The 72,089-nt window shown below is 30.1% G+C and overlaps 5 protein-coding genes and 2 long non-coding RNA genes across 11 annotated transcripts in view; 5 read left to right on the plus strand and 2 right to left on the minus strand.

Moving 5' to 3' along the window:
• Positions 1 to 5,666: 5,666 nt before the first annotated feature.
• LOC114367303 lies at positions 5,667 to 11,831 on the plus strand. 2 transcript variants are annotated; one of them, XM_028324458.1, is made up of 7 exons: positions 5,667 to 6,149; positions 6,234 to 6,731; positions 7,670 to 7,825; positions 8,595 to 8,675; positions 9,585 to 9,650; positions 9,828 to 10,249; positions 10,872 to 11,831. In XM_028324458.1, the coding sequence occupies exons 1-7, from the start codon at positions 5,852 to 5,854 to the stop codon at positions 11,460 to 11,462; spliced, it is 2,112 nt and encodes a 703-aa protein (XP_028180259.1). In that variant the 5' UTR covers positions 5,667 to 5,851; the 3' UTR covers positions 11,463 to 11,831. The 2 variants fall into 2 exon arrangements, with proteins under 2 accessions (XP_028180259.1, XP_028180260.1); XM_028324459.1 differs by lacking the exon at positions 8,595 to 8,675.
• Positions 11,832 to 14,920: 3,089 nt separating this feature from the next.
• On the plus strand, positions 14,921 to 26,790 carry LOC114368985. 3 transcript variants are annotated; one of them, XR_003657463.1, is made up of 5 exons: positions 14,984 to 15,348; positions 15,924 to 16,040; positions 22,480 to 22,566; positions 25,330 to 25,444; positions 26,523 to 26,790. It is a non-coding gene; the product is annotated as an uncharacterized LOC114368985 (long non-coding RNA). The 3 variants fall into 3 exon arrangements; XR_003657464.1 differs by lacking the exons at positions 25,330 to 25,444; positions 26,523 to 26,790 and adding an exon at positions 14,921 to 14,973 and having other exon boundaries at positions 15,093 to 15,348; positions 22,480 to 22,770; XR_003657462.1 differs by lacking the exons at positions 25,330 to 25,444; positions 26,523 to 26,790 and having other exon boundaries at positions 14,992 to 15,348; positions 22,480 to 22,770.
• Positions 26,791 to 34,870: 8,080 nt separating this feature from the next.
• On the minus strand, positions 34,871 to 39,319 carry LOC114368987 (protein IWS1 homolog 1-like). The gene is made up of 11 exons (XM_028326289.1): positions 39,120 to 39,319; positions 38,529 to 39,024; positions 37,787 to 37,900; positions 37,318 to 37,538; positions 37,077 to 37,206; positions 36,927 to 36,989; positions 36,717 to 36,794; positions 36,530 to 36,621; positions 36,375 to 36,437; positions 36,128 to 36,278; positions 34,871 to 35,395 (listed from the first exon to the last, which is right to left on the minus strand). Exons 1-11 carry the CDS (start codon positions 39,137 to 39,139, stop codon positions 35,297 to 35,299), a joined length of 1,527 nt encoding a protein of 508 aa, XP_028182090.1. The 5' UTR covers positions 39,140 to 39,319; the 3' UTR covers positions 34,871 to 35,296.
• Positions 39,320 to 40,754: 1,435 nt separating this feature from the next.
• LOC114368988 (UV-B-induced protein At3g17800, chloroplastic-like) lies at positions 40,755 to 44,584 on the minus strand. Of its 2 annotated transcripts, XM_028326290.1 has the most exons (4): positions 44,394 to 44,584; positions 43,904 to 44,079; positions 42,589 to 42,860; positions 40,755 to 41,836 (listed from the first exon to the last, which is right to left on the minus strand). In XM_028326290.1, the coding sequence occupies exons 2-4, from the start codon at positions 44,039 to 44,041 to the stop codon at positions 41,020 to 41,022; spliced, it is 1,227 nt and encodes a 408-aa protein (XP_028182091.1). In that variant the 5' UTR covers positions 44,042 to 44,079; positions 44,394 to 44,584; the 3' UTR covers positions 40,755 to 41,019. The 2 variants fall into 2 exon arrangements, with proteins under 2 accessions (XP_028182091.1, XP_028182092.1); XM_028326291.1 differs by lacking the exons at positions 43,904 to 44,079; positions 44,394 to 44,584 and adding an exon at positions 43,476 to 43,896.
• Positions 44,585 to 45,635: 1,051 nt separating this feature from the next.
• LOC114425619 (protein AE7-like) lies at positions 45,636 to 51,949 on the plus strand. The gene is made up of 6 exons (XM_028392558.1): positions 45,636 to 45,829; positions 49,757 to 49,989; positions 50,108 to 50,213; positions 50,295 to 50,394; positions 50,968 to 51,013; positions 51,521 to 51,949. Exons 2-6 carry the CDS (start codon positions 49,863 to 49,865, stop codon positions 51,619 to 51,621), a joined length of 480 nt encoding a protein of 159 aa, XP_028248359.1. The 5' UTR covers positions 45,636 to 45,829; positions 49,757 to 49,862; the 3' UTR covers positions 51,622 to 51,949.
• A 4,376-nt stretch (positions 51,950 to 56,325) lies between these two features.
• LOC114366834 (sn1-specific diacylglycerol lipase beta-like) lies at positions 56,326 to 59,780 on the plus strand. The gene is made up of 7 exons (XM_028323839.1): positions 56,326 to 56,646; positions 56,890 to 57,093; positions 57,200 to 57,448; positions 57,783 to 57,885; positions 58,037 to 58,155; positions 58,311 to 58,388; positions 58,927 to 59,780. The coding sequence occupies exons 1-7, from the start codon at positions 56,470 to 56,472 to the stop codon at positions 59,242 to 59,244; spliced, it is 1,248 nt and encodes a 415-aa protein (XP_028179640.1). The 5' UTR covers positions 56,326 to 56,469; the 3' UTR covers positions 59,245 to 59,780.
• Positions 59,781 to 71,393: 11,613 nt separating this feature from the next.
• LOC114367558 overlaps positions 71,394 to 72,089 on the plus strand; it is a 2,198-nt gene continuing 1,502 nt past the window's right edge. Inside the window, exon 1 of the long non-coding RNA XR_003657239.1 lies at positions 71,394 to 72,089. This exon is cut by the window's right edge and continues 221 nt beyond it. This is a non-coding gene — a long non-coding RNA (uncharacterized LOC114367558).

Raw genomic sequence — 72,089 nt, forward strand, 5'->3', positions numbered from 1 at the left:
TCTTCCTTCAACTTTGGATGCACAATTTTCTCAACAGCCTGCAGCAATTTCATAAATTGACTTCTAGGAGTAAAGTAACAGTGGTAACTGGTAACCAATTATTATGTCATACAAAATTGGTGTAGACAGGATTATAGTGCATGCTTAGTTGCGCGGTGGGCAAATAAAATCCACGTAAATTTGTGGAAATCCGGAAGCAATCCTTGAAACTTTACTTTCAACCTGAAAAATTAATTAATCGTGTTTCCTTTGAAGGAATAAAATGCTTCTCTCTGGTCAGAAGTAAGTCTAATCAGGAGTGAGTATGAGCAACTACTCTCCGAAAATGCAGCTCTCAAGGTATGTTAATTAAAATCTTATATTACTACTTTTGGAAGTTTTTAATTAAAAGGAGGGAAAGGAAGGGGATGGTGGGGTCGTTATTTCCTCTTGCTCGAATGTCTAACTAAAGAAAGGAGGATAACAGAAAATTGTAAGTTTTAGACAGTAAAGTGTACAAAAGTTGTTTTCCCTTATGTAATTTAGAATAAACACACTTCATTATTTCCAAACCAGAGAGGAAAACAATTTTGGGATTTGAGGGTTCCCCGTCCCCTCACCATTCAAACATTTTGTATATTTGGTGTCTTCTACAAATTGTTAAGCACTCTTGAGTCTTGACATTACCATGTTCTGTATGACACCTAACCTAGCAAAGGATAGGTTCAGAGAGATAAACTACACATTTAAAAGTTGATTTGGAGAAAAGCATAGATAATGACACTAACAAAGGCGGTGCAGGGTGGTCATTATTAGCACCAACCAACCACTAATCTAACTTAATAGCAAGAGAGCAAGATTTTGTTTCGGATAGCTTGTTGTTCAAATTGCATTAAAGCTGACCACTTTTAGTCTTAAACATCTGTTTAATGTTATATGATCCTTCATTCATAAATTGCCCTTCTTTCTACTCATTCAAAACAACCTGGATTGTATGTAGTGTGTGGATTCTGTGTCGTCATACCTTATCTGCAGCTTCAAAGTTAGTGTTCCCATTAATTAAGTAAGCAATATGGTTAATGAACCTGGGTGTTGTCCATTATATGATTTCCTGTACAAATAATTCATCTGGAAAATAAAGAAAACATAAATTTTCTGAATTCTGCTTCTCGACAAGCTTTCTATATATCTAGTTGAAACGTAGCCTTGGGACGAGTTAAAAACTTATATAAATATTCAAGGAGGATAAAAAAAAACCTTCTTTCAAGCCCATAGACCCAAATTTTTTTTTTATATAAAATATAATGTATAAATATTTTTAAATGATCGAAACATAACAATAGAGTTGTAAAATATATGAATCCAATAAATAATATAGTATTTAAGTTAATTGTATTCATTTAATAAGTTAGTAATTTAAAAGTTAAATTACTCATTTCTTCCTCATAGTTTTACTATTTATGCATTTTTAGTCATTATAGTTTGAAAGTGATTTTTTTTAATCCCTATAATTTATATTTTAATTTTCTTTTAGTCATAGTTTAAAAGTGATTTTTTAGTTTTTATAATTTATATTTTAATTCTTTTTCAGTTTCTATAGTTTGAAAATGATCTTTTTAATCTCTATAATTTGTATTTTAATTATCTTTTAGTCCTTGTTGCAAAAAATAAATGTATAAATATTTTTTAATTATCAACTATTTTTTTATTATAACTTATCTTGCAATAAATTAGTTATGAATCACTTGCTAATATTTTTGTAATTAATTGTAATTGATAATATTACTCAAATATTGATGATAAGGACTAAAAGAAAAATAAAATATAAAATATAAAATATAAGAACTAAAAAAATTATTTTTAAACTATAAATATTAAAAGAGAATTAAAATTTAAATTATAAAGACTAAAAAAATACTTTTAAACTATACGGACTAAAATAAAATTAAAATATAAATTTTAAAGATTAAAAAAAAATTAAAATATTAACTATAAAAATTAAAAAGAAATCATTTTCATACTATCGAGACTAAGAAAAAATATAAACTATGAAACGAATAATTAAACCTAACTTAAATAAGAAAACCTTTTCTATTGAATTTATCAAGTTATCCCGTGCAATCAATTGCAACTATATTTTGGACTATTTTTTAAATGAGAATCAACAAAAAGAATCATCAAGAATTTGACTATTGTGAAAGCTTCATTGAAACCTTTAGATAATAGCAACTTAATAGATCGCCATGTGGTAAAAACATTATTTTATTCGTCTCAAAACTCCAATGACCAAATAAATAAATTCACAATTAGCAAAAATTAAAGTATTACAATAACAAAAAAAAATAACATCACAGTTATTATAATAATATATCATTAAATTGGAATCTAAGAAATAAAATTAAAAAATTATATTATTATTTATTTACTTTTTGTCTCATAATATCATTATCTAAATTTATTTTTAGAAAATAAATGTGAAGAAATGTAACTAATATATTAAGCTTAAATTTTTTTATTTTATTTTAATAATATAAGTATTAATTTTGATTATATTGTTTTAAAGTATACTATTTAATAGTTACATTTTCTGCCTGCGTAATAGAGTTTTTTTTCTCTTTATTGTTAAAATTTTGAAAAATTAAAATTATACCAAATAAAGTTATTTTAAAGAACAATAAATTTACTTATGTTAAAGAAAATTATTATAAAAAATTCTCTTCTGTTTATCTCAACAATGTTCTAGCTAATTTGGAATTAAATTATAATTTTTGTCTCTCTTTAATTTCTTATCCATGATTTTTGTTCCTCTTTGTATATTTTATTTATTTTATTTCAATTCAATTGAATCTTAGAACTAATATATCCATTTAGGGTACTATATAAAGATGATTTAATTAATTAAAATGTAAAAATATAAAAATATGTAAATTTAATAATTATACAAAAAAAAATTGAATTTTCAAGAATGTGGAACTAAAATTGAAAAAATAAAAAATAAAGAGATTAAAATGTTTTTGTTAATTAAGAAATATTTAGTTAAAATAAAATATTGTTATATTTAAACTAAAATATTTTTATTTAATGATTGACTTAAATATATTTTTAATCCATAATAAATATTTAATTTTTATATTTGGTCTCTAATTTTTTTTTGCATTGAGTATTTAATAAAATAATGATTTTGATTTTGATCATTGAAATTTTTTAATCATGATAAATTAAGAAATTTTATGAAAAATCATTTATAATTAGTGAAAATTAAATCAAAATTCACATATTTACCATAGAAACAAACATAAAATTCAATAATTTACCTAGATTAGAAAAATAATTATAAAAAATAAAATTATTATTTTATTAAAAAATAAACACAAAATAAAAAATTATTAAAGAAGAAAGATAAAAATTGATTTTTTATCAAAGATAAAAAAATATATTTAAACATTAATAATTTGATATTTGATGCCTGCGCTACTATAGTAATTGATATTAAATAAGGATATATTTAAAATATTAATTAAATTAGATATTATAAAACACCAATAATTTGAAAAAATATTATAATAATAGTAATTATTAAGAATTTCCCCCCTTTAATTATAAGGGGTAATTTCAATTTCGATATGTATTCTTGAACGACACACATTTAAGATTCTTTTCAGCAAGTTCCGTGTTAGGTGAGTTACATTATAATCTGTACGGCTTATTAAATGAATGTAGGATAGCATTTAAAAAGTTTGAATCGTTACTCGTTTTATATGGTTAAAGTAATTGCTCACCACCAACCTTTCAGCTATGAAATAACTTCAAAGAGACAGCTATTTTAAATATTACTCAGAATGGACTCTAAGGCCGTGTTCAGTTCAGTTTAAATATTTTAAATTGAGTACTATTTGGCTAAATAATTTAATTAAGGATTTATTAAATAAATTTTGTTTAGATTAAAAACAATCATGAATACATTTTTTTTGTTTGTTTATGAACACTTTCTATCAAACAAAAATCATGACTTATTTTGTTGCTTTCGGAGAAATTAGACAAGAGAGTTAGCCTTTATAAAAATTAAGTGCACAAATTAATTTTAATTTACGAAAGAAGCTCAATATATTTCACTTTTTTATTTTATAAAATAAGTTCTTAAGGCCGCGTTTATTTTGTAAAATACGTTCAAAATAAGCTACAAATAAATTCTTCAGAATGGTTCAGTTCTGTCTGCATGACGAATTAACTAACGGAAGATAGAAATAGAACGTTTGAGCTTAGTTGCACTGCAACGATGTTGAAGAGAAACAACATAAAATTTGCAGTAAAAAAGACATACAATTTGTGTGGCCCACAACTTAAAATTTATGTATTTCTAGTTACAATGAAACCAAAAAATTGGTCTTTCAACCTCAAAATATCAATTTAATTAGGTAAAACAATATTTTATTTGATTCTGTCATCCTTATCTCATTTTTTACTAAATAACTTTATAGTTTTATTTATATTCTATTTTCACGTATGTTTCTTAAATCAAACAACATATCATATCATTCCTATTTTATTGATTTCTTAAAATTATTTTTCTTTTATTTCATCTATTTTATTTCTCTTCTAAATCAAATACAATCTAAGAGTGGAGACAGGACATCTCGTTTCAAACATCTTCTAACACGTACTGATTCTTTTTTTGGACTATCATTAACCAACAACACTGAGATTTTAATTACTCGTTGAGAAACATTTTGCTACCCACTTACGCCATATTTCAGGAAACTCCATCCACGTCATCATATAATTAAAAAATTCTCAATTAATTGAATGGTATATCTGTTCAAAATCAACATTAAATATCACTGTCCCAATTTTATTCCTTTTTGCATCATCCATTAATTCATTTGCACAAGTGTTCCATATAAAATCGGACACCCTTTAACAAAAGCAGATTGAAACTCCGAAATCACCATATGAATAACTAGCTTTCCTTAATATATTGATAAAATATTTTGTCATCCATGCATGCAATAAAAGATATTGGTTTGAATCTTCCAATTATTTTGGGAGGCCAGGTTATACATTTAAGGGATTATTACCGTGTGAACAATCATTATGCTTACATCTTTCATTGAAAAATTATGTCTAATTGTCAAATATATTATGTATATGGTTTTATATATGTACATAAAGAGAGAGAAAATTGTGTCTTTTTTTAAATAACGAATGTTGAACTATAAGAATAATATAAAAAATTAAAAAAGAAAGTGTAATTTTACAATAAAGAGAATTAAAGAGAATGTAATTGCAATTAACGTTAAACTTAAAAGAGAAATGAATATAATTACAACTCTACCTTAAAAAAGAAGAAGAAGATAGAACACACAAAAAAGGAAAAATCTAAACGTGCAACGTACTTTGGGTGGATTAGATTAGGGTGGACGGAAGATAGAGATTAAAAAAAAGGTAAAAAAGAGAGTGAAAAATATAATAAGTGATGAAAAGGAAGACAGAGATCGAGAAGAAAATAAATGAAAATTAAATGAGAGAAAAAAAATGATAAAAGATAAGATGATTGATGCATTAATTATGTACTTCAACATTGTTGGTATAATCTTCTAAATTACATCGTTTATCTTTTGTAGGGTCGGTTAGAGATCCCATATAATAAACACCCAAGAATTGGAATAGCATATTAAGTTCTTTTATTGTGTCTATATAAATACGTTATCTTCCAGATATCTGCATATATATTTCAACCTGCCTCCCTTTTGAATACCCAGACCAGAGTTTCGTGTGGATTTAATTAATTACCGGTACGGTCCACGAATTGCAGTGGACAAATTTATAAAGATCTGTTTGGCTTTGGTCTATAATTTGATCGTGAAGCAGTGTAATGGAAGCCACAAATGTCGCATCCTGGGAAAAAGTAAAAGACAACTATGAAATATGGAAAACTCTAATGAAAAACTATTTGGTGGGCAATGATCTGTGGGATGCTATCGAGACACCTTCTACTCCGAGACATGATGCTCATCGGATGAATGCAATGGCTTTGCATATCATTCAACGATCATGTGGATCAAAGAATTTCGATGAGATTTGGCAATTTGATAAAGCCCAAGCAGCTTGGAATCACTTGTGCGTTCGTTACAGTGATAATGAGTTAAAAGCCAAACCAGATATTGAGCAAGGTATACATGAATTTAAATGCAACATGGAATTAATTTTTTTTTCTTTCAAAAAATTCATGTTTTAATGTCGTCAATGACAAGCAGGTGTTGTAGGCGATGATGATTTTGAGAATAAAGAGCTGTACAAGTACGTGGAAGATGGTGATTGGAAAAAGACAGAGAGTTTCATCAGCGGTAACAAGGTGGAAGTGTCGCGTTTGGCGCCGGATTCAGGTTCGGTTCTTCACGTTGCAGCAATGGCAGGGCATGCGAACATTGTTAGGGAGTTAATAAGCACGTCAGGAGGAAAAGAATTACTAAAGAAGACAGACCAGAGGGGTTTTACAGCTCTTGCTCTTGTTGCTCATCTTACTGGGAACATCGATGTAGCAAGGTGCATGGTAGACAACATTGACGACAACAATGTCCGCCAGGATCTGCTTACTACAAAGAAAAGCAACGTTGAAATCCCTCTTCTTCTGGCTGCTGATAAGGGACACACAGAAATCACTCGCTTTCTTTACGAAAAAACTCCCACGGATGAGCTCAGCCAACCTGATTTAGTTTTGCTGCTTGAACGATGTATCAAGGCCGAAATATTTGGTTAGTAAACCTCTCATACCTTCATTTCTGCTTAACCTAGCTTCTTAGGGCTGTGCACTGTCGGTTTTCATTTTTTTAATAAACCCAACCAAATCTAACCACTTTATAAAACCATTTTTTATATTATTAAACGGAAAATAGAACAAACAGAAAAGAAAAAACCAACTAGACTAACTAATCCTAGTGTCAGTCACACCAATATAATCAGCAAAGTAGAGACAATGAAGATCATTTGGGCACTCGTTAAAAAGAAACAGGGTATGATGAAGTAGATGAACTCCTTGGCCAAACCATATGCTACAGAATTTCCTTGTCTCAAAGTGTGCTGAAGAGAGAGATGCCAATCCTTGCTCATGTAGCTTCTAATCATGTCCACCTGAGCAGCAGATCGGATCATTTTTTTTTTAATGGTTCAATTTTTTTATTTGACTCAATTTAGTTCGGTTTTGTTTGATTTTTTTTTTTATACACCTACTTTGATTCATTTATTGGGAATCACTCAAACTAAGTTAAGAAATGTCAGCAATATATTTTTTATTTTTTATTGATTGAAATTTATTAAAAGAATACAAAATATTCTCAACATTTTTAATAATAATAATAATAATAATAATTATTATTATAACAACAGCATGTGTAACTGCTTAATTATAAATTTATTAATTACTTTGAGAATATATATATATATATATATATATATATATATATATATATATATATATATATATATAATTTGTATACTGAAAAGGACTAAACAGAAAAATTAATTCTTAGCACTTTTATGTTATAAATTAGAGTTTAGAAGTTTCACTAACGTACAGTAAAGCAATAATATTCGTGGAAAAGGTTTATTCAAATATATTCTGAATACTACTTATTTTAGAAGTTCCTTTATTTGGAAGAAAGTTAATAATCAAATGCATGGTTTGATGTGGTAGATGTGGCTCTGAAATTACTTGGATCTGATAAACTTAATAAGAAGGATGATTCCTTACCCGCCGACGTCGTCTCTGGCACCTTGCGCCCATTGGCTCAAATGCCTTCTGTATTCTTAAGTGGCTGTCAATTTGGACTGCTAGGGCGAATCATTTATAGTAAGTTTTTGCACTTTTCTTACCCAATGCCTTTTCTCTTTAATAACCATTCAATTAATAAAACTTGTATTTTATAATCTCTTAATCAATGATTATTTTTTTACAGCTTGATGAAATATTATTAATCAATATATATAAATTAGAATGAAATGTTTAAAAATTACAATCAAAATAACCTTTCATCAGTTAAATCAATTTTTTTTTCCAAATATCTCAAATGCTTAATAATTTTTATTTGAACAAAATAGTTACATATAATTAAATCAATAATTTCTTAATATATTGTAAATATGTATGCAATCTAAAACACTTATTAACAGATTTACACTAGCTTTTGTTGGCAGCCCTGATCTCAAACTACTCCAACCATAATTATTGTTCGAATTGAAATTCTTAAACATTATTTCATTTTAAATAATTAAGCAATCATTTTACAGACGATTACTACCCTGGACTACCTTTAATTACATTTACCTTAATTTTCATGCATATCAAACTTTTGTTTTCCCCTTTATTCATGCACTCGTTAAATCCATTTGGTTTCATATTTATCAGTAATATATATATATATATATATATATATATTAATATGAATATATAAATAATAATAATTTAAATACACATATAAATTACATTTTCAAAAAATTAACGTATTAGTTCCATCAAATTAGTTCTACCGAACTACAAACCAAATAAACACTTTATCAATAATGTAATGTCCTATGCTTATATCAATTTTTTTACCATTTTTTATTGAAAAATTGTGTAGAAATATACTTCTGTACAGTTTTAAGAGTAGAAAAGATATTTCAAAACGGTGGTGGGGAACGTCATATAAACAATTCCTCAGGTACGAATGTGCACTTCTCCCCAGCTTCCCTGTCTTTCCAATTAGAATTAATGTGTTACCTTAAACCGTGTTTTATTAAAGTATGATAACCTAATATTAGTAGCTTTGTGTATATGTTCTCTTTTACTCAAGTCAGAAAAAAAATGTTCTCTTTAATTTACTTTTGTTTGGATAAGGAGTGAAATAAGGAAGAAGAAATAAAAAGATAAAAAGAATTAAGTAAAAAAGATATATTGTTTCGAGAGATAAAAATAAAAAAGAAAGAAATTTATTTCTATTTATTAATTTAAATGAGTGAAATAAAAATAGAAATAAATATATAAATTATATCATCAAAAAATAAATTTAAGAAAAAATGTTTATCATATCATAAAAATATTTAATTTAAAAATCTAAAAATATGACTCCCTTCTCCTCTTTCCTTGAGGGTGTAGTGGAAATATGAGGGTGGGATAGAAGCATGTCAGACCACCTGATCAAAGCTTATGATCTAGCCTACAATAAGTCAGACTTCTTTTAATTTAGATAACAAATCAGGGATAGATTTTTTATTAAAACATATGTGGTTAAAAACGTTCAACTTTATGCTATTTCAAAAAAAAAATTAAGATTAACAGGTGAGTCAATTTAAATATTAATTTTGTTGTTAGTACGTATTATAATTGTATATTCAACTTATCGTGATACATTATTTACCACTTTTAAATATTAAGCATATTTACTTATATAAATAAAGAGTCAAGTCTATAAACTTATTGAAGAGTAAATTTATGTCACAAGAGACTTATTACAAAATATGATTTTAAATGAGAGATTTACGTAAATGATTTATGTCTATAAACAATTTGTCTTTTTTATTTTACATATATATGAACTGCTCAAAGCTTCTTTACCATGATGCTTCTTCAGGCAGGTTCTGCATATGCGCTTTGAATTTTCTGCTTGGACCCGTAAAGCTTTTGGGAGGGCTTTGGGGTAAGTAGTGCTCTGTCTCTTTGACAGATCTTGGCACTATCATTATAAATCTCTTCGGTACGTAAAACAAAATGATATGCATGTAATTTATTGAGTTGTTCCTCTATGCTTAAAAATCGATTTAGTTTACTTTTCTTTAAGACTCCAGCACTAATTAAGTCCCTCCAATTCTCTCAGGAATTAGGAAATTATCTTATACCCATTATCAAGTTCAAGAAATATTGAGACACCTGAAGAATATGGTTGCAAAACTTAATAATAGACAGCTCATTGAAGCCTCGGTGTACGATGCTATGTTGGATGCAGCCAAGCATGGAATTGTTGAGTTCATAGAGGCTATGAGGGAGGCTAACCATGAGCTCTTATGGGCCTTGGACAGCCATAAGAGAGGCGTATTTTCATATGCGGTTCTTAATCGCAAACAAGACGTGTTCCAACTCATACATACTGTCAATGGAAGGAGGGATATAATCAAATCTCGTAAAGACAGGTTTGGAAATAACCTTTTGCATCTAGCAGGACATTTAGGGCCTTCCTCTGAGCTTAGTCAAACGCCCGGGGCTGCTCTGCAAATGCAAAGAGAATATAAATGGTTTGAGGTTATCCATCTTTTCTTTCTTTTTACATATATCCATTTTCACATAACATGTGCAATGTACTAATTAACAATAGTTTACTTGATGATTTTACAAAGAAGATTAATAGAAAAACACTCTTTAACGTTCTCCTACTAATACAATATTATTTATTTGAAATTTAAAATTTAAAATTTAAAAAAATATCAAATACTCTTATAAAAAAAAGTTATATATTAATAATATAAAATTATTTTATCACAATTTTTTATTTATAATAAGTTCATTAAATTTACCAATATTATTTTAAAAATAAAATTTTAAGTTTTACATTATCAATGTATAATTATTAAACTCTATTTTAATTATTTTTAATATACAAATTTCATCTAATAATAAATAATGTATTTAAAATAGTATATTAATTAGAAAGTGCGTTTCTATTCGTTTACAAAACATAGGCAAATAAAAATCTTTTAGCTAGGTTATATTTGATACTCCTTTCTTCAATTTTTTTTGGGGTGCAATCGATGCGTATTGTGAATCATTGCTACTCATAAAATTTAATTTCATATAGTCTGAATTTTAACTTAATTATGATGAGAAACATGCATGGATGTATGAGCAACTTATGAAATGAGTGCAGGCGGTGGAGAAAATTGTGCATCCCAAGTGTAGGGAAGAAAAAAATGGTGATGATAAGAAGCCTCATGAGCTATTTACTGAAACGCACAAGGAGCTTGTGATAGATGGAGAGAAATGGGCAAAACAGTCAGCTAAGTCATTTTCAATTGTGGGTACTCTGATGACTACTATCTTGTTCGCTGCGGCCTTCACAATCCCAGGTGGAAACGATGAAAAAACTGGAGTGCCCATTTTCTCAAACAACATGGCATTTACTGTGTTTATCATAGCAGATTCAATATCTGTCTTCACTTCTGCCACTTCAGTGATGATATTCATTTGGATCCTCACATCGCGTTTCGCTGAAAGAGACTTTCGGCTATGGTTGCCGTTGAAGTTACTTTTAGGCCTTGTCTTCCTTCTCTTCTCTGTGGTATCCATGATGGTTGCCTTTTGTGCTGCACTTGCTATAATACTCAAGGCATATAGGGCATACAGGTACCTCATTATAGGAGCTGCAATATGTGGGAGCATGCCAATTACGGTACTCGTAATATCACAGGTCAATCTCATACGTGACATTTTAAAATCTACAATAAGTCCCATCGGTTGAAAAACAAGAAACAAAAGATGCATGGGGATTAATATATATATATATATATATATATATACACATGTTTGCATGTATGTTTGAAATTTGCTGAAAACACAGGCCAGGGGTGATATTCAATTTTCTTGCGAATTCGATCGTAACGATTAATTAGCCATTTCTTGTTATAAATTCCTCTTAATTATTGCTCTAATTCCTTTCCTATGCGTTTTCGTACCACATGCCTTTGTAAACAAATAGCATTACTCGTCGATTTATCATTTCTTTCTCTTTGGTTGTACAGTACACCTAGTGGTGTCTACAAAACGTTTTCCAATTTTCATTGGGAAAAGCTAGGCATAACAATTATCAAAGAATTGAACATTTGGATCATTTAACCAATGTCATTATTCAGTGGTTAACACCTGCGTACACAGTCAAACTATAGTACTCAATCTCTTACGTACAGTAACAAACTAGTATATTTCTCATTCCTTTATATTAAAGTTATATATACAACTTTGTATATCCATCTAATTATGTAAATATTATTAGAGATTTATATAAACAGTAAGAATACACTTATTGTGTTATTATATAAATTAAAATAATTTGATGTAAGATAGAAAAAAATAAACATATTTTTAATCTCTATAAATATAGAAATATTGAAAAGTTTGTTTTTAGTTTATATATTTTTAATTTTAATAATTGATTTGTAGTCTCTCATTTTGTTAAATTTTTCACCATTGAATAGAGTTAGAAAATATAAGATTGATTTAATGGTAAAGAAAAAAAAACAAAAGATAGCTGATTATATTAAAATTTTATTACTGTAAAAAAAACTCACAATATATTAACCGCTAACATTTATCAGTAAGATAATAATTTCAACAAGTTATCAGCTAGCCGTGATTTAATTTTTTTCAGTAAAAACTCGTTACAAGATGTGAATTATAGGTTATAAATGTAAAAACTCGATCACTAGAAAGTTAAATTTATTTTTTCTTATAAATGTTTATGAAAACAATTATCAAAATATAACCTTATTATTCAATAAGTCTTCAATTAAATTACGGGTCTTATTAGTCCGTGCCTTAAGATATTATTTGAGAAATTAAAAAAAAAGTTTTTATTGTGAAAAATTAAATATTGTTTTGTACAACACTTTTCGTAAAAGATGCACGAAGATTTTTAAATGGAGTTTTAAACTTTTTTTTTTTATTTTAATTAAAATATATTTAATGTATATAGTAATTATAAAACAAAGTGGTAAATTGTGGCTATCAGCAGCACACGTACCATGTTCTAATAAAAAAATATCTCACTTTTAAAGTTTAAAATTACAATAAAAGGAAGAAAAATATTTTTTATTCTTGCCAATTATATTGATATATCATTTATTTAATTAAAAATAATAATAACATGCTAATTACATTTAATAATTTAATTTTTTATTATTATTATATAAATATTTATGATTAGATCTATATCATATATTAGTATATATTATATGAAACACAACTAGTTGTCTGTCAGCACGTATCATGCTCCGTTAAAAAAGATGTTTTGCTTTTAAAAAAATCAAAATTGTGATAAAAGGATAAATATTTATAATTGATATTATCTTAATTATTAATTGATTCAAAAATTAATAATTAATTAATTACATATTAATAGATAAAAAAATAATCTTATATTATTTATTTAAATTTCATAGCAATATTAATAATCTATTTTAATTTGAGCTGATAAATTAAATTTTTTATTATTTCTATATATATATATATATATATATATATATATATATATATATATATATGTATGTATGTGTGTGTCCAGTTCAATAATTCGTGCCTTTCGTGCTATGTCCATTTGTATCAAATTAATAGCACGAATGTTGTGAAAATTATAAAGAGTGTAAAAAAATATAGAAAATATAATTTTTTATATCTAGACAAAAAAACTTATTGCTTTAGTTCTTTAATCGGTGCCTAAAGATATTAATGTAGGATACTAATTAACGTTTATTTTAAGTTATTTACCCAAATAATATTAAAAAAATAAATATTAATTAGTGTCGATTAAAAAATAAAAATAAATAAATATTTTAATTGAGATACGTTTGTAACTGTTTTATGTTCCTTTATGATATTTATAATAAACATTTTTTCTTTTTAATTTTTTAACAATATCGGATTATCTAGACCCTTAAATAAAAAAAATACTAATTTAGTACTATCTCTTTGAAGTTATTCCATAACAATAAGGTTGGTGTGGTCAGCAAATACGTACAGTGAAAAACTAGTGAGGATATTTAAACTTATTAAATGCTATCTTATATTCATTTAATAATTCATTGAAATTATAATGTAACTCACCTAGCACATAATTTTTTGAAAAAAAAAATATTAAATTCATTTTATTTTTTTCTTATAAATGTTTATGATTTTTTTAAATCAAAATATAACCTTATTATTCAACAAGTCTTCAATTAAATTATGGGTTTTATTAATCCGTGTCTTACGATACTGATTGAAATTTTTTTAAAAAAGTTTTATTTTGAAAAATAAAATATTGTTTTGTACGACACTTTTCGTAAAAGATCCACGAAGTTTTTAAAATGGAGTTCTAATTTTTTTTACTTTTAATTAAATATATATATATATATATATATATATATATATATATATATATATTAGTTATAAAACACACTGATTAATTGTGACTATCAACAGACGTGTCATGTTCTTATAAAAAGACTATCTCAATTTTTTTAAAAGTTTAAAATTACAATAAAAAATGAAAAATATTTTTTACTCTTATCAATTATATTAATATATCACTTATTTAATTAAAAATAATAACTATATTGATATAATATTTTGTGCATTAATATATATATATATATACATATATATATATATATATATATATATATATATATATATATATATATGTCCAGTTCAATTATTGGTGCATTTCGTGCTATGTCCATTTGTGTCAAATTAATAGCACAAATGTTGTGAAAATCATAAAGAGTGCAAAGAGAATTATAAACAGTATAATTTTATATATCTCGATAAAAAAAAACTTATTGTTTTAATTCTTCAGCCTAAAGATATTGATGGAGGATATTAATTAACATTTATCTTAACTTATTTATCCAAACAATATTAAAAAAGGTAACTATTAATCAATGTTCTACGATCAAGAAATCAAAAAAATAAATTGAGATATATAAAATTATGTTATTTATAACTTTTTTATGCTTTTTTGTGATATTCACAATAAATATATATATTATTTTTAACCAGTATCCTAGTTATCAAGATCCTTAATTAAAAAATAATAATTTAGTACTATCTTTGAAGTTATTCCATACCAATCAGGTTGGTGTGGTGAGCAATACGTACACGGTAAAACTTGTGAGGATATTTAATCTTATTAAATGCTGTCTTACATTCATTTAATAATTCGTTGAAATTATAATGTAACTCACCTAACGCATAATTTGTTGGGAAAAACATTAGATGTGAGTCGTTCAAGAACCCATAATCGATTATATTATATTTATTATAAAGAGAATCGTTTTGAGTTCAGATCTGTTTGGCTTTGGTCCATAATTTGATTTTATCTCCGATTGTGAACCAGTGTGATGGAAACCACATATGTCGCATCCTGGGGAAGACTTCAAGAAGTATTCATAAAAGAAAAGAAAACTATCTGCCGGGGAAAAATGTGTGGATTTCAGATTCGACTGAAGAGGCTTTGCGTGTATCATCCAACTATCATGTGGATCAAAGATTTTTTATGAGATTAGTAGTTGTAAAAGCACCAAAGTGGCTTGGGGTTCGGTAGGGTTCTGAGTTCCGAGTTAAAATTAAAGCCAAAACAAATATTGAGCAAGGTACGTGTTTAAATGCAACTTCCCATTCGCATATGTATTTAGGGTTCTTTGTTAGAAGCCAAACTATGTATTTACATAAGTTTAAAACAAGAAGAATTTAAGTGAAACTTCTTGGAAGACTCGATTAGGACCTTGATAAACAAATATAAAGAAATTTATTCATTTATTTCAAATATTTCTTCTTGACTATATAGTATATATAGATCTGTTAGGAACGTGGAAAAACCGTTGAAAAGATGCAGAGTTAATTCATCAAAGGGGAGAAAGGCGCTTCAGCCTTCAGGTAGGACGGTTTTTCCTCTTACATAACGGCTAGGCATCATGCTTTTCCCTTCGCCATTGAAGCAGATAAAAAACCTAACTGTGTGTTTGGATAGAATATTTAAAGAGGGTAATGTAATTTTTTAGGATATTTCAATTGATAGTCAGCAAAATGTTTTGTTTGAATATTTACTTTCAGAATTTTAGAAATTCTCCAAATTTCTAGCATTATTTAGATCAGAAGAATATTAGACAATTTACAATTTCAAAATGTCAGCATGATGCATGTAGTCATTAATTTACATTCTGCGTAGGCGCCGAACTTGGTGAAATCCCTGTTTAGTGATGAGGAACACAAAGAAAGTGCAGAATGGACAAGATTCCCGCAATCAAGTTTTGCTGTTTAGGATGTATCAAAGCGAAAAATTTTGGTAAGTAAACCGCTCTTCTGCTTAATTAGGTTCCCCCTCTTCAATTCATCTATTGGGCAGGAGTCAAATTAAGTTTCTTATCCCTAGTCATACGTGAAAACTTCATCGCTCTAAACACTTTCTTAATCCTTATCATTTTTCTTTATATTAAAAATCGATCAAATTTAATTCACAGACACTCTTAGTTAATAGTTATGCATTTTTAAAACATATTTAAGCCTTAAATCATTATATATGGAGTTGATGCATTGTTGCTCTAAAATAACATTGTTGGGATGTAATTAAGTAGGTATTTTTGTATCTTGGCTTGTATATCAGGGATATTTACTTCTCATGGGTTAAAAGATCTTTTTATATATATCTTGATGCAGCATTTTTCAAGTATGATTAACTATTCTGTTTTCTTTTTTTCTTCTTGTCTTTGAGTATGTTTGGTGCCACACTTGGAACCATAAAACGTGGGTATGAGTTCATATATAGTAACATGATTTTATTATTTTAGAAATGTTTGAAAACAAATTTTAAACTTGAGTCAAAGTCAAAAATGTGAGTCCAGCTTGAAGCAAGTACTCTAGCTTCTGCATCCACTCAAAATTAATTTTCACTTTACATATTATTTTTTTTCACTTTTGTCCTGCCTTCACTCACTTTTCTTTCTTCCTTCTCCCACGTACTGCATGCTCTCGTTTTTCCCAGTTATTGTAATGCTCTTTTACTTTTTATTATATGCCTGTTTTTTCTCTCTTTTTTTATTTCTACCTTTTTCATCAGTAGGAATTAAACTTAACCAACTCAACTATAATTTCTTAGTCTATCTTTTGTGTTGTTAAAAAAACAGCATCCATGTCTTTTATTATTTAGTTTTTATTTTTGGTACAACTATTATTTAGATCTTTAGATGCAAATATTAATGCAGTGTGCTATTTTTGTTATTTTTAAAAATAATTCTCTTTCTTAATTAAAGTTAATTAATAATACGTTATATTGATCTTAAAAGGTTTGATTTACAAAATATTTAAATTAATTTTTTATTGCAAAATAATATTGCAAACTTAACTATTTATTTTTAAATTATTATAAATTAATACCAATATATATATATATATATATATATATATATATATATATATATATATATTAAAACCTATATTAGGAATTATTCACTCAAAAATCAATTTTGATAGTAGGTAATTTTCAAACGACATTATATGTGAAAATCGATTTTCTAATACATATTAGTTAAACAAAAATCATGTAATTTTAAATTATCACTCATTTAAAATAATTATATAAAATTACATTGATTTAAAATTAATTTCATAAATACACATATTCAAAAACATACTTTATCTTTTTATCAGGTCACAACATTTTTTATCTTCATTCTTATTCTCGTCTATTTCTTTCCTTCTTAGATGTCATAACAGTTACGTATGATTATTTATTTCATAAGAAAAATGTTTCTTAAACACCAAAGGTGTAAACATCATGACAGATAGAAAAAGATAAAAGATGAGTAATTATATAAGATTAATGCTATAATATAATAACAGGATAGATGTATATAAAAAGAGAAATAATGATTGTTATTTGGGTGTTTGTAAATTATAAATGTCCAACTATAACTGCTCATTTCATAATTTGGAAGTAGAAAACTATTATTTATGTCACTCATCATTATCAAAATAATAGTGCCATGTTATTCTTAAACAAAACTTCACACATGAACAAAACTAGGCTGAATAAAAAAAAACATTCCAAAAGCAACTCCACACGAGCAAAAGTACGCTCAATAAATCTACAAAATAAAACTAGTCAATACCAAAAAAAAGATGAAGTGCTTCTTCTTACTTCCATTCATATCTAATAAGATACTTTATTTTTGTTTCCTAAGAGAAAAATCTAAAAATAAAGAGATTACGATTAGAGATATATGAATTTGACAAGATAAATATTAATTTATTTCTGATAATAATTTTATTTAAATACTTTTCCCTGATCCTTTAGAAAATAATAATTTTTCAATACATTATTTCCTAAATATTATATGGATGATCATATCATGATAAACAAAAAAGAACATATAAGAGTAATAGAAATATAATTTCATTAAATAGATAATAGACGTAGTTATATTACAAGAATGATATGTCAAGCTCACAACAATAGAAGTTAACTCTCTTATAATAAGATGTTTTACACTTCAAGGACTAATGCGGATGAAAGAAGGGATTAGATGACTAGAAGAAAGAAAGAGATGAATGGATAAAGCATGAGGGTTTCCTTTATGAAATAGGTTTAGACTTTGGATTTATTTATTAGAAAACTCTGAGACTCGGTGTGTTTTTTTTATTACTGCTTACTATTTACTACTTTTATACGTCAAATGCAGCTTGTTTTTCACGTTGACTTTACACTAAATGCACACTCCTAAATTTAGTGAGACTGACGATTTAATCACGCGCTTAACATTTTGTTTGCGCTAAAGGCAACCTTGGGATTTCTCTTTGGCCTTAGTTGGTCATTAAGTAAGCACACAATGAGTCGATATCATAGTAAACAAGTTGTTCACTTTTTTCAACTTTTCTTCAAGATTTCTTTCAATTTTGCATCAATTTTCTTTAAAGCACTCAAATTATTCCTCTCTTGATTTCTACTAATAAAAAATTACAAAAATATTAATTTCTTCGTTATTACATTAAAAATAATAATAAAATAAAGAAATTATAATTATTATTAATTAAAATTAACTATCAAATTAACTTATATTTTATCGTTATCACTAGTGTCAATTGCCTATTACCTAATTAAACGAATTAGATGATGTTACATGAAAAGTCAAGTAATGAACCGGTTAATATGTTCATTTTTCAATCCAACCTAGTATATGTTCACTTACCCGAACAAGAACAAGTTCAATGGACAGTTTTCCCCACTTTTAGATATTTTATATTACAAATTTGTGGCCAATCCTCGCCGGTTGGCTCCACACACCTTGGCTGTAACAAGGCGCAGTCCAAAATATGCAAGGTTTTTAGAGAATTAAGAGCTTCACTCGTTTTGGGCAGCGACTCCAATTTGTTGCATCCAGAAATCTTCAGGCTCCGAAGTGAGGCGACCTTGTCTATGCAAATAGAAGTTAACTTATCACAGTTGCGAAGGGTGAGTTCTTGCAGTGAGGTGAGTTTGCCTATCGAAATGGAAGGTAATAGATGACACTTCTCAAGGGTGAGTTGTTGGAGAGTGGTAACGCCGTCACCAAATGAAAGGGAACTGAGATGTTTAATATCCCTTAACGTGAGACAAGACAGACTTTTCAGACCCTCCCATGCTTTGCTTTCCCCGTCAAGACTACTCATGTCACAGTTCTCAATCGTAAGACGCTGGAGTGAGCTCAGGTGCTGGAAAACACCGGACAGGTTTTCTAAATCACGGCAATATTGAATGTGAAGATCCTTAAGGGGAATGGACGTAGTATTCAGCCGCAGCAGTTTTAAGGTGCAATTGTGGAGGTGTAGTTTTGAAATCTTCTCAAATAACGGCCCAGCTTCTGTCTCCGTTCCCCGCCAACTTTCGAGTTTACGGCAATTCTTGATTGTCATCTCCTCCAGGGATTTATAGAAATTTTCCCCGTCGATACACTTTTCTGTAATGTATTCCAGATTTTCCAAATTTTCAAGTTCGAGAATCTTGAGTTTTGGGGGAAGTTGATTATCCTGCTCTGAGAGATATTTTAATTTGCATCCGTGAGGCTTCTGGAAGTCCTGCAAGCTTAACTTAACAAGTTTTGTTAAGGAATTGAGCCAACCAGGAAGGCTGGAACCTGGAAAACCCACAAGGATTAGTGATCCCAGATTAGAATGGGGTTTAAGAGACTCCAGTAGTTGTGAAAGATGGCCCCCCTCTTTGTCACCTTTGGGAGTCCAACTTAGTGTCAGGCGCTGAAGGTGTTCTTTTGCCAACAATAACTTTCTTTCCCCATTTGTAGAGGAGGAACATCGCACCCTGTCCAGATGCAAGATTTCCAAGTTTCCTCTCAAATCGTTGAGCTTTGCGAGTTCCCCAAGGCCACCCATGGTTTCCTTCTTGCTAGCCACAAAAGTGGACAATGTCTTTAGAGAACTCAGCTTGCTCATTTCACAAGGCATGCGGGTGAGATCGAAACAGCTAAACAGTTTCAAAGTATGCAACTTGGAAAGCTTGGCGATGGAACTAGGGAGCTTCTTCATTTTATTCTGGGACAGGTCCAGATACTCTAATTCCTTCAGGTCCCCAATAGAGCTCGGCACAACCTCGATCCCCAAATTACGGAGATCCAACACCCGCAGCTTCAAGTTCTTGAAGATTTTTTCAAGAATTTTGTCTATATCCACCTGCGGCGTACCTTCCTTGAAGAAAAAAATGCTTCGAAGTTGTTTTGCCTGGTGATAAAGCTGTTTAGGATCTAGACGACTGTCACTCAAATCAATTGAGGCTCGCTGGACTTTGGAGTGAACCTGGTTTTCGTTTGGAATGGTGATGTTCTCCCTAATGGAATGGTGATGTTTTTCCACGAGTTCTGCTATTTCATGCATTAGCAGATGCAATTTGAAGCTTCTGACTTGGCCAAACTCGTCTTTCTTCACGTCTTGGAACATAGAGTTCCCATCCAGCTGGCTCAAACACCTACGACCGCCTTTTGGAGAATTGCAAAATTTTTCCGCCATCCAGAGATCAATTAATCTCTCAGCATCAAGCTCGCCATGTTGAGGAAACAAGGAAAAATAAGCCACAATATCCCAGACTTCCTTAGATTGATCCATGGCCACCACCATCTTATTCAAATTTTTTGCGTCCTTTGCAACGCTTTCAAGTTTCTCCAAGACTTCGCTGGTCATCAATTTGGTGGGAACTTCTTTTGGGATGACCACTTTTTTAAGCCGTTCCTCCAAAATAGCTAGGGCTATCTCGTTGGCTTTGGCTTCGGCTTCGGCTTCTCGGATCTGACCATGTATATTTGTACAAAGGTCATCAATGACTCCTCCGAACTTTATATGGATTTCATCAATGACTTTTTTGCACGACTTTGTACTGGTTTCAACAATGGCTTTTTTGGCCGAAGCAGATGGAGATCCCGCCATTGATGTAAGTAGTGTAGAAAGCACAAAGTGAGAGATTTAAGTTTGACACAAGAACGTCACGAAAGCGGACATATAAACATTCAGCTGGAGTTTTGAATTCTGACATTTTTGTTTTGGTCTTGTTGGATAATTGATGCTATTACATAAAATGATAAGAATACAACAAAGATTATAAGAAAAATAATAATAAATATAAAAGCTTAATATAAATCGTTAACTCTTGATTACGTCCACAAAATTGACTTAAAAGATATTTTATTATTATAAAAATGATTATAAAATTATAGTTCATTTCAAATAATGTATTACTCTACAAATCTTAATTTTTCTTTTAATGATTACAAAAATGATAACATTTTCACATAAATATCATTTTCTCTCAACAAAGTGATTTTATTTTATAATTTTTCTTCTCACACACTCTCTTCATGTGTTATTACTCTATTAAATATTTTCTGTATTTATAATGAAAATTATCACCAATTATAATTAATAAATTCTTTTGAAAGTTGAAACAAAAATAATTTTTAATTCATTTATTCAATTAAAATTCATTTAGTAAAATATAATCTTTCACTTTATATTTAAATCAGTTAAACTTTAATGATAAAAATCTAATTTTCAATATATATATATACCTTATCTTTTCACTTGAAATTTTATCCTAATAGTGGTGTTAGGCCTTTCGGAGCATCACTGTCATTGCTAGTTACTGGATTTGATTTGATGGTAATGTATCCCAATTATATGAGGTTTGTAAACATTCGTTTTTTGATGTAATTGACCATGACTTGCTATATTAGTTCGTAATTACAATGCATATTGTCTAATCTTTTTGTTGTGAACTTCAACTCTGTATGTTTAGCTGTCATATGTACAGACTGTACGTGTGTAACAAGTCTAGACTTAACCTCATTCATTAGTGAAATGAATAAGTGCTCCTTAGATTCTCAAAAGACTTTATATTTTAATTACATAAATTCTATGGTATCTTGTTTTGCTTCACCTGAATTCGTTTTGCTTTGCTCATTGATTTATATATGCGCGTTCAAATTCAAATGTGCTCAGAAAATTGGTCGTCTATATCACTAAGCATCTAGACATTTGTGTATTCAATGTGTTTGTACTTGGCTACTTGGATCTCTTTGTATTAGAATATATTTTAAACACTTCTTAGTTGGTTACATAAGAAAGTAGTTAAGCTACTTATACCGACTGTCTGTGAAACAGCAGATATAATATATATATATATATATATATATATATATATATAAAAGGAATCGAAGGTTGTGATTTGATGTGATTTGTTTTTTCTGTAGGTGGATCCATCGGGTTCATATTTTTCTTGGAAAGTTTCTGCTATGGGGAAGAATATGTTTCTAATGCAAAGAAATTCTTAAGAAGAGGTAAGCTTTTCATTAATAGTAGTTCTGTAAGCAAAAGCATGTGTGGAGTGAATCAAAATTTGTTTTTGTGTTGTGTCCATTATGTGCTGTGGCCCGCACCCTTGTAGTTACTGATAAAATCTATGAAAACTGTCAATGCTGACCATTAACCATTAATGTATATATAACGATAAGGTGATGCAATAGTTAATGATTGTTAAGATACTCAAATGTTACTTAATGAGAGATTAAAAATCCTTTAAATATGCTGAGATATTTAAATTGAATGGTACGTTTGTCTAAACTTAATGAGAGATTAAAAATCCATTAACCATTAATTTTTTTTTGTTTGAAATTTTGTTTAAGCCATATGTCAATAATATAGAAGGTAGATTCTCAACTTTTTGATATATATATATATATATATATATATATATATATATATTTGGTTTCAGTTTTTGTTTCAGAATTCTTACATCTGTTACTTCAGTTGTTTTTTTTTAATATCAATAAATATGGAAATTTATTTAATACTGTTAAAATATATTTTTTCAATACAACAACAACAACGCCTTATCCCACTAGGTGGGGTCGGCTACATGGATCAACTTCCGCCATAATGTTCTATCAAGTACCATACTTCTATCCAAACCATTAATTTCGAGATCCTTTTTGATAACCTCTCTTATAGTCTTTTTGGGTCTTCCTCTGCCTCGAATTGTTTGTCTTCTCTCCATCTGGTCTACTCTCCTCACTAAAATATATTTTTTCAATAACCATTAGAAATTCATTTAAGTTTTTTTTATAAAAGAATTGAAACTTTTTACGTTATTTTTTTTATTTTACATAGCTACTTTAAATACAAAGGTAAATTTTTATTATATATATTATTTGAACAATAATTATATAATCAGTACTTTTTAATTTTTAATTTTATTTATAAAATGAGTTATAATTTCATTTTTAATATAATTAGGTTCAATCATTTTTTAAATCTATATAATTCTTCATGTTTTTAATTATGAAAATTAGGTCCGTTCCAATAAAATAACATTAAGAATTTTTTTATACTTGACTATTCCCAAATTATTTAATATATAATTCATACACATTTAAGTAACTCTTATTTTTAAAAATTTAAATTCTAATTCAAATATTATTAGTTTAACTTTATATAGCCAATTCAAATGTAAATGCTATTTTTATTTATTATTTTATTATTATTATTATTATTATTATTATTATTATTATTATTATTATTATTATTAACACGATAAATAAGGGTTATGATTTATTTAATACTTGGCTAATACAAATTTTGATATTGATTTTAGTAATAAAAATATTATTAATATTTATAATTTGAATTATATATTATTTTAAACTTAATTTGTATTTATTAAATACTTTAAATATATATTATAATATTCTTTTCTTCAAAAATATAGTATATTATTTTTAATTAGAAAATCCATAATTTTTTAATCATTATTATTCATTAATTATGAAATAAAGAATTTAATTTTTTTAAAAAAATAGACATGCATGAGCATATACATTTCTTAATTTTTATCCTTAATTAATTAATAATTAAAATAAAATATTATAATCATTTAAAAAACATTAATTGAGTAGTTTAGTTACTTATTAATGTTAAATTTGGTGAAATTCACTCAATGATTACTGTCACTTTTGATGAATGATTCATTAGTTCAAGTGAAATCAACAAATGTTGTGAACTGTTGTGAAGCGAAAATTTCCATCCAATAACTCTAAAAATGTGAAGTTTAAATAATAATAATAATAATAATAGAAGATTGTTAAGAATTAAGTTTTGTTGAGTTTTGATTAAAAAATATTTTATTTCCTTGACTAAAATAATTGAACTAAAACATACAAAGAATTTAGTGTAATTTTATTTAGTAACTTATGTTTTTTAAATTTCTCATAATTTTTTGAACAAAATATGGTTTAAAAACATAATTTATAAAAAATAATTACATGTGAATGTTATGTGATACCGGTGACAAGTAAGCAAATCCTCAACTTTAATGTTATTTTATCATTTAATGTTATTATTTGATAAAAAGATTTAAAACAAAAAAAGCTCTTAAAAGATTAAAATAAAAAACTTTAAAGAATTAAAAGAAAATCTTTAAAAATAAAAATACATCTCCATTTTTTCCTTCAATTTCTTTCGTTTCATAAACTTAAGAAAATGAAGATAATATATACTTAGAAATAAGATTTACTATTTTTTTTTCAAAAGTTTAATAATAAAAAGATAGAGAGATAAGGAAATGGAGAAAATTCAAACCAATGATTCAGCAAGTGGCTTCAAGGGTATGAGCTGCAAGCAAGGACGTTAGCCATGTGATCTCTGAACAAAACTCCAAATCTTGTTCTCTGACAGTTTGGCGGTTTCCACTATATATCTAGGCAGAGTGAAGGTAAACCACACCTTCAATTCCGTGCAAATTCACATGTGTCTCACTATTCATTGAATAATAATGCTGATGAATGACGATGAGAGGAATAAAATTTATCTAATAATTACATTTTATTAATTTTATATAAAATATTTATAATTTGATTTTTTAATAGGTTAAATTTAGAATGTTTTTATATGTCATGAAAATAAATTAATAATTTCGTTTGTATTATTTTCCAATAGTTTTTTTATGTATAATTAACAAATATTTTTTTTCCATTATTATGAAGTATAGTATTTATTATTAAAATAAATTCGTTTATCTTTTGTATGTGGGGGATAATGTGTTGCAGCTTTTAGCTCTTGAGTCATGTGAGTGTCGGCAGGCTCTCTGTCTGTTTCCATAAGAGAGGTCCGCCCCTCTGTGCTCTTGACTGGCGGCCAATGTGAACTTCCAAAACAAACAAAGTATGTACCATGTTTCCGCAATTTTGTGGGTCATTTTCTCTTGAATTAACCATTCAATTAATAAAGCCTTTTATTTTCATTAATCAATCGTCAAAAATTATTAATCAAGTAGTATTTTAGTTTGCGGATCAAAATTATTAAAATTTTAAAAATACGTGATAATTATTAAATTTGAATTAATTTGGTAATTTGGTAAAATGATTGAAATTTCTTTATTTTACTATTATTTTTTATAAATAATAAAAAAATTAACATCTTTTTTAATTTTTTATAAATAAAAGTCACAAGAATAAGATTTTATATACTTTAGAGAAAATTTATGCAAAAACTAAACAAAAAATTTGAATAAAAATGGAAAAATCAGACATCACGCTTAGTATGCAATACAGACCTAAAGTACATTCTCATTTAACGGATAATTTTAGGTTTAACACAAATATGAGTTGAAATACAAGATTTCAAAACATAAATAATGTATTACAAGTATTTTTTTTTTATATTAAGTTCTAACATTATCACATTTTAAATTCATTTTTTTACATTAAAATCATCATTTATTTTGTTATATCTTTATCTTTTACTTCAATCTTTACACTTATCATCTCATATCTCTTCTACTTCTTCTCGTTACTTAATAATTAAGTTTATATCATTTAAATATAATCAAAATTTATGTAAATTCAATACTCAAACTTTCAAATATTTTACTATTTAAAATAAATTGACAAACTTCCAATTAGATAACAATGTACAATAAAAAATTTTAGGAACTAAAATTATATAATCATTAAATTATAAGAATCAAAACTAAATTTACCCTTATAAAAAAGAAGAAGTTGAGAGGTAAGAAATTTAAATTGTTTTATCTAAATAAAAATATTTAAAATGAATATGAAATTTAGTTGAAATAAATAAATTTTCATATATTTTAAATTTCTTAATATTTTAAATGTCATGCGTTTATATTACTTTCCTATAGTTTTTTTAATGTATAGTTAATAAATATTTTATTTTTTATATTATTATGAAGTGTAGTATTTATTATTAAAATAAATTTGTTTATTTTTTGTATGTGGAGATAATGTGTTGCAGCTTTTAACTCTTGAGTCATGTGAGTGTCGGCAGCTCTCTGTCTGTTTCCATAAGAGAGGTCAGCCCCTGCGCTCTTAACTGGCTGTCAATGTGAACTTTCAAAACAAACACAGTATGTACCATGTTTACGCAATTTTGTGACCCAATGTCATTTTCTCTTGAATCAACCATTCAATTAATAAAGCCTTTTTTTTATTTTCATTAATCAATCGTGAAAAATTATTAATCAAGTAGCATTTTAGTTTGTGGATTATATATAGGCTAAATGTTTATTTTATACAACAAGTTAGTATGATAAAAAAACATTTCTAATATATAAATTATACTTCTTTCATGTTTTGAAAAAATAAAAATGTCCAAAAAATAAGTATCTTGTTAAATTTTCAATGTAATTTTAATTTTTTTTCATTATCTTTTCTAATAATTTTTTTATTTTTCAATATAATACTAATATTATCATCTTTTATCTTTTTATTAGTTTCTTTTTCTTTAGCGTAAATAAATTAGGATAATAGAATCAAACTTATTTTGGAACTGATCAATAAGTAAAACATATAGTTAATAAAGGTATTTTCATTTATAAATTATATTTTAGATTATGATAAATAATTTATATTGTAATTTATTTTTATTTTTAATTATTAGTATTTTATAAAAATATTAAAATTTAATTTAGAACTATAGATATTTTTCAAAAAGCTACAACTAAAGATATTAAAAATAATGAATTGAAAAGATAAAATGTTGATTTAAATAATTCAGTTGGTATTAGAAATATAAGAAAATGTCTCGGATAGATGTTAGAAGCATATTTTGAAGATAAAATATAAAGAAACTTATAAGAAACCCCTAAATTTATAAATAATTACATTCACATTACCTTGTTTTATCCCTCCCGAACGATTTCCACACACCACAAAGAAATCAAAAATGATTTTTTTTAAATAGATCATTTTCATAATTTGTGAACTCAAGCTAAGCTGCTTAATCACTACGTCAACCCATTACATTATGTAATATATTAAATATCATACTAACTGTTATATATATATATATATATATATATATATATATATATATATATATATATATATATATATAACTTAATTATATGTTTACTGTCTAAAAATTGGGTGAATACATTTTTGTTCCCCATTCTTTTAAAAAAATCATTTGTCTCTTAAAAAATTATAGTTTTAGTCCCTCAAATTTATTGTTTAAGAACTAAAAAATAATTAAGCCTATAATTATGTTATAATCATATATACTTATATATATATATAGTATTTATATAGTATGTGTATAATTTAATATATATATATATATATATATATAATTATAACATTCAATCTATTACATAAAATATTTGTATAAGATTATTATGCAAAAAATAGAAGATTTACATATAATAAATATAATATAAAAAATATAATATTAATTTATATACGAGACACACATATATGTAACAATATATATCTATATATTATAATTTTTTAAATCATAATACTATACTTATATATATACACACATATAATAATTTGACAAATAAATTTAAATTATATTATTAATTAAAATATTATAAATTAAATAACTATTATTCAAAATATAATAGTTATTTAAGAAAACTAACTTCATAAATAAAATATTTTTTTTATAATTTTCATAATTTGTACAAAATAGATTAACATTTATTTTTAGAAAGAAAATATTTAATTTGAATGAAAAAATAATTTTATTATTTGAGCATAATTGATATATCCTATCGTTATATGATTTATTTCTTGGCATACCAAATATTATATAAGATTAAAATTTATCAATTATCATATTCATATTTTATTCAAATCTTACTCCATTCTCATATTCTATATCATATCAACTTCTATCTCTTGTATTATTAATAGAACGCTCAAATTAACTGAGTTAATAGATACATTATGTTATAAATAAATAATGTTGTTATATATAACACTAAAATTTTTAATTTATATTTAATGTACATATAAATTTTCATAATAAATTTTATGATAATTATTTTTTATCTAATAATTAATTTGTTTATATATATATATAAATTATAAATAAAAATCATAGGTTTAATAAGTATTTACATATGTAAAAAAATATCAAATTTATTTAATTATCAATTGCTATAAAAAACCATCTAAATACATCATTCAATTAAATATAATGTCTATTTAATTTTTAATCATTATAATAAACATCTAAATACATCATTCAATTAAATATCAAATTTTGTAAATAAATTAAATGAATAAAAAATTTCTTAAAAAATAATTTTTAAATAAATTTACTATCATGATAGTATATAAACTAAGTTGTTAAGGCCCTACTTTTATGGGGTTACAAAAATTTTGTAAACAATTTTTAAAAAAACCAGTAATTAAGAGTTGATACTAAATTAAGGATATTTTTGTAAAAATGTATTACTTTATTTTCAAACAATATGTATTTTAGATTTTTAGGTATCTTTAAACTGTAATTTACATCATTAGTAGTTGATTATTAGATTTAATGTGTATTGCTTTAAAAAAAATACTAAATTTTAATAGTTGATTTTGTATTGTAAAGTACAAGATTACTAAATTTTAAACAGGTTAAAAAAATATATTTTATATATTAAAAAGTTCATTATATAATTTTTGTATCTATTATATATATCGATACTATTTGTTTATAACATAATGTGTCTATTAACTCAGTTGATATGAGCATACGGATCGTCAATCCGTATGAATCATACGGATTGTCAATCCGTATGAATCATACGAATCATTAATTCGTGAAAAAGTGAAGAACATTTTTGTTATTTTACTATGTTGCTGAATTTCCCAACAAAAATGCTGGATGTCCCTAGCAGCATTATGGTTGTATAGGCTGCTGCATGGCCCGTTGTATTTTCGGCCCATTTAGTATTTTGGTTAGGAAGCCTTTCGAAAAAATAATATTGTGAAAATTTTGGTTAAAAATACCTTTTCTATAAATGTTTGGGTACGGTTGACTGTGTGATTAACTTTATGTTCTTTTGTTTGTCTCATGCCATGATCACTCCTTGTGATTCAAGCCATCCTTCTCAGTTTTTTTTAATAATAATTTGGTTGTTTTGGTGATTAATTTGTTTATGTTCTTGTCTACTTTGGTTAGGGGTACCTTTTTCTATAATTGTTTGCGTACAGGTGAACAGGCCATTAACTTTATGTTCTTTTGTTTGTGACCTGGCTTAATCACTCCTTACATTTAAGTCAGCGTTCTTAGGAGCAATTACTTGTAATTTTGTTTTTTATTTTTATTTTTATTTTCTATTTTTAATTTGAAATCATAAAACTGTTATTGTTATTTTTCTATTTTTAATTATTTGAATAGGAAAAACTTTGAAAATAATATTATTTGTTTTTTTTTTCTGTTTCCTGTACAAACATTTGAAAACAGGAAACAAATGTAAGGTGACGGATTTTGTAATTTAAAATATAAATAGAAAACCAAAACGGAGACCAAAATTTCAAGCAAACGTGTTATGTGTCTTGCGAACATTAGAAGGTAGCAGGTATAAATTTTAATGTTAATCAAGCTAGTGGCAACATCAACTGTATTCTAATAATGGTCAGTTTTTCTTTTTATTTTCATTTTTAAATTAAGCTGCATCAAGTTTTCCTCCATTGTATTGACCCAATAACTTGATCCTAAGAAGGCTTTAAAAGCACGTAGCAGCAGAGAATGAGAAAGAAACTCAATAATTGCTGCGAGCTATCTGATCATTAATTGCTAATAATTAATCCATTAGGAGCTCAGCAAGATTTATTTATTTATAGGATACGTACGTCAACAGAGAATTATTCCACGTGAGAAACACTGGCTTTATTAAGTTGAGAAAAATATATATATAAGCCATGCTATATAAAAAAAGAAGAAAAACATATAAATTTTGAAGACAGAAGTCCTTAGGTTGTTTCACCTTTATAAGACATATTTTAATCTATAGGCATTAATCCCATTCCAGCCATTTTAGGTTTTGAAGACCTTCTCTTTTGCTAATCCTTTCGTCAAAGGAATCAATCAAATTTTCTTCGGAACCTCACATGATCCATGTAGCTGGAATCAGTTTTTCTCGCACAGAAATATCTTATAAAAATAAAACAGAATATCAAAAAATGATACAACTTTTTTATGAAAGGGAAATCATACTACTTATGTATCTCAAGTCGGAATCATATATCCATAAGACTTACTCTCAATTGGTAAATAATTCAAAAATTATCCCAATTTGATAAATTAAAAAAAAATTATCCCCTAAATAATGAAAAACCATTTCTCTGACTTCATTGTTGATATAGTTTGTTTCATATATTTCCAAGAAACAAACCCCTAGCTAAGCTAAAAATAATATAGGATTGGTGGCATTTGAGTCATCTGAGACAGTATTCCAATCAACATTATTGATTATTAATTTAGGTCAAAGAAATTTATTAACAAGATAATCTGAAAGTACCCACAATAAGGGAAATTCCAATGCTCAAGTCTCTTTCATTTGGCCGCAGCGTTACCTATCTGCGAGATCTTCGATTTCTCATGGCATAGTGTTCACATGTTGAGATAATTTAAAGATTAGAATCAAATTTAATTTGAATAAAAAATAATTAAAAGATTAAATTGAAATTAAAAAATAAATTATAGGATTAAAAATTTAGTTTAATTTTTTTATAAATATTTATATAAAAATAAAATCAGAAATAAAAATAAAATTTTAATTTCTCTATAAATTAAAATTCATTTTTTTGAAAAAGTTAACATGAGAGTTTTAAAAATTAAAACTCATTTTTTTATTATTTTCTTCTTTAATAAGTATTTATGGTAAAATTTATCTAAAGACGATTTTATACTTTAACAAGTGTAATTTATGATTATTTGTTCTCGCAACTAGTTTGATTATGCGCCACACTTTAAATTCTTTTAATTTGTTAGTATAGACAGTCTACATAGTTACATGCTGTATTAGTTTTTTTGAGATAACATACTGTATTTTTTTTAAGCAACATATTAGTTAGTACACGTAATAATTATCCACTGAAAATTGTAGGCACCATGCAAATCACATTTTTATTTATTAATTTGAAAATCTCCATGGTGCACACATCTTGAATCTCCAACTGTAACGCGCATTTCCTTTTTATTATTATTAATTGAGAACTTCTACTATATTTAAAAAATAATTATCCTCAAATAAATAGTCACCACTCAAATCACATTTTTCTTAAAATTAATTTGAAAATGCAGTGAGTATATTGTTTTCAGCAAAATGCTAATATTATTATATTGGTGGTATGTACCAGTGGTACATTGTCATGAAAAGGGTTTACATTGTCGTACATCATACATTTGTTTCTATAGGATATCATCAGTCTATCAGTTTATCCACCAACATTAAAGCATGCATGATGCCCTGCACTCATCAAAACAGATCACCATGCAAGGTCATAAAATACCCTCCCCAAAACATGCAAAGTTTAATGTAGGGCACTTAAATAAATAGCTCTTTGCTATTAGCAACGCCCAGGATCTGAACCGGATTTGTTCTACAACGTTGTCAAAATCCAAAGCTTCATTCAATGTTTATAGAGTATATATATGTAATGAATTTGTTTTAAGATTTCGAGAGTTAATATAAAAAAATAAATAAACTTGGAAATATATATGGTACTCTTGTCTAATACAAGCTACAAATAAGGGTTTACTTTAACAAACTTTTCAACAAATATTTATAAGAAAAAAAATTACTAAGATAGTCAAATGAATTATAATTGAGTTTGTTTGGTAAATAAGCAGCCACAGTAAACCCTTCTCCACAGGATTTTCTTTCTAAATCTCCTATATATATTGGTGTGTTGGATATTTCTTTTCGATTTTGATTTTCTAATATTATTTTTTATAAATGGAGCCAGTGTCCGAAAATCTGGTTTGCATGTGAAAGCTATATACCTAAGCTAATGTACCTTAAATTTATCGATCCGGGATTTTTATTTTATTTTTAATTGAATAGTGATATATAAATATTTTTTAATTTTAAACATTCTAATAAGCTCTGCTACAACACAAATTTTATGTTTTTAGGTGTTGAATAAGTTAACAATGTTGATGAAATGTTTTAAAAATAATATAGGTGCATTCATCGTCCAAAAATCTCAACCCTTCACTCTTTCCTTTCAATTAATTAAGTTAGAAAACCTGCATATATCATTCTCATTCTCCCTGGCTTCTACTTCCCTGTTCAACCAACCAAACTGTATATAGTCGTTTTGAAAAAGCCAAAGATGCTTGGAATCACTTGGTCGTGCGTTACGGCTCTTAGTTAAAAGCCATACCAGATATTCAGCAAGGTACATGTAATAACCTGCAATTCGTACGCGCGCATGCATGCATGTATATTTTTCCAATTATATTTATGCTTAAATGTGAATGACACACACACACACACACACATATATATATATATATATATAGGTTTAGTAGACGATAATCTTCTAGAGTGTAGAGATCTGTACAGGTACGTGGAAAAAGGAAAAGTCGTTCATCAAAGGTAATTGTGGATTCCAGCGTGAAGTCCATGCTAAAACTTTCATCAAAGCACTTCCTTCCTTTGTCTAAATTGAAGTCCATGGTAATTGAGGGCATTACACAATCTCCACCAAAGAGTTTGCTGAAAAACTTCATTTCCCTTGAGAACCTTCTAATTCGAGATTGCTATAAATTAGAGTGTCTACCCTAAGGTTTCAAGTCTTCGAGCTCGGGCTTTATGAATGCTCTGAATTGAGTTATCTACCAGAAAGCATAGCCAAACTCGCGTCCCTTTGCAAACTAGTGATTTCTAACTGCAAAAGATTGGATTCAATGCCCAAAGGACTAGAAATGCACTCAAGTATTTAGATACATTGATCATTACGGACTGTACCTTGTTAATGCAAAGGTGTCGATCAGCCTGAAACAGGCGATGATTGGCCACAAATTGGTCGTATAATAAATATCCTGCTGAAGCAAATTTCTCAAGACTTGAGGGACTTGTGGAGTCAAGGAAGGACTGGTTTAATTAGGGAAAGATTTCTACTTTTGAAATGGTTAACAAGAGATCCGTTCTTAAGAGAAGTATCTTACACTTCATACGCTCACTCACAATTTCTTCTTCAGGTTCAGCTTTTGTAAGTGAATTACATATTGTGGACGTCTCAGTTCAATACCATATATATATATATATATATATATATATATATATATATATATATATATATATATATATATATATATATATATATATATATATATATATATATATATATTACTGAATTCTGCTTGCATGTAGGTTGTAACTTGTCTTCTTTACGTATTTTATTTTATTTGAGAAATAGGCGCTAGGACAATGAAATAACAAACCATTCTTTGGATTTTTGCTACTTGTAATGCTATTTATCTTAAATTATATTACTTGTACAATACTTTCTACAATTTTTATATTCTTTCTAATTAATTCTCTTTTCTTTTTGTATAACAAATTGCTCATTTTTTTCAGTTTTTAAATTTGTTAGAACAGAGCCATGGTGGAAAAAAATAATGGAGAAACAATACTCAATTCTATTATGGTTATTAAACTGTAGTCCTTCTAGAAATGATTTGTCTATTTCATTGTCTTTGGAATTTTTAATATTATCAACAAAGTATTCTTCAATTTATTAGAACTAATTTCAAGATATTATTTTGAAAAATCTAAATAGCAAGTGCACTAATATTATGTTGGTACAAGTAAAACTGAAGATAAATATCTTAAGTAAGATCCAGATTTGAATTTGAAGATAATTATCTTAAATAAGATCCAGATTTGAATTTAATGAATAAAAAAACTCAGTTATCAACCAAATTTTTGGACAAAAATTAGTAATCATGCATATTATTACATATATATCCAGACAGATGTATATGTACATATATAACAAGATTTGAATTTCTTATGTGTCTGGTATTATTTACGACACAACAAGGAAGTCCTTGGATAAACGAGAAACTAATGTAAAAGGCACTTCATTTTTTGCGGCTTTTTTTCCACATACATGTAAACATTTTTTGTTGGGCCAGACTAGGTTGGCCTGCATGCTACATGGATTACTAAATTAGTCATTCCTGTCTATTTATTCATGCTAATCCCCCTTTTACTTTAATTAATTTATACTGACTTAAATCTCTATCGCATGCTATTAGGAACTCCTCCTTATGGTAGTTTTGTTTTGCTTGGGTGCAAACAACCCCCCAATTAATAAAAAAAAATAAAAAACATTGCCACACAATCGGCGAGTTTGATAAGACAAGCTTGATTATTCAATTGAAAAATAAAAATCTTAAAACATGTACACAACCGTCCAGTGTATTTTGGTTGGTATTACTGCTGCAGCGCTGCACTACAAAGATTACTTGTACCAAGGACGAATGCAAAATCCACATTTTCATTAAACTGATGACAAGCTTGACTATATATACGAATGCATAACCGTCCAATGTATTTTGGATTTCCTGCTGCACTAGATGAATACACAAATGCAGCATACGGATGTATTTTCATAACATCCCTCTCCATCAAATTTCCATGTAGATCACTGAACGAATAGCCCACCTTTAGAAGAATCCACATCAATGCAGGCAGCACATTATATGAAAAGCTTGCAGCAGGACAAACAAACCCATCCAGTATCAACGTGGTCACATTTATAAATATTTGATCATACCACGACCTTCCACGCTCAATTTTGTAGCCTGAAGCTGCTTCTTTTTTGGTGCCCTCAATTGCTGCAATTTCTTATTCATCTGCAGTGGACAGTTCACACAGGTCAAATTGGTTCACATCTCTACTAACAAAGATACCACCAAGGTACATAAATTTTACACATTCATAAAGTCTGAGATTTTTTTTAAAAAATCATTATCTAAAATATTTGTCTAAATAAATTAATAAAAATTTCAAGGTCACATAAGTAAATAAATTAGTATCCCCATCTCCACTTCATCTTAAACTTCCTTATCAGTTCATTATCCCGTTACATATCATCTTACTCAATTATTACTTTTATTATTTACATATTTATTACTTCTGAGCAATCATGACTTGCAATAGGTCACCATAGCAACGACCCTACATTAACCCGGTATATTAATTATGCCATATTTACATGTGCTCTGTCCATACTAATTATCAAAGAATTAGAGGAAGACACCGCAGATGATATTGCAGATTTTATCAAAGATTGATATGAAATGACTATAATTCTAGTGTTTTGTTTATACATACATATATTTGCTAAAAAGCCACATTCTTATTAGTCCCGTATGCTAGAAACTTCACCACTACGGTCCCAAACCAACAAAAAGTTTAAGTGGATCTGGCTAGGATTTGGTTGAAAGTTGTAAAGATGGAGCAAAGATAAAACTCAAAAAAATCATTCAGTTAAAAGCCATTTGCACAATATATTGTGCTTAAAGAGCCACAAAACAGGATTAAAACAATCATAAATGTCAGAACTTAAAAAATAAAACACCAACCTTCATACGCTGCTGATCTTGTGCAGCTTGTTTTGCTCGTGCTCTAATTTCTTCTGGATCAATTTTAGACTGGGGCCGGACCACAAAATCCAAAGGTGTTGCTTCCGGCCTTGATGCATGCTGCCTAGAAGAGGACTGTCCAGACCTAGGCCTGCATCAGTGAAAAAATTTGACATACAAAATATTTTAGTGATTACTCAACCCACAGTGCTCCACAACAAGTTCATAAATTCCATTCAGGCCTTACTGTGAAAGTTCTAAATCAAGATCACTGTCTCTAGATTCCATTCCTGCAGCTTTATTTGCCGGCCTGTAAGTCGTCAACCAAATTGTATAAATTTAACATGTTGGAACAAATGCAGCAGAAGCCAAGCAATTGAAGATCGATAGGTATAAGAGTACTTTTTAACTGATGGTCTCCTATAAGGAACCCTATCATCCTCCACATTTCTCATGTCTTCAAACCGGGTACTCTTATTAAATATAGGCCGGCTCTGCAATTAAAAGGGGAAGTTGAAATGAACAAAAACAGCTTTAAAGAAAAACAAAAGATTATGATGGAGCAAGAATTCTATCATGCATTACTTACCCACTTATCAACCAGCTCCTTGGCTAGTTTCCTATTCACATTGATTTCTTCATCAGACTTCGATAGAAACATAATGACCTGTCAAGACAATCACAGATAGTTTTCAATAATGGGCTACATACAGGCATCCCTTTTGTGAGTGTGTGGAGAGGGGGTATTTTAAGTGCTATTAAAATAGCAAGTTAGTCACATGATGAATGGAAACCCAACCTTCCCAAGACCACTCTTCTTCAGCTGTTCTCTTCTATCATACTGCTCTAGATCTATAGGAAACTGCATATCGAGACAAAAAATTAGGTTCTACATAATCTTGGTAAAAAAATAATTGCACCTAAAATGTCAGTGGTGTCAACCCATTACATCATTCAATATCTTCAAAACTTCTGTGCGTATATTTATATTTGGCAAGCTTCCATCAGGAAGTGGCTCAAGCCAATTCTTCAATAAAGTTAGCACTCCATGATCTAAAAACTCCAGTTGAAGCTGTTTCCTGCAAAATAGTAAGTGGAAAGTTATTAAAATAAGGAAAAAGTAACATAAAAGATTATTAAAACACCAGTCTTCTCTGCACACTTAACGTGGAAGGAAATTATATGCATACTTTGAGAGGACTTCTGTAAGAAGATTCAACTTCTTGAGTTTATTAACGGCAGGCTTCCCCTGTCTATTAAGTTCAGCATCCTCCTCAGCTGTAACCTCAAGCTCAGCCATGACAGTCTCAACTAAATAAGCTATTTCTGCAGGACTTCTCTCATTCTTCTTCTTTTTCTTACCTATCTTGAAAAGATCCTTAATTTCTTCGTCCTCTTCACCCTCCTCTGCCTAAGAATTCCATGTAACAGACAAAAATGTATCAGAAAAACTTTGAATAAAAAGTGCAAGAAATCCTAGTGAATTTCTCAGACAATTGTCTTTGACTAAAGTAAAACAAGACAGAATAGCTCCATTCTTAACCTCAAAACATATGTTGCTTGTTTACTAACACACTACTAATTCCAAAGTTATCAAACACAGTGATTCTGATTTCAGTATAATATAATAAAAAAAAATTAAAGGGATAAATCCCCAACCTGGGGAGCATCACCGGGAGAACGTGGTTCATCACTACCATAATAAGCAGGTTCCACTCCAGTGTCATCAATAAAGTTGTCATCATCCACATTCCTGAGACCCTCTTGATCATCCTATTAATGGAAACAAAAAAGAAGCTATCAACTACAATAACAGCCAAAAGTGTGATACAGAGAATCACCATCATCAAAGAGAGAGCAGTCAATAAGCATCAATAAGGCATAACTAAATATGAGCAATCAGGGAGGGGAAGTTACATTAAAACTTAGAAAATGGAAAATAAACCCTATATTCACAGTTTCACACGCTTATTATCCACAATCCCTTAAACACAAAGTGTGAATATGGAAAATAATAATAATAATAAAGTTAAGGAATTTCCAACTCTCAAACTCATCCATATGTTTGCTTTCACGTTGAGTCATCCTAACCTAATTTTATGCAAATGTTGTTCACATGTTCGATCCCATGTTGAAAAATTGACTATGGGTCCAGACTTGATTTTGTATTTAATTGACTTACGCTTTTTCTGTTGATAAAATAAATATACTGAATTTTACTTAACCACCAAGACATAGATCGTTTCACTTCAAAATCAATTTTGCAAAATCAATTCCATTCAAAATTGACTAATTTGCATCAGAATCAATTTTGCATAATCAATTTCGTTAAAAATCGATCAATTTTGCAAACGCTCACCCAATCAATCAAGCAAAACCACAAAGGCAACATCAATTATACCTCAGAATCTCCCCCAGCAATTGTATCCCACATCTCCTTAACTTCACCATCATGATCCTTCCCTGCCTTCCCACCAAACCCTTTCTTTCCACTCCCAAATTTGGACCCACTCTTCGCACCGCCACTCCCAAAACTCTTCTCTCCCTTCATCCTCTTCTCCTTCTTCCCACTCCCACCCTCCTTACCCTTCTTCCTCTTCCTCCCAGCGTCCCCCTCGTCGAACACCCCCTCCGGAACATACCCCTCCACGTCCTCGTCCTCAAGCTCCGGCTCCACCGCCTGCTTCCCGGCATCGCTCTTCTTGATCAGCCTTTTCCGCGGCTTCGACCGCGACGGATCGGTGTCGTAGACCGGCGTCTGAGACCGATCGCGGCCGCGCCACTCGTCGACATCCTCCTCGAAATCGTCGAGCTGGTGGCGAGGCTCGGGAGATGGCTCGCGATCGGATTGAACGTCGTCGTAGTCCATCAAGGGCTCTCCGTCCTCGTCGCGATACCTGAAACGAAATTGAAAGAAAAAAAAAGGAGTGAATCCAAGAAAACAAAACCCTAACGTTAAATTAATCGCAGAGAAAGAGGGAAAGAAACGCACGGATTGTCTTCGTAACCCATGGTTGGTGTGTGTTGGAAATTGGAAAAGGTGTTTCCGAATGAATCTGTAGAAAGTGAATTAGGGTTTGTGATTGATATGGAATAGAGAAAAGGGTGAAAAAGAAGAGAGGGTGAGAGTTTACAAGGAAGGGAGGTTTGTCGAAAACAAAGGAGCTCGGGAAGATACAGATGGATCTGTCCGTGATTGGTTTTACTGCCTGTGGGGCCCCAACATATCTTATTTAAAACATTTCAATTTTGTCTTTCAACTATCACTTAAATAAAAGACTATTATATATATATATATAGTTAAATAATCATGTTGATTTTTTTAAAAAAAATATTAAATATCAGAATATTTTTTTTAAAACATTAAAAAATCATTTTCAACCTTTTAAAAGATAAAGGAACAACACGATCATTTAATCTATAAAATATAATTTTTTAAAAATTAATTTGAATATTATTATTAATACTCCATTAAGATATTTAATATTTTTAATATATTTTTTCAAATGAATTTATATGAATTGCAACTAATAAAGAGTGAGACTTAACGTGTGAGATTTAAATATATTTTTAGTTTCTATAATTTAGTATTTTTTTTTATTTTTGTTTTTGTAAGTATTATTTTTTTTAGTCTTTGTAAAATATTTTTATTTTATTTTTAATTCTTAAATTATTTTAGATAATATTTTAAATAGTTAACATTGAAAAATAATATTATCTAAAACTCTTTAAAGATGAAAAATAAAATAAATGCATTATATAATGACTAAAATGAAAATATATTTTGAAAGGACGAAAATGAAAAAAAAACATTAAATTGTAGGAAACAAAAATATATTGAAGCCTTTGTGTAATGAATTTTACGTAATTTTATTTAGAATTAATATTTTTAGTGTATTGCCGGAGAAATATTTATTTTTAGATTATAATAACTATGATCATAGAATTCTTAATAAATAACTATTTTTAAGTTTATACATTAAATGTTATAAGAATTATAATTTTAATTTATTATAATTCATAATAAATATTTTAAAATTGAAATAGATGGGCGGTTACAAAAATTAAATATATAGATATATATAAAAAAAAGATAAAGTAATTTTGTGAGTTAGGTCTGAGGACTTGGTTCACTAAGCTTACGTGTCGTTCACTAACATAACGATTATTACCTCCACAACAAGATTCCAAAAGATAGCTTAAATTAGTTGAGAGAAACATTTTTTGTTCCTACTTGTGCATAAAATGTATGTTGACCTTACATGAATATTTAAGATTAAAACATATAAAGTTATGTGAGATTTTCAAGAAATTGCATAATTCTTTAAATAGTTGCATGACATTAAAATTTTAACTTTCTAACTTTCTATTGTACAATTCAAATTTAATTATTTAACACTCATAAAAAATATTATAATATATAATTTTATATATATTATTAATTAAAATATTAAACATTTATAAAAATATCTTCTTAAAAAATATTTTAATAATAATTATAATTTTAGGAAAAGTAATTATATAAATAAAAAATAATTTGTATAAATTGTGTTTAGCTTTAGACCCCTCATAACGCTAGATTTTTTTAGTCATTGGCTTGACAAGCTTACAAGCCAAGGTTCAGCAATTAAAGACCAAAAATGAAAATATTTACTAGGTTGAGATTCTGTATCATTTACAAAGTCCAGGCTTGCATAGATTATTATCATGTCTACATGCTAAATATGTACATTTTCCTATATAACTCCACGCCCATGATTTGTTTCAGGTTCTATAATAGTTTGAAAGCACACCAGTTAAGATAGCAAGACCACCCAAACGCCGCCTAACATATTACTAAGTTACCAAGTTCCATGCAGTGAAAGGAAAGAATCTGTGTACTGTCATCTAGTCTACTCATTAAGAAAAGGGTACTTGGATTCAACATAGTTTTCTTTGTCCCATAGGAATGATCCAAAAGCAATTGCCTCCAAAACTAGCATAGTCAGGCCCGAGAAAGTGAGTGAAAGCAATTCATCATTGGATGTTTCAATTGAACCATCGTCGGAGACACGAATATCTGGCCTTCCAAACAGGGCCTGAGTTTGCTTTTCAATCAATGATATAGCCTCCTTCGATCGTACAGTAGCAAGTCTCTGAAGTGTCTCTGCGTCCAACTGCATCACATAAGCTCTTAGTCTGAAAGATTTGTCTTCATCAGTATCCATGTAATCACTGTCATTATAACCCTCATCGTCATAATCTTGTACTGTGATCAAGGAATCAGGATCCCAAAGCTTGATACCCGGTGATGGTTCATCGTAACTTTTAGCTTTTCCAAAATCCTTGGGGAGGATTCCCATTGACCTCTCAAGTTGAAACCGTTCATCAACTCGTTTAAGAAAGTATCCATACATTATAGAAGCAGCATACAACTTTCCCAGTTTAATTTTACTAATTTGAACAACTGTCTGGAGAGGACCCACAAGGCGATCTCCTAGTACCAGAGATAAGTGACTCTGAATCATCTCCAATGCCTCTGGAGAATGAACCGCTTCTAGTTTCAGCTCTTGATTTGGCCATAAATCCACTCGACCAGTAGGATCTGATGTTGCTGATATTTTTGGTATCATAGAAATGTTGTTCTCTAAAAATTTATGTACAATTGAGCAGTATATTATCTCTTCCAATGTTATACGCTTTTCTTTATCTTTGACTTCCGCTATCCTCCTAACAAAATTCAGATTTAACAAAATTAATCACTTTAGAACAATGCTATCAGTAACTAAATAAGCAACCAATTAATGCAATTATATTCTTGATGTAAATTGTTTCAATCTTCCAGAGTTTGGCATTGGGACCATAAGGATGAAGAGCATAAAATCTTCAATTAATTTACAAGTGAGTCATGCATTTGCTTATGTTAAAATTTGACACAAATTTCTACTAGATTTTCATTCTAGAAGAAACTAAATGCATCTAGTGGATATTTTAATCTCTTGATGGCTCATGCATTGTATCAAATGGAAAAAATGAACTCACTAAAAATATATCCAAGTTTTGTTTCAATATTCTTGAAAGTTACTCATCGGTGCCAATGATATTTAAGGGTTTTTCCCAGTCATTAGACTTTCAGTGTAACTTATATAAAACCACAGCCTTATATTTTATTCCACTAATTCTTGAACTTATAAATCATTTCTGCATTTTTAGTAAGAAATTGAAGAAATTCAAGACAGAAAAAGAAAAACATTAAAGGAAATTTAAAACTATGCAGGCAAATTCTCATACATTAATTCTCGTAAACACATTTGATGCAGGAAAGGTGCTACAGTTACTTACATCTCTATGAACCAAAATTTGCTATAGTAGTCCTAAAAAGTTTTCAATTTTCTCAGTTTTTCCTTACCACATGGGTACTTCTAGTCAAATCAGAATAAAGAGGAAAAAGAAAAGAAAAAAAAAAAACATGTTAGACTTACTTGTAAAGGGAATCCTGAGATGGATCAGATTCTTTCTGAGCATCTCTAACATTCTGAAGATTCTCTAGTTGTTGATCAATGACTGCTGTTAGTAGATGTGGATGGGTATTTGAGATTTTTTCCAGAAGTTGACCAACTGGTGACTCCAATTGGAGAGGAGCAAATGGCACCAAATTATCCCTCGAATCAGCTGATGCCCTTGCAACTAAGCCTCTAGCTCGGAAATTGTAGAGTTCATGATAGTGCTTGGGATTGTAAGATGAAGGACAGCTCTGCAAAGAATATAACATTTTAGAGGTGAGTTGAGTGATAATACAAAGGTTGACGATAAGTTAATTAATGTATCTATGAGAATTTCTAAAGAACAGAAGTATAATGGAGATAAACAACAATTAGAATAAAAAAATGAGTCAAGAGTCAAGAATAAAGAATAAAATACAAATTGTATACAGGAATCAAAATGGCCTACTAATTGATAAAAAGTGAAAAAGTATATACTTGATAAAAGGATCAACAAGGTAAATATTAAAGCATTTTTTTCTTCTTGAGTTAAAGACCAGTCAAGCTTGAAGCCAAAAGGAAAAAAGAACTTGTAGCTGTGTCAATGTAATTAACATTTAACATGTTAATGATGAAGCATGAGCTAATGCCTTCACAGCTTGCAAACATGAACTACTAAGAGTAGAGTAAGAAATAACCATTTCAAAAAAAAAAAAAAAGTAAACAAGAGAGGGAAAAAAGTGTGAAGCATATTCAATCCAGAACTATCACAACAGAGAGCTGCAATAGCGCTGAATGAATTTTCAAATGAGTAATTTTTCACTCTGAACTTATCCATTCCTATGAAGTATATAGAACATGCATCAAAATAGGTACAGTGCTATTACATTGCAGAATTCCTCAGGTTCACACTTACGACTCCATCCGCTATTGCAGCCGCTACAGGTGTCATGGCTGCATCGTGTATCATGCATCTTCTTGTCATCTCTAGCAAGTCTCCGGTCAATTGAACTTTTGAGCTAATATTATGTCAATTTTTTTGCATTTATATTTATTTTCATACAACTAGTTTCTTATACATACACAATTGATATGTATATATCATATATTTAAATAGCTATGCGACAATATCCGTTATATGATATAGCGGATTATTGTCTTTCTGCCATTTTCAGCAATCCACAATCGACAACAGAGTCATAATAAGTTCAGTGTGAGATAAAAACAAATTTCGCGATCGCAATTGTCCAACACAGTATCAATAATCGAAAGATGTGAACAACGAGAAAGTAAAAACGAAACATAGAAAGCTTACTTTAAGAAATCCACCAGAAACAAAACCCTTGGCGTCAGAAACCGCAAAAACATGCAAATGGCGAAATTCCGGGAGTCTAAGAGATGTCGAAGGCGGAAGCACCACCAAAACGTCGCTGATAGCACCCGAAACAAGCATTTTTTTTCTTCAGAATTGTCCTGTTCCTGCGATTAAGGCTATATATAGTGGAGAATAAGCGAAGGGCAAGGGTTTCAGAAGAGTTAGCACGTCGTTAAAACAGTTTGAATAAATATAAATATAAAATACATGTGATTCTTGAAGGAAAGAAAGAAAAATCAGCTCAATTTCAAAGCTTTTTTTTTCCAGAAATTCCGAGCATAATACATATGGAATTGGAAGTATTAAAAAAAGTAAGAAAAAAGACAGTAAATTCCTATATATGGGGCAATTATTCAGTTCCGAAATTGAGCTTGCAAAAGCCGTATAAGCTGGCGATGAAAATTGATGTGAGAGTTTTGGGAATTATTACCTGCTCAATTAAAAGTTTAAAATTGAGAAACTCAGGTGAGGAGTCCAAATTGTTGTTGGTTTGGGAGTTTGGGATTGTCGGAGAAGATGATTGCACACGAACACCGCCGAAATTTTGGGATGGAGAGAAGAACACGGCTACCACAAATGTGAAACGTGTGTGCGTGGGAAACAATTTTCTTTTCTTTTATCACGGGATATTGTTTTTAATTATACAACTTTTGAAAAGTGAAGCCTCTTTTATTAGGGATTTTTTTTCCTAATCCAATACCATCTATCTATTTAATAATACTCAGAGGCCTAAATCATTTCGTTAATATCACAAGTTGTTATTATTGGTGTCAACAGTCTATTGATCTTTGTTTAGGGATATTTGTTTCAAGTTACATATTTTGATTTTTTGAGATGAAAATAACATTTTAAAGTATTTTAGAATAGAAAAACACTCATATGAATCATTATAAGTGGTATGTATTAGCATTTAACACATAAAAAAAGTTGGATAAAAATTCATTAATATTTTATTTCTTAAAATTTAATTTAAATATATTATCATTTAAAATATTTAAATTCAAATTAAAATATAATACAAGAAAGAGGTTAGTGTGCACGGTGTCCAAGTTTTCGTAAATCCGTTGAATATAACCATGAAATTTTTATTAGTGTAGACTGTAAGGTTGTAAAAAGTTAATAAAGTATTGGATAACAACTTTTCTTTTATTAATTAATAATAAAATATAACATAATATAATATTTGATAATCTTACTTTTGTTTTAAAAACATACAATTTACACCAGATTCATTAAAACCTAATCAGCAAGTGCCCATACATTTTTGTTAGCCACGTCACGCTTTTTTAAACGGACATTGACTTGTAAAATAAAAAAAACGTTTAATTATAAGAATCAAATGATTTTTTTTATAAGGATTAAAAAAAAATTACAAGAATTAAAAAGATAATTTCATTTCGAATCCTGCTCAGTTTAGTTCTTAATTATACTTTAAGAAGAGTTATTATTCAATACTTTATTAACTTTCTACACCCTCACAATCTGCATCATTAAAAGTTTCATGGTTATATCCAAAGACTATACAAAAATTTGGGCACTGTGCGTGATTTGTTTCACTAACTCAATCCGTCTATAATATAATCATCAAATGTTTGAAAGATTTCAATGTAATTATTTTTGTGAATTTAGACCAACGTGTTAAAATGTGGTATCTCAAATTTTTCTTCTAATGTTTCGGATGGGCCGTTGTTCCCAAAGAGCCCAACCCGCTAGCTGTGTTGTTATGTTCTCTCGTTCCAAAAGGGTTAAATAAATTCATGTCTGCAGCTTTTTCCTTCTTCTTCTTCTCCAATACCTCAATCTCTGCGTTGTAAGAGGAAGCCACGATTCTTTGAAACCCCAATTTCTGGTAGTTGATTTGAAAAGGTAAGAGCTTTCTCAACTCTAATACCAGCTACTTTGATTTTTCACACTCTTACAACCCTTCAGACGTTCAATTGCTTTGTCACATTTGTGATTTTTTAATTTTATATAAACTGGGTTTTCTTAATTTCGATATTCTTTTACATGCACGTTGTTAAAGTTGCTCGAGGATGAAAAATTCTCGGTGTGGGGGTTTGGTGGCTGTGGTTGTGTGCTGTGTAACTTGTTTATCTAGAGCTGGGCATTATAGCCCAGCCCGTTTAATCCGTGGGTTAAATGAATTTGACTTCTGTTTCTGCGGGAAGCTCACTTTTTTTTTGTGTTAATCTAAAAAAAATTAAATTTATGATGACAATTAAATCACACTGTGTTTGTGTTAATTCCTGATTATGGCGGGTGTTTAAATTTGTTGCTAAGCTACTATCACTGAAGCCCTTTTCCCAATTCAACGGTTGGATACTTGTCAAACCAATTCATACTACCCTGTTAGCCCGTGGGTTATGCGGTGTGGTTATGGGCTGCCTTAAATGAAGTCCGTTGCGGGCTTAACAGATGGGCTATACGATTTGCGGGTTATGCGGGTGCGGGCTCAAATGAGCAGGCTTGCCTCCATACCCAGCTCTAGTGTTATCCCTTGGATAAGAGAAGGGCACGTGCCTATCTCGTGGTGGATGATACTTGATATTTGAGGAAGAAACTGTATCCCTCTTTAGGCTATGTTATAAGTTTATGTCTAGGAGTACAATCCATTTACTAGTGGTTTTTTATTTTTATTTTTTCTTTCTCCACTTATGGATCAATGCAAATTTAAGTGACAAATAGGCTAAGGCTATCAAGGTAAGGGTGAGCCTAACCATATAACCTTTAAAGGCATGCTGGAAAAAGAGTAGGGGATAAATTGGCAAGGAAATACGAAATAGTTCTTTTATTTGAATGGCTGGTAGCAATTAACAGGTTTTTTCAGATAATAAGGACAAGTTGAATTATACTAAATGTCAAGGAAGCTGGGGAGATTCCTCAGTAGTTTTTGAGGTCAATAAATATTATTTTGCTTGAGTGTTGGGAAATAATTTAATGGATACAGTTAACTTGTTGGCAAGTGCACCAATTTGTCTCAAGGAGTAAAGTATTCGGAAGTTCGAGTGTCTAATCCACGGAAACTTTGTTTGTACTTAAAGTGATGCAAACCCAATATCAAAAGAAGTAGAAGAGATAAGTGTGAAATTTGAAGGTAAAAGTAAAAGAAAAGAAAACAAGAAAAATAACCATAATTGAATCCAAAAGATGAATTCAAAATACAAATATGGTAGGATCTAGCATGCCAAAACTACTTGTGATGCAATGTTAATAATTTTCTCTATCTAATGTTAACTCAGTTTTCATCCACATCTATTAAGACATTCTATCTTTGATTTCCCGCATGAAGAACCTAATTTATCTATTTTTTTCTTTCAAATTTCTTTGCAAAGATAAAAATAATAAATTGCATTAAGGTTACAGATGCATAAAAACAATAAATTGAATTATCCCCTAAGCACTACATGAAACATGAATGATCAGACCATAATCAATAAAAAAAAAAATAAGCATGGAAAAGAGCAATAGAAATAGGATTACATTAAATAGGTAATAAGAAAGAGTTGCATTACAAGAGTTGGAGGCTCCCAACAATGGGGATTTAGCCTCTCATGGCAATAAGAGGCTTTACACTTTAGGTGCTGATGTGGATAGAAGAAAGGATGAGATGGATAAAAGAAGAAAAGGGAAGAATGGCTAAGGATGGAAAGTTTCCCCTATGAGAAATGCTTAGGCTTTGAATGTATTCAACAAAGAGTTTTGAGACTCAGTGTGTCTTTTCCTTCAGTTTCCTACCCCTTTTATAGGCATAAGGTAGCTTAAAATTCACGCAATCTCGCGCTGAGCACACTCCTGGGCTTAGTGAGAATGGTGGTGTAATCACGCGCTGAGCGAGAATGGTGGGGCTTAGCAGGGATGGCGGCGATCACGCGCTTAGCAGGAACGGCAATCACGCCTTTGGGCTTTCTCGTGGACCTTCTTTGCACTAAGCATGAGCTGGCCGCAAAGCATAGGAGACACACTGGACTATCTTGTGTGCTAAGCGAGCTATCCCTAATCTCTAACTTTTCTTTAAGGTTTTTTTCTTTCAATTTTTGAATCAATTTTTCTCTAAAGCACTTGAAATTTTCTTCTTTTGAATCCTGCTGGTAAAAAATTACAATGATATTAAATTCTTAATTATTTTATTAAAAACAACAGTAAAGTAAAGAAATTCTAATCATTCTTAACTAAAATTGACTATCAATTAAACTCAAATTTTGCAGTTATGAGATAGAGATAAAATGATTTTGGGGAGCTCTTTGCAATATGATGGTGGAATATGATTAATATTAAATTTTCTCCTAATTGGCTAATACTTGCTTCTTAGCATGTGTAAATGATTCAGGATTCTCACTATTATTTTTAGAGGAACTTGATCTAAGAATGAGTATAGGTGTAGCCGTCAAAAGCAAAGCATATCTTTCCTAACAATGTAGACTGCAGTTCAGTCTTTCTTATGTTGGAATTATGGACCATTTTCCTTGGCATAGAATCTTTTTGGGTGAGAGGCTTTAAGTCTCTTAGGATGTGTTTGGTTTAGAGGATGAAAATAGAAGAGAATTTTGAATTAAAGTAGAGTGTAAAAGGTGTGGGTTCCACAAACATGTACAATATTTCTCTCTAATATTATTTCTCTCCTCTCTACCTAACACACCATTATTGTTGAATCTGACTCCTCCTTGGCTATTCAGATGTTGAAGAATGGCTGCTCCCCACATCATGTATGTTACCGCATTGTTTGTAGGATTAAGTCCTTTATCTCCCAAGGGGGTATCTTTTCCTGGCATCATGTTTTTAGAGAGGCAAACAAATAGCAGATTCATTGTCCAAGTTTGGGTTGTCCATAGATGGGAATGGTAGAATTTTTTCTTTTACATCAGATTTCTTAGTTTTACCGCTGTTACCGGATGTAAATGGTACAGGCCGTACAACTTCCCCTAGAGGTTTTTAATATATCTGGACATCTGGTTTGGGGCTAAAGCCCCTCTTTCACACACACAAAAAAAAGTTGAGTCTTTTGGGTAAGGATTATAATGGAAAAGTAAAAAAATTAAAACCTTTTTACACAATTCATGGGCTGACTGTAATTGGTGTTTTCTAGGAAACAATTGTTGATTACTTGAATCAGATAGAGAAACTAACTCACAATCAAATTAAGAATCACCAAGAACTATATGAATTAGGAGGATAAAGTAATTGGTAGGAAAGAAGAGTGAGGGAGAGAGATGGGTGACCAAGTTGAACGTAGTTGCTGTGTTGCCTTTTGAAGAAGCCAAATAGGTGTAGAAAACTAAATCCTGTTGACCCATGTAACAGGTTGAACACTGCACCAGCACCAACAAGTTATTTTTCTTTCTTACTCGTACAATAAATACTACACAATCAACCTACAACTCAAGATTTGGTCATTTACCTCTTTCTGTTTTTTCATGTGATTTTTCTTTCTGCATGATTGTTAGGTAAACTATTTCAACTTGAGTAGATAATTATTGGGTATTTGTTGTCCTTTTCCCCTCAGTGAGAATAGCATATACTGGTTACTCCTTTGATTGTGTTTCATAATTGAAATTGGGTCGCATGGTAGTTGAACTGGGTTCTGTTGGAGACTGATATTATTCTGTTAAAATTGAATGGTTGTTTAACTATATTGCTCTGAAAAGTTGAACTGGGTTCTATACCAGACCAAACTGTGATGACATGTATATGTAATCATATTATTATTTTTAATTCTCATGATTAATTTTATAGTTTATTTTTTTTAATGCAACATAGAAAAGTCTCATTCATAACTTTGAGGTTCCTTCCTTCCAGGCTCCAGCAATCATATTTGGGATGGTTTTTAAGTAAATAAATATAAATTCCGGTCCAATCCTCCTTGTTGTTTCCCTAACTGAGCACGTTGAAACTCTTGGCCAAAATGGTATCCGAGTTAATCAATGCAAACCCTATCATATATGAAAAGAAAGAGCGTCGACCTCGAACTGCTCCATCTGCTCCCCATGATGAGTATGCTGTCGAACTAATCGACCAACAAGAGGTTTTTGATATCCTTTTTTTAAATTCTAAATTTTAAATTTCATTTGTTTTGTTTTTACTTTTAGTAATTACTCGGAAAATAAAAAGTTGATAATAGTAACTTTAATATTTTCTTAACATTCACAAATCATATAAGAGATATAAAGGACCCTGAGCACCCATATTCCTTGGAAGAGCTTAAGGTGATCACGGAGGAAGCAGTTGAAGTTGATGATCAACGTAATTATGTGAGGTATTTTTTATTATTGTTTTTATTTTCATTTATTGGGTTTCTTTTTGGATTATGGAATGTTTAATTTCCTTGTTTCTTTAGGGTTATGTTTACTCCTACAGTGGAACATTGCAGTATGGCGACAGTTATAGGTCTATGCTTACGTGTCAAGCTCATGAGAAGCTTGCCTTCACGATACAAGGTATTCTCCATTTTTCTGAGTTCAGTAACTTGCTCTGATAATTGATTGATACTATAGGAGTTGGAGAGGCAAAAATTTATGGATGAGTTATTTGTTATATGATTAATAGAAGGGACTTTGTGTTGTGTGCCCATGGGCATATCGTAAAAACTTAAATTAGATTTTTTTTTTCAAAGAAGAAACTATTTATTTATATAAAAAAATACAAAACTCCTTTACTACTTGTTTTTAAAAGTAATTTAACTTCACAAGATTTATAGAGGAGCGCATGCTGGCTCCTGCCATTGGTTGGTATACCTGTTCCTTTTATGATATCTTCCACCTGCAATACTGTTTGACATCTTATAATCCACACTTCTTTTTTTTCCTTGCCTCTTATCTGTATTTTTTTTGTATTGTTACCTAGTTATATGATAGTATATATTATCAAGCTATGGTGTTTATATGCATAATTTATACTTACATGGTTCTCTGTCTCAGTAGAGAATACTAATAGTATTTACTAGTTAGACCAAATATTCTACTGATCTGTGACCCCTACCTTATTTATGTTTTCTAATTAATTCTGGTTAGGTGGATATCAGAGTGGCACCTGGATCTCATGCAACCGAAGCTGCAGGTTTTAATTCCTTACTTTTTTCTCTTTCTTCCTGTGGGTGTGTTAGTTACAGCACCTATGTTTTTGTGGCATGGATTTGATTTGTCTACTGAAGCATTCTGTGCAGTACTTCAAATATTGATCTAGACTCTAGAGATGTCTTTCTACTTAAATGATTGACTATGCCGTTTCTTTCTTGGAGAGTGATACATGCTGTTGACAGACCTGTCACTACACTCTTTTAACTTGGATTTAGATTTTTTGGGTGAAAGATTTAGATTTAGTGTTTCATTTTATTCAATGATTATATGTTCAAGAGATTCATCCCTCAAACTCAACATTCTTGCTTCCCCCCTTTCAAACACACTTTGCATGCTTTCCTGCCACATGAACAAACAGGCTTTAAGTTGGTTAATTGTTGAAATTGCCTCTTGCTTCTTTAGAATCCTTTTTTTTATATATAAATCATTGATCGTGACAGGACACTCACACTGTTGCATTTCTTTTTGTCACAAATACATATTGCAGTTAACAAACAATTAAACGATAAAGAACGTGTGGCAGCTGCACTGGAAAACTCAAACCTTCTGAATATGGTTGATGATTGCCTTGCTCCATCTTATGATTGAAGGAACTTTTTTCCTCCTCCAAATGCAATGAACTATGTAGGTGCTTTTATGCCTGTCGTAGAAGTTGGTCAGCTTTATCTGTGTTTATGATATTTTTGGTTGCTGGCATATTGGTCTTGCTATTTGTGGTTACCTCATGCAATTCGTTAAATAGGATACGTAGTTGAAAATGTGATAGTTGAGTAAGGTTCCAAGGTTCTTTGATCATTAGCTAAAAGAAAAAAATTCAGCTCATGTTTCATAGATTGAACAATTTATACCGTGTTTGGTTGAACTTTTTTGAGATATTATAAAATTAGTTTATATCAATTACATTAATTTATGGAAATTAATTATCATTTTAATGAAATTATGTTAATGAATTTAAATTTTAATTTGAATATTTGGACAACAATTTCTTTTGAGAAACCTTTTAAAAAAGGTAATTATACCATGTTTTCTTATCAGAATAAAAATTATGAATTTATAGTTTCTGTAAATTACGATAATTAAATGACTGACTTTTTTTTATATATTATAAAATTTGTGAAACATTCCTTTCACTGTAAATTTAAACCTAAATTAAGTTGTCAAAAGTTTTATTTGCTCTCTCCCTCTCTTAATGCTCAAAATGTCAATTTTCATTTCACACTTCAATCATCACCAGAAATAGAAATCAAATAAAGATGATGTTTATAATTTTTTCTTAGTTTGTTTTTTCACAAGTTTTTCTTCTTTTTCGTGACAAGCAAAATTATTGGCCACAATTGATATATATTCTTCCATTGTTTTCTATTTATCCATTCCAACCAAATTTTATTACAAGCTTTTCACATTTTCTCCTTTAACAAATCATTTTTTATTGTTCATAATAATTATTATTTCAAGCCTTTTGCATACTCCTTTGGAAGATCCATTTTACTGCTATTGAGTTTTCTTTGTAAATTAAAATTACGAGTACAGTTCTTAAAAAATTACGCAATCACTTGTTTTCATTACAGAGATGAGTGAATCGATAGGCTATAATTTGTTCACCAGCTATAGACCTTGTCCACCTATGTTTTTTCTCTGTTGATATATGTAAATTTTAAGGGATTGATGCGGAAACAATGATTAGAGAACTGGCTTTGTTTGTCAAATGACCAGTGACACAGAGAATGGGAAAAATAGGACAAGAGAGAACAACTCATTCTTGATAAAATTTGTATTTATTGTTAATGTTATTGTCATAAGAAGATTATGAATGTTGTCTAGGCATAGTTCTCAGTTATATGACATAGTTCTCAAATTTCTTGCTTAACGCTAAATCCTCTCAGTATTAACCTCTTCAATTTAGATATAAATATAAAGGTTCTGCTATGTTCAATTGAATAACTAATTCAGACTCAGCTAGAAGCCTTTATCGACAAATATTCCCACAATGGGGTTTTGCTTCTTGCACGATGCATCACCGCCGAAATATTTGGTAAGCATTAATTTTATACTACTAATCAGTTCCCATAAAAAATTTGAAGAAAATAAATTAGAAGTTAGAACTCTTTGATTATTAAGATAAATGAGATCAACAAATTTATATCATATAACTATACATAAATGATTAAAATTAAAAATTAGTTATTAATTATGTAACTATTTTTACCATATAATTTATTAATATTATTTTTAAGACTTAAATATAATTTTAGTGCAGTATATTATATCACTAACAAGTATTATTTAGGATTGTCACTTGAAATTTTTGTTAAACAAAATAATGGGAAAAAAAAATTAGGATGAAAACCGCCCAAAGAAAAAAATTTAAAATGACTAAATCAAAACTTTCTTATTGAATTAAAAAATATGTTTAAGATTATTTTAAAATATTTTTTATTTAATTAAAATTTTGTTTTAAATTACTCCCTTTTTTTAGTCTTTATATTCTGTCCCACTAAAAGTAGCTAGTTTATGGGAAAATTCTTAATTAAAATCAATTTAATAAATAATATTAATTAATTAAATTTCTTATAATGATTTCTTACTTGATACACTGCTGGTTTAGCAGTAACACACTAAATTGTAGTAAGTTAAAAGAAAATAAGTAGGAAATGCGTCATCCAAGACACGATCGCGACAAATTATAAAGGACTATTTTTCCACATTCATGTTTGCCAAAAATAAAAATAAAAAAGACAATCATATATGGAATGTGGTTAGGTTAAAAAATTACAAAAATACAGTATTTGTTAACCCAAGTAATTACAAGAAAAATCAGAAGAAGAGTGCTTGGGAGAATAAACTAGAAGTTTACTACTCCTTACTTATATTCAATAACGTGTGATCGTGGTTGGCCTACAGCTGCCTCTAACCCATGAATCTGATGGCCTAGGGCCCTTATACGCATTGGCACACATGCCTTCTGCATTCCCCAGTGGCAGTGGATTTGGACGTCCACAACATCTCGTTTATGATAGTAAGTTCTCACATTTTCTCCCTTTCTTCTCTAATATTCAACTTTATTAATTGATACTTTTAATTTTGCTTAATCTTAATTCGACACTTTTTTTTGTTGCAAAATTCTATTGTACTGATAGAAATTTAAGGGTTTTAATATTTTTTCGTACGAATATATAGTTGGACGTCCGTGTCCCGGCCCACTCACCGAGGAATTCTTAATTCGCGTGACGACTTTGAAATCAAGCCAAAACAAGCAAGTTACTAGTAAAAAAACCAAACCAAACCAAAAACAATTTAACAAGGACATTCTTATACAACAAGGTGGATATTAAAAGAATAAGTTGCCAAGTTGGTGTAAACTGGAACAATGCATTTAGCTGGAATAAGTTATAGCAACTATTCAAAGGTCTGGAATAAGTTATAGCAACTATTCAAAGGTCCAATTCCTTGATATGTAGCTTCATGCATATAAAGTACTTGTATAAGTTCCATTGGCTATAATGTAAGCATCTGCGAACAACCTTTTCTTGCAATTAAAATTTAAAAGAATGATCATAGTAAGCTATGATGGAACGAAGGCAGAAAAATTTATAGACAGTTGTAGCCCTGATGTAACAAATTGTGAGGTTTGGCCATAAGAACAAGCCTGCCAGTGCAGTGCCTACTGTTTGTGGTTGTCTTTCAGTACACACTACACCACTTTTTTTCCACAGTAGCACCAAGAAGATTGACATAAATGAACACTCATTCTTGAAGTACAATAGACTTTTAAAAAAAGACATTGATTTATATACAAAAGAGGGCCTAATTAGCATTAGTATAAATGTGATAGTTAATTATACACAATATTTAAAAAAATGTCGCGAAAATATATTTATTTATACTTTGCAACATTTTTTATATGTTGTCATCAAAAAAATTTTAACAACTTTTATTAAGTATTAAAAAATATTACTAAAAATTACATTTACAATAGTGTAGGAGAAACAAGTAGACACAGTCTACATCAAAAACAAAAACAAAAAAAGTAGACAGTCATATATAGTATTTTCAAGCTAATTTGATGAAAAGTTTTCAAGCTAAAGAGAATGTGTCAGAACTATTGGTAAAATATATTTTTAGCTTCTATATTTAAATTTTCATAAATGTAGTCCCTTAATTTTATATTAGCAGTGATTTTCATTCTTTCCCAACTTTAAAGTTATTGGTTTTATCTATGAAGAATAATGAAAACTATTGTTTTGTAAAGTTCAGAACCAAAATTATTAGAGATACATTTCAGGGACTAAAATCTAAGTTTGACAAAAAAAATATAAAAATTAAAAACAAATTTCACCCTAATAAAAAATCTAGAAGTGTAAGTGAATTTGACTCAATTAAGTTTTATTAGGTTAGATTGGGTTTACCTTTATTTTTATAACAACCCAATCCGAGATTAATTAGGTTAGGTTAACGAATTAAATAATTAAAAAAATATTATCATCTTTTTAACTATTAACAAAAAAAAACCTCAAGATTAGCAATTCATCAATATTGTTTAATATTAACTCCTTATAAGCCATTATTTAATATTCATTGTTTCATTGTTTTATAACTCATAATTAATACGGAATAAAATCATTAAAAAAATTACTGCTCACAATATTCATCAAAATAAATTGTTGTAGCATGAGAGTTTAAGATTTGTTTGTTCACAATTTCCCATACATATAGAAAGAATTAAACAATTTTTTATTATATATTTATTATGTAGTCGAATTTTTTGACTCAACCTAATTCTAATTGAATGTACTAAATATTGAGTTACGTGCGTTGAACGCACACAACCCACTTACACCCATAAAAAAACCAATGGAAAGTAACATATTAAGATTATTTACATGGAATTGAAGCTGCTTCTATACCTACACTGCTGCACTTGTGTTTGCCTTTAAACTCATGTTTATATCCATGTATAAAACAATACATGTACAGCATCATTAGACGTATAGTATAGTCTAATTGTCGGGTTATTAAACGCAAATTGTATTATTGATAATATACGTACCGCATTATGTGGCTTCAACCATCTCGGAGCCAATTGCATCACTTACAATAATCATATGTTTGGTATTAAAAAAAAAAATCTTTAACTTCAATTCTTTTATTATACTCCCCATTTGTTCATCTAATTGCCCTCTTGTTTTATTTTATTTTCTATCTCTCTGGAAATTGTAAGTAAATTCATATGTACCAATTATCTTGTATTTCTCATTCTTAATTTGCACGATGAAGTCAACTCAGACCAAGTAAAACCAAGCTTTTCTCCATCGTTTTCCTATATAAGATCACAGTCTCCTTGGAGCTCAAGACACCAACGTCAACGAAATATTCTATATATCTACTTTCTTTCTTCCATTTAATTTCCCGATCGAGCTTCCTTCTTGTTCGCAATTAATGGCTAGTAAGATTGAAAAGAAAGCCCCGAGGGTTGAACGGAGGCATATTGAGGCGCCCAAAAATTTGATGGAGGTAGTCTTCATATTAGTCGATGCCATAACGTCGCTTGGTTACACCGAGAGACGGCAAGTCTCCAACTTGCCCAGAGCCATCGCTTCCGCTGTGTTGGACAAGGTCCTTTCCAACTTCTTATCTATATATCCATTTATGTTAAAAAAAAATCTTATTAATTATTAATTAGAACATGTGATTTGAATCTAATTCAATTTTATAATATGGACTTATGTATTTTAATTTGATTATATTACTAATTGAATTGATGTGACATCTTTAACACTTCTTTAAATTTAACTTAATGTACCTACATGAAGGTGTTCCCTCTCTCTTAATTAGCCTGCACTGAATTTGAGAATGTAGGGTAAGAAAACAGTTGCAAGAGAATGCGGTGAAAGAAGTGATTGTGTACAACTCAAGTCCCCCGAAGTTATAAAGGAGTTATATGAGATAAAGAAATTGCTGACACGGACCATGCTTTTCAGCAGCAGAAAACGGTTTCTTGGGTTTTTGTTTGCTGCTGGATTCGACCAGAAGGATGTCCTCCTAAGAAAGAGAACAGCTCGGGTACTTAACGTTGGCTAGCTTCTTATAAAAAATGAATCAATACTTTATACTTATGTAATTCTGATTCCCATGAAGATTAATTAATTTTATGATTTTATTATGCCAGATTCTAAGGCCCGCTTTCACAGTGATACGTGATATAGAATCAAAAAGTTTGCTGGTGTTTATTCGGGGAACTCGTAGCCTAAAAGACACGCTTACAGATGCACTTTGTGCTCCCGTATCCTTCGAGCATAACAATATGGTTTCAGGACATGCACACCGTGGTATGGTTGCTGCAGCTTCTTGGATTCTAAAGCACTGCACTCCTGTACTACTTAATGCTCTTCATCAATATCCACACTTCAAAATCAAGGTATAAATATATACATATATTATTAATTAAATTAGTCTGTTACTTTTTTTATCGGTTAAAATCAAAGATGTATCAAGAAATTTATAACAATTCATACATCTTAAATCAAGTGGAGTACTAAACCCCTTGATTAATTACTAATTAGTCATCTGTGACTAATTAAATTCTTTTGGAAGAACAATATTAACTATAATCTTCATTGCATTTCTCTATTTCTTACTTTCTTTCACTTTAGATTCAATTTTTTATAGTTACAATTATGTATTCTTTTTATTTAACCATGTAACTCATCCTATAATTGATCATATATAATTATAATAATCTTCCCGTATAGATTGTTGGGCACTCGCTTGGGGGTGGTACTGCTGCACTGCTGACATATAAGCTTAGAGAAATGCAACAATTCTCTTCAAGCACTTGTGTCACGTTTGGCCCAGGCATGCAGTTATACTACTTAAATTCTTTAGTTTACACCCTAAATTTTAATTTGTTCAATTGAGTAACGCAATTCAATAGGTTTTTTCATTTAATTGAGTGATCACCACATGCTCTTGATGTAGAATTGTTTCACGATTGTAATTTTCCCAGCTGCCTGCATGACATTAGAGTTAGCCGAATTTGGGAAGCCATTTATCATTTCCATTATAAATGGTTATGACATAGTGCCTACATTGTCAGCTTCTTCTGTTCATGATTTCGTTTCTGAGGTACTCAAATTACCCGATGGTTTAAATAGCAAATGTCACTTTAAGTTAATTGCTTAATTTCTGATCATGTTATCTGTTAGAAAATTGTTTGTTCTTTGGTCAAATTGGCTTTCACTAGGTAACTACATAACATATATTGATCGAATAATTTACAGGGTCGCGATCGGAATAATGATCAAATCATTCCAATTGCCAAAGCCATTGCAAAACATGCAGTAACCCACTGCACCGAGGTATCTTTGCAAGCTTTGTTTATTTATAAATATTTGTCATTTGACAATGAAAGTACTCAGTGCATGCTCTCTATAGGAATATAGTCTCCTATTAGGTATTCACTACCTAGTCTCTAACAAGAGTTTGATCCTTCAGTTATTAAACCATACATAATATGAGAGAACTATTGTATGGATTCAATGATCTTGACATATACTATATTGTTCTGGCTGATAATAATTTTATATACATATCTGCTTTTTGCATATAGTCATATATATTATACATTCATCTATCAACCAGGCCACCAAAAAAAAATATACATACATCTTTTAATTATTTATGGGTTATGTTAACCAACATCTTTAAGACACCGGTTAAAGAATCAAAATATAAAAAGTTTTAAATATTAAAAGAATTGCATTAAAAATCATGATAGAGTGCACTATCATACTTTTTAAATAAAAATTTTCTACTTTTAATTTGTTAATCATATTGTGTCCTTACTAGTTAGTATTTTCATTATCTTACAATAGAGATCCTAATTTGTACCTATAGGGTGTGAAGAAGTACCAACACAGAACTCACGCGTTGCTTCCATGGCACCGACGTGAGAATAAATTAGATAACATGGCTGAATTAGCTTCTGGATCATCTCATGAGACAAATTTTGAATCTCTCTTGACTGAAGAGCAATTAATCATGGAGTCTATGTCAGATGATGAGGAATATAATTCTTCTAGTGAAGGATCTGATGTTGATGACGACGAAGATCAATTGTGGAATCAAGTGGGGAAGCTTAAACTAGGAAAAGAAGCAGCCACAACCAAAAACATAGCTGGAGAAGAGAGTGATTGTCGAGTCAACGTCAGGTAGACGTCATCTTTATCCTCCAGGAAGGATCATGCATATAGTCCCTACTGCACATTTGTCTGAAAATATTCCTAATTCAAACCACAATGGTTCTGATGAGAAACATGTCTACCTATATGAAACGCCTAGAGATCTGTATGGAAAGCTCAGACTTTCTAGAGGGATGATACTTGATCATATGACGAACCAGTATCTGAAGATGTTACAACAATTAATCAATCAACTAGAGAAAGACAGCTTCAAATATCGTGGTGGATGAGCCAAGGAATAGCAGATGAAAAAATAATTGGTACTAATTGGATCATGGAGCTAGCCCTAAAGAATTAAAATTGGACCTCTTGGTTCTGATTTTTGAGATTGTTGTGTGTATATTAGGATTGTAATTGTTGAATGGATCACATAGGTTTTTAGGAGTGTCTTCAGAATTTAGGATGATGTTAATTGTGCTAAGCATAAGGGGTGTATTTGTTGCTTCTGGGCTCTCTATTAAAATAAAATTTTTAAAAGAATTTATGACAAAATAATTTTGTTTTGTCTTTCATGCTTTGCTAAGGCATAAATATATGCAAGAGAATTACACCAAAATCTCTTAAGATTGAGTTATACATATTGATTTTCTAAATAAAACTCCTAAGATTACGTCTAGACTAAAAACAAATTGATTTACATGATCACAGACTAATAATAAAGATAATATAATAATTACACATAATTCTGCATAAATTTTGTTATCTCATCATGATATCATTACCCCCCTCAAGTTGGAGCTTGTAAATTACATATCCTCAACTTGCATAGCAGAGAGGTGAACTAAGTGAGACCAAGAGCCTTAGTAAAAATATCAGCTAATTATGTATGTGTAGGAACATAAGTAGGAGCAATATTGCTAGTGAGATACTCGTCGCGAATGAAGTGGCAATCCACTTCGATGTGCTTGGTGTGCTCATGAAAAACCAGGTTCTTGACAATATGAAGCGCTGCTTGATTGTTACAATGAAATCACATAATCTTGCACACCATGCCATATTGTTGAGGAAGAAAGCCAGGAGGTGGCTTTATGTACACAACCTCCTCAAGGTCCCCATGTAAAAATTCATTGTGCACATTCATCTGATGTAATTCCCAAGCTCGTGTGGCTGCTACGGCTAACACTATGCGGACCGTTACCATTTTTACAACGGGTGCAAAAGTCTATGTGTAATTGATCCCTTCTTTTTGATGATTGCCAAGAATTACTAACCGTGCTTTGAATCGTTCTACACTTCCATCAGCTTTATGCTTTATTTTGTATACCCACTTGTAGCCAAGTGCTTTTTTTCCTGGAGGCAATTGTGTGACTGTCCAAGTTCCATTGGTATCAAGGGCATGTATCTCACTTTTCATTGCATCCCTCCACCGACTGTCTTTCACCACATCAGCATAAGTGACAGGCTCCTTCTCCTGTGAAATGGATGCAAGAAAAGCACGATGTGCAAGAGAAAAATGGTCATAATTCACATAATCAGTTATGGGATAGGGCGCACCTGAGTCTACCTTTGGAGAGGGTGAACAGTTGGATGAGCTCAATCTTTTGGTGGTATTTGTCACATAATCTTGCAATTGAGTAGAAGGTTGTTTGGTTATATGTCCTCTACCCAATAATGGCTCGATTGGTGATATATATGGAAGCACTGTATCTTGTGTGTCCATATTTTGGAGAGTAACACCTTGTTCATCGAATCCCGCATTTGGCTCACCCCCTCTATCATCCATTGTCATATCACCACTTTCTTTAGTACTTCTTGTGTGATTCATTTCTTCTACACCATCAGTCACATCAACAATTTCTTCACAACTCCAATTTTTAGGAGGAACATCTTCTTTGATAGTAACATCAATAGAAAAAAGATACTTGGTCTTGACAAAATCAACATCTCGAGAGACAAAAATCTATTTTATTTCTAAGTCAAACAACTTCCACCCTTTCTTGCCACATGGGTAGCCAATAAACACACACTTCTTACTCCTACTCACAAATTTATCACTATTCCTTCTTTGATTATAGGCGTAACATAAGGAGCCAAATATTCTCAAATGTTCATATGCAGGTTATTGCCCATATAACATCTCATATGGAGTTTTCTCATTCAAAATAGTGGAAGGAGTTTGGTTGATCAAATATGTTGTAGTTAAAATGCATTCTCTTCAGGACTTAATAGGAAGATTACCTTGAAATCAGAGTGCTCAAGCCACATTCAAAATATGTCTATGTTTTCATTCCACTCTCCCATTTTGTTGGGGTGTTTTTGTGCAAGATGTTTGAAAAATTATTTCATGATTAAGAAAATATATTTTCATGCATGTGAATTTTGTTCCATTATCACTTCTGGATATCTTCATCCAATCAGTGTCCTTGAAATACGGTCCTGCACAACACATAACTTATCAGTGAATTGAACAACACATTTCAATTCATTCATCATCTGTGAAACAGATATCAAATTGCAATTTAATTTAGGCACATAGAGAACATTAGTAAGTTTTAAGCCTTCGTCTAGCACCACGCTTCCTTCTTTAATCGTTGTTGTATGTTGTTCATTAGGAAGTCCAACTGGACAACTTTGAATATCTCGTAGTTCATGCATATGATTTAGATTTCCAGTCATGTGATTGGAAGTCCCTGTGTCAATTATCCATGTATTGGTATCACATTCACCTGTCATCTTGTCATTAGAGTTTATTTTCTGAGCATTTAGTAATTCTACTAGCGTCTGCAATTACTTTGTAGCTAGTAAGCCCAATCAAACCTGAATTGTCTCCTTTTGAGATCTTGGTGTCTGCACTTGTTTCACCACTATGCACAACATTTGTACGCATTATGCCTCTTTTTCCTCATCAGTTCCCGAGTTGTTGTTGGAATTCAATTCATACAGTGATAGTCTTCTTTGTCATCTTATGTTCTTCTTGTTTATGAGACTCATTCTTAGGAGCTTCCTCTTCATGATGACTTATTATCGCCAAATTTCAAACAATGACTCTAATATCATAAAAGAATCTATAACAAAACAATGTTGTTCTATCTTTCATGTTTTGCTAAGGCATAAATATATACAAGAGAGTTACAGTAAAATCTCTTAAGATTGAGTTATACTGATTGATTCTCCAAATAAAATTGCTAAGATTATGTCTAGACTAAAAATAAATTGATTTACATGATCACAAGCTAATAATACAAAATAATATAATAATTACACATAATTTCATACAAATTTTGTTATCTTCTTTTATCTCATCATCATATCATTAGTTTTTCATCTTCCTCTACGTAACATGTTTTCTTTTCTTTTATGTGTGCTCTCATAAAAACAATGAAATAGTATTAGAGCTTCTATCTTATGCGAATTGTGAGTTGAGAAAAAAACATAATGAAAGCAAATTGATACATCATTTACAAGTCAGCCGCTTGTTTTTTAAATAACGTGAGGAGTATGACAGACTTAGTGGCAGACTTGTTTCTTTAGTAACAAGCATAAAAAATAGTCTTCGACCCTATTAAATAAAGAATATTTTAAAAAATAATTTTATTAAATTATACAAAATTAAATGAAGATTTATTTATATTTAAAATCAAGAAATAAGAAATTGTTTTATTTATATTCGAAACAGGAGAAAATAACTATTAAGTGATGAGACTACTGCTGAGCGGAGGAGGTGTGATTGTAATTTTACGGTAAACTCATGAATTTTTGTAAGTATTTACAAAAAATATAATTTCTATTTAAATTTGTAATATTTATAAAACTATATACTGTACAGGTTTTATATTATTATATGTGGAATGTCTTATTGTTTTATGTATTTAACTCTCCAAATTAATTCAATAAATCTTTATTAGTTGAAGATTCATTACTTGTCGATGAAAGGATGAAGATTTATGAAACTCGATCTACAAGAAATTTCTGCTAAAAAAAATCCCACCCACACCGAGCCACTTAAAGAGTCGTCTCAAACACAAAATTAGGAAAAGTCTTCACTCTTCAGGTTGCAAGAACTCATCTGCAGTCACATGAAAATCGAAAAGGCAAACCATCTAAGGGATAGGTATCAATCTAACTCTCAATATTATTCAAGTGCTGACTTAGTTGAGTCTATTGGTCCCTCTTAGGGATTGGTTTTAGAAAAATGTTTGGAAAGAAGTTGATGAAAAATAAGTCTCTAGACAAGAAACAAGTAAAAAAAACCAAGGCGAAGCTTTAGAAGAATAATTAAAGTATCGTGTTTGTAGCAACTAGTTATAGCAAGTGGATATTTAAAAGAACACTTGCACACGACGATCGATTATCTAGAAAAGTTCAAGCGAGATTAATTAAAGGGTTCACTAAAAAAACGGTGTTGATTTATTTTATACCTTGTCACTAGTTACAAAAATCTATAAACTACTAGACCTTTGACTGATTTAATCTGACTATCATGCATAATTTAACTATATATGCATCAAGTTACAATTTTATATAGGTACTTCTGGTACCATTTTAATAAATCTTTTTGCTGATTAAAAAAAAAAACTATGCATCAAGTGGACGTAAAAACAATCTTTTTGAAATGGAGTTATTTACTAGAGACAACTTAAAGGGTTTGTAATACCCAGTCAAGAACATCAAGTTTGCGAACTACAATGGAGGTCTACCATAAAATCTTGTTTTCAAGCAGTGATTTTTCCACGATTGGTACTCATGACTCATTGCTAACTTGAATCGGTCCAAAATTAATTTTGATGAATTTGGGGTTAAAAAATGAGGCTTTATTTTGTCTGGGGTTGAGTTCAGGTCTTTGAGTCGTCAATAGGCCAAATTATAGTCTAGTGTCATATTCTTTTAAAATGTATAATTTTTAAATAATTATATTGATATTTTATCTAAATAATAAATTTATACTTCAACAGTTTTAAATTTAACTATTAAAATTGATGTATATATCAACAATTCAAATTAACTCAACTTTATCTAAAATATTATCAGATTTGAGAAATGCTACTAAGAGATTCTAACACACTTTTCTAATATTGTTTATTATTGTTGTGCTTAATCGTCTATGACGTGAAAATTATACTGCAAAGAATCTTTTTATTAATGAGAAAAGAAAACAACTACAAAGAAGAATTCTCTTGAATTCTTTATCTCTCAAAACTCTCTGATGTTTCTTGATGGAATGAAAATTTATAAATCTTAATGACCCTTTTATAATAGGATCCAAAGAATATAAACCTCTAACTTACATGTGGTCCATATTAATTTACTTAAATTAATATATATGGTTTATATTAATTTACCTTAAATAATATTTACTATTTTTAATTTAAGGCATATAATTAACAAATCTCCACCTTGCCTTAAATTTCTTATGACCTTAAACTTTTCACTGTGTGCTAGTGTTGCTCCATCTACTTCCTGTGTCAATTTTTAATCCCCACTGAGTCCAGACACTGTTTGAACTTTAATGTTGGAAGAGCTTTTGTCATCATATCAGCAGGATTATCTGAAGTAGAAATCTTTTCTATTAACACATCACCTTGTGTTACCACATCACGAATAAAATGCATCCTTATATCTATGTGCTTTATCCTTTCGTGGTACATTTGGTTTTTGGTTAAGTGAATTGCGCTTTGACGATCATAATGCACAACAACTTCCTTTTTACTTACACCAAGATCACCAACAAGACCTTTAAGCCATAAAGCTTCTTTCACCGCTTCAGTAGCTGCCATATATTCTGCTTCTGTAGTCGACAAGGCAACAGTGGACTGTAGAGTCGCACGCCAACTTATAGCACTACCTCCAAGCGTAAAAATATAACCACTCAAGGACCTTCTACGATCAAGATCACCAGCATAATCCGAGTCACAATATCCAATGACATGACCATTGCATTCATTTGTTGCTTTGCTAAACACTAGACCCAGATTAGTTGAACCCCTTAAATATCTGAGAATCCATTTTACTGCTTGCCAGTGAGACTTTCCTGGATTAGCCATATAACGACTAACGACACTCACTGCATGTGCTATATCTGGTCTGGTACAAACCATAGCATACATCAGACTCCCAACTGCATTTGAGTAAGGGACTCGAGACATGAACTCTTCCTCCTCTTTTGTTTGTGGTGACATATTTGCAGATAACTTAAAATGGGCCGCAAAAGGTGTACTAACTGCTTTTGCATTGTGCATTCCAAATCTCTCTAGAACTTTCTCAACATAGCTCTTTTGAGATAAACACAACCTTCCAATTTTTCGATCTCGTGTAATCTCCATACCAAGGATTCTTTTAGCTGGACCCAAATCTTTCATCTCAAATTCACCACTTAATTGTGTTTTCACCTTATTGATCTCATTTGGGTGCTTACATGCAATTAGCATGTCATCAACATAAAGAAGCAAGTAAATATATGTGTTGTCAAATAGTTTCTTTTGATAAACACAACTATCATATTCACTTCTTATGTACCCAATATCAATCATAAATGAGTCAAAACGTTTGTACCATTGTCTAGGTGACTGCTTCAATCCATACAATGACTTCTTAAGAAGACACACATGGTCTTCTTTTCCTGGAACAACGAACCCATCTGGTTGTTGCATATAAATTGTTTCTTCCAAATCACCATGGAGAAAAGCCGTCTTCACATCTAATTGCTCCAACTCCAAGTCAAGCAAAGACACTAAAGCAAGAAGCACTCTAATGGAACTATGCTTTACCACAGGGGAAAAAACTTCATTAAAGTCAATACCTTTCCTTTGTGTAAAGCCTTTTGCTACAAGCCTTGCTTTGAACCTTATCCCATCTTTCTTCTTGTATATCCACTTGCAACCCACAATCTTCTGATCAACTGGTTTCTCAACAAGCTTCCAAGTATGATTCTTGTGGAGGGATTCAAGCTCTTCTTTCATGGCACCAATCCACTGTGATGCTTCATCACAAGTAACTGCTTCGTGGAATGAACTTGGTTCTTGTTCATCATCGATGCTTTTGGCCATGTTGAGTGCGAAATCAACAAAGTCATCATACCTCTGAGGTGGCCTAGTTTGCCTCCTTGGCCTATCACTAGCCAATGTATGTTCAAACTCTGTAGGTGTCACTTCAGATTCATCATAGATCTCCTCTGGTTTCCGTGCTTCAACTTCAAACTCCACCTTCTTGATATCACCATGAACTTCAACTTTATTATCATGGTCTTTATGTGGTCTTGGGTTAAGCATAGCTGTCTCATCAAAGGTCACGTCTCTACTAATTAAGAGCTTAGATTCCTTTGGGTCCCACAGCCTGTATCCTTTTACACCATCTTGATAACCCAATAATATACATTTCTTGGCTCTTGGCTCCAACTTTCCTTCATTAATATGAGCATAAGCTGGACACCCAAATACACGCAGAATTGAATAATTTGCTGTAGAGCCTGACCACATCTCTTCTGGAGTCTTACAATCAATAGCTGTAGAAGGAGATCTGTTTACCAAATAACATGCAGTATTAACTGCCTCTGCCCAAAACTGTTTTGGCAAACCTGCATTTGAGAGCATGCATCGAGCTCTCTCCAGTAATGTCCTGTTCATCCGTTCTGCCACGCCATTTTGCTGTGGTGTATGTCTTACAGTTCTATGACGTGCTATTCCTTCATTTGCGCAAAACTCATTGAACTCATTATTGCAAAATTCCAATCCATTGTCTGTCCTAAGTCGTTTGACCTTTTTCTCCGTCTGTTTTTCCACTAGTGACTTCCATTGTTTGAACTTAAGGAATACATCGCTCTTTTGCTTCAAAACATAAATCCAAACTTTCCGTGAATAATCATCAATGAAAGTTAACATGTATTTTGCTCCACCATGAGAAGGAACAGTTGACGGACCCATAGGTCTGAATGGATATAGTCAAGAGTCCCTCGCGTTCTGTGAACACCAGTGCTGAACTTTACTCTACTTTGTTTACCATAAACACAATGTTCGCAAAAGTCAAGTTTTTCAATACGACGTCCACCAAGCAAGCCTCTCTTGCTAAGCTCATCCATTCCACGCTCACTCATATGACCCAACCTCATATGCCACAAACGGGATTGGTCAGTATTAGAAATAGAAGAAACTGCAGTTGTACCTTCCACCGTGCTGCCTTGCAGAATATATAGTCCATTCTTTAATTTTCCTTTCATAACTATCAATGAACCTCTAGAAACTCTTAAGTCTCCACCTCCAGCTCGATATGTACGACCAAGAGAGTCTAAAGTGCTCAAAGATATTAAGTTCTTCTTGAGTTCGGGAACATACCTCACATCAGTTAATGTTCTTACAATACCATCATTCATCTTGATCTGCACCGTACCTTTGCCAGCTATACTACAAGCACCATCATTCCCCATCAGAACTTTGCCACCATCAACAATTTGGAATGTGGCAAACCAGTCTCTGTTAGGCGTCATGTGGAAAGTACATGCTGAATCAAGAATCCAGTCATCATCATTAACATTAGATGAGACAAAGAGAACATTTCCACCATCTGATTCTTCGGAGACAACAGCTGCTCCACCAAACTCTGAAGTACTCACTTTATCTTTCTTGAGCTCCGGGCAGTTCCTTTTCCAATGCCCTTCCTTCTGACAGTTATGACATTTGTTGTTGTTCTTATTCTTGCTGCGCGATTTAGATCGTCTTCGTTGGAAACTTTTTCTTTCATCCATTCTTCCTCTTACCATTAGACCTTCACCAGAGCTGGTACCTCCATATGAATATGTGATTCGCCTTTTCAATTCCCAAGATTGTAAGGCTGTTTTCACCTCTTCCATAGATAGTGAGCTTCTACCGAAAATTATTGTGTCTACAAAATTATCATAGGCTCTTGGCAAAGAACTAAGAAGAAGAACAGCTTGGTCCTCGTCATCAACCGCAACATCAATATTTTTTAAACTAAGAACAACCTGGTTGAAATTATCAATATGTTTGTGAATAGACTCACCTTCATGCATCTGCATAGTATATAACTGTTTCTTCAAACAGAGACGATTATGGAGAGACTTTGTCATGTATCTACTTTCAAGCTTTGCCCAAAGCTTGTCAGCAGTCTTTCCTCCAGAGACTTCTCCCAAAACTTCATCACCTAGTGATAATAATATTGCACTATATGCTTTTTTCATTATCACCCTTTTCTGTGCAGCTGTCATTTCGGCTGGCAGCATTTCTTCTCCTTCCAACGCCAACTCACATTCTTATTGCGTGAGGAGAGCGAGCATCTTTACCCGCCATAGGTTGAAGTTATTTTTGCCAGTAAATTTCTCAACGTCAAACTTTGTAGACGACATAGCTCTGATACCAGTTTGTTGTGCTTAATCGTCTATGACGTGAAAATTATACTGCAAAGAATCTCTTTATTAATGAGAAAAGAAAACAACTACAAAGAAGAATTCTCTTGAATTCTTTATCTCTCAAAACTCTCTGATGTTTCTTGATGGAATGAAAATTTATAAATCTTAATGACCCTTTTATAATAGGATCCAAAGAATATAAATCTCTAACTTACATGTGGTCCATATTAATTTACTTAAATTAATATATATGGTTTATATTAATTTACCTTAAATAATATTTACTATTTTTAATTTAAGGCATATAATTAACAATTATTTACTGGAATTTATAAGAAATTATAGAATTTTATATGTCTTGCTAGTTATTTAATGAGATTTTTTTTCCTAATTTTGTAACTTTCTACAAATTCCAATCAGATTTAATCAAGAGGCATTCAGATTCAAATAATCCAATCAAAATCTTGAACTGAATAAAGACAAAAATAAACTTTTTGGGATCCGTCCACCCATTTTCTCTCCTGCAGCGTTGTTTCGTTCGTGCAAATTAACATTATGAACTAGGCATTTTCAAATCAAGATTGAGAACGGTTAAAAGAAAGGGGGAAGCTTAGTGGGTACCATGAGAAATTAAATAGGGATATAGAAGTAGTTGATGAAATTGGCGTCATTGCGTTCTATAAAACAACTATCACATATTTATTCACCCTGCATCATTTATCGTCTTTTTTTGTTTGTGCATTACTCGTATAGTTGTTTTCTAGTTCAATAGTAACATAAGTACGGAAGTACCTGTTGGGCTGGCTCTGCTGTTTAGCCATTTTCGATCAGAAGAAAAGAAAAAGTATTTATGTTCAATAAAGAGTCTCATCAACTTTGGCATTCATTTGTTTTTCTTAGTACATCGTAAGTTGTTTTTAATTCAATAAATTACTAGTACCATCATTGACCCAAGTCAATTTTAATTGTACTGCACTCTTTTGTCGTTGAAATTGTCAAGGGAGCACCAGCAAGGCACCATGTTGATTTTTACTTAATTTCTGTGATAGTTGTGATTTTATCTTTTAAATTAGTTATTTTTGTTAAATGTTAGAGGTTTAAAATGTTGGTATCGGTTTCTTTTTTTAAAAGGAAAATGTTGGTATCAGTTGAATATTCAAGTTAATAGTTAGAGGTATTTTTTAAATTTATTTATCAAATTATTTTACATTTTTTAAATTTTATTTCTATATATTTCTTTTCTTTTTTATTACATAATTTAGCACATCTATTTTTTCCCCTCTACCTTTTCTTTATTTTTTTTTCCTATCTATCTTTTCTTTTACACCAATACCTCAAAATGGGGGGATGATTAGTATTTTTTATTGAGTTAAATGTCAGAATTGGAATAAGAAGAAAATCAACAATGTTTAGAAGTTTTTTTTTCTCTTCTATTTTGTTGGCGTTAATTTAGAGATTTATTAATAATGTTATATTGGGTTGGATTTATATTGGTGTTAATTAATGTGATTAGAAGAAATAGAAATGGAAGCTAGAGAGAAAAGAATATTATAGTTGGAAAGAAATATTGAACTCTTTAATTATAGTATTAATGTGTGACACATGAATGCAAATAAGTATCTGTCTGGCCACCAAAGTTTTTAATCTCACAAAAAGATTTTTTTTTCCATAAGTATTAATTGTGTAATTATAGTATCAATGTGTGACACATGAATGCAAATAAGTATCTGTCTGGCCACCAAAGTTTTTAATCTCACAAGAAGATTATTTTCCATAAGTATTAATTGTGATTCAAATTTCTAATCACATGTTTAAGAAATCTGAACTCAGTATAATTCAGAACAATTGAAGTTTGCATCCTGATTAGAGATGATTCAAAGAAAAAGTTTATTAAGTAAAATGAATATTGTTAAACACATATCAAGCTTAACACAAGATGTATCAGCATTATTGAAAAACATAGGGCAGAAGCAGATTACAGCGTTCTCTATTTAGCATAGCCTTTCCCCAAAACATAATCCACATAGCATATTTCTACAGGAGCAGGTATAAATACTCGTGCAGAGCAATCAAAATTGCTTTGGCATGCATAAAACTGACAGATCTCCATACATAATTGAAAAACGTGAAACAAATTAACCAAATACATACATATATATATATATATATATATATATATATATATATATTGCTTGCGTCTGATAATTGTAATTGTGGAAACCCCATTATAATGCTGTAAGTAATTGCATCCTGCGTCGATTATGTCCGTACATAAAATACAAGTGTTGTCATCTCATCATAAATTATTATATATATGATAAATTTATAACTTTTACACCTTAAAAGTTATACCAACAATAAATTATGATTGCATCATCATTAAAAAAAAATTTATCTCTTTCTATTTCATTACTTTTTATATTTTCGTTCTGTTCTATCTCTGGTATATATTCCTTTAAGTTTTGGTAAAATTTTATTTCAAAAAAGAAATCTCTTGCATTAGGATTTTGAAATCAACCCAAAACAAGTAACTACGTACTCACTATAGTCATATATTGGTGTACCTCTTAACATTTGATGGGTATCTCAGTTTGAATTAGTTAGGTAGAGTATATTATAATTTCACACTAGTAATTGGCTAGTTGTGGCAATCTATAAGCATTTAAGCTGATAAGTTTAATCATTCTCTGCATAATAGCAAGGCTGGACATGCACAACTTGTGCTATGTCCATACTTTTTTAATTAATAATATTCTCGAACACTTTGGCTTTTAAAAAGGAACACTGGCTTCACATGTTCCTATATATGGTCACACTCTCCTTTGCACAAAGTCAACGAAACATTATATCTTCCTTCTTCTTACATTAACTTTTCCGATCGAGTTTCCTTCTTAGAACAATGATTTTGTCAAAAGTGGTTAAGATGGCTGCCGGGAGGCTTGAACAGATGCCACCGGAGGCGCCGAAAAACAATATGCAAGTTGTGTTCACTTCGACTTGCCCACAGCCATCATTCACGCTGCCACGGACAAGGTCATTTCCATTTTCCAACTTCTCTTAATATTTTTTTTCTTCACTAAAAGTTTTTGCATGGTTCCTAATTATTTAGTAGTTCTGAACCACACATAACCATACATCTCGACCCATCTCTACATGACACATATTAATCAAGGTGTCATTAATTGTTTTTTCTTAAAATTTAAAAACTTAATATCGCGTAGAGATTGATTGATGGCCGATAGACAGGTGGTGATCAGGAACTATACCTAATAATTATATTTCTCCAAATTTACATGCATGCATGATGCTTTTCCAGTTTTCTACTCTCACTTAATCTGAACTGAAAATTTTGAAAATGTAGGATAAGAAAACAGATGCAAGTGAATGCGATGAAAGAAGTGATTGTGTGTAGCTATATTAGGAATAAAAGAAATGGAAGATAGATGAAAAGTAGTTTTAGGATTCATTCAATTCATTCATTCATCAAAGTATTACAAAGTTGATGTATTTATACAAAGATGAAA

The sequence above is a fragment of the Glycine soja genome, chromosome 9 (genome assembly GCF_004193775.1).
Source record: "Glycine soja cultivar W05 chromosome 9, ASM419377v2, whole genome shotgun sequence".
NCBI lineage: Eukaryota > Viridiplantae > Streptophyta > Magnoliopsida > Fabales > Fabaceae > Glycine > Glycine soja.

Excerpts from the sequence above, each read along its gene's own strand:
- LOC114368987 (XM_028326289.1), bottom strand. The coding sequence starts at position 39,139 with ATGGGTTACGAAGACAATCC. Across the intron at positions 36,279-36,374 it reads CTTGATTTAGAACTTTCACA|GCCTAGGTCTGGACAGTCCT; the intron begins GTAAGGCCTGAA and ends TCACTGATGCAG. Across the intron at positions 35,396-36,127 it reads AAGATCAGCAGCGTATGAAG|ATGAATAAGAAATTGCAGCA; the intron begins GTTGGTGTTTTA and ends TGTCCACTGCAG.
- LOC114366834 (XM_028323839.1), top strand. The coding sequence starts at position 56,470 with ATGGCTAGTAAGATTGAAAAGAAAGCCCCGAGGGTTGAACGGAGGCAT. Across the intron at positions 57,094-57,199 it reads TAAGAAAGAGAACAGCTCGG|ATTCTAAGGCCCGCTTTCAC; the intron begins GTACTTAACGTT and ends TTATTATGCCAG. Across the intron at positions 57,886-58,036 it reads TTGTGTCACGTTTGGCCCAG|CTGCCTGCATGACATTAGAG; the intron begins GCATGCAGTTAT and ends TAATTTTCCCAG.
- LOC114425619 (XM_028392558.1), top strand. The coding sequence starts at position 49,863 with ATGGTATCCGAGTTAATCAATGCAAACCCTATCATATATGAAAAGAAA. Across the intron at positions 50,395-50,967 it reads GCTTGCCTTCACGATACAAG|GTGGATATCAGAGTGGCACC; the intron begins GTATTCTCCATT and ends AATTCTGGTTAG. Across the intron at positions 51,014-51,520 it reads TCATGCAACCGAAGCTGCAG|TTAACAAACAATTAAACGAT; the intron begins GTTTTAATTCCT and ends TACATATTGCAG.
- LOC114368988 (XM_028326290.1), bottom strand. The coding sequence starts at position 44,041 with ATGCTTGTTTCGGGTGCTATCAGCGACGTTTTGGTGGTGCTTCCGCCT. Across the intron at positions 42,861-43,903 it reads TTTCTGGTGGATTTCTTAAA|AGCTGTCCTTCATCTTACAA; the intron begins GTAAGCTTTCTA and ends TATTCTTTGCAG. Across the intron at positions 41,837-42,588 it reads TCTCAGGATTCCCTTTACAA|GAGGATAGCGGAAGTCAAAG; the intron begins GTAAGTCTAACA and ends GAATTTTGTTAG.
- LOC114367303 (XM_028324458.1), top strand. The coding sequence starts at position 5,852 with ATGGAAGCCACAAATGTCGCATCCTGGGAAAAAGTAAAAGACAACTAT. Across the intron at positions 6,150-6,233 it reads CAAACCAGATATTGAGCAAG|GTGTTGTAGGCGATGATGAT; the intron begins GTATACATGAAT and ends AATGACAAGCAG. Across the intron at positions 7,826-8,594 it reads GCTAGGGCGAATCATTTATA|AAATATACTTCTGTACAGTT; the intron begins GTAAGTTTTTGC and ends AAAATTGTGTAG.